This window comes from Mustelus asterias, chromosome 13 (assembly GCF_964213995.1).
Source record: "Mustelus asterias chromosome 13, sMusAst1.hap1.1, whole genome shotgun sequence".
Classification (NCBI taxonomy): Eukaryota; Metazoa; Chordata; class Chondrichthyes; order Carcharhiniformes; family Triakidae; genus Mustelus; species Mustelus asterias.
In genome coordinates, this window is record NC_135813.1 from 79,600,877 (window position 1) to 79,672,965 (window position 72,089).

At 46.7% G+C, this 72,089-nt stretch overlaps 1 protein-coding gene across 1 annotated transcript; it reads left to right on the forward strand.

Moving 5' to 3' along the window:
- Positions 1–29,634: 29,634 nt before the first annotated feature.
- Positions 29,635–30,582, forward strand: LOC144502796 (polyubiquitin-B). The gene has a single exon (XM_078227081.1). The coding sequence runs from the start codon at positions 29,781–29,783 to the stop codon at positions 30,471–30,473; it is 693 nt and encodes a 230-aa protein (XP_078083207.1). The 5' UTR covers positions 29,635–29,780; the 3' UTR covers positions 30,474–30,582.
- The last annotated feature ends 41,507 nt before the right edge of the window (positions 30,583–72,089 follow it).

The window sequence follows — 72,089 nt, forward strand, 5'->3', positions numbered from 1 at the left end:
CTAACTTGAGGAATGAGGAGGAATAATCCCTCTACCTAACCTGAAATTAATTGACAAGGTGTCAAAATAGTGCACAAAATAGTTCCAAAATGCTGGAATCTTTTTATTTAAATGCGAAAGCTTATCTCGAGCAAGCTTGTATTTAAATCATTCTGAAGTAAATGTGAAGGGGTGCTTCCCTAGCTGACCATTCCTGGCAGGTCCATGCCTTTCCATGTGACAGTTAATCCTATTTCTCAAGATTGATTCTACTAATTTGCCCACCACCGGTTTAAGACTAGCTGGTCTATAATTGTTTGACATTTCCTTCAATCCTTCAATTTTAAATAAGGAAACTATGTTTGCATTTTTCCACTCTTCCAGTACCTCCCCTGTATCTAGTGGGAGTTGGAAAATCATTCACACAGCATCTACTATCTTCTCCCTGACCACCTTCACCTATTGCCCCTCCCTCAACTACGTCCCACTACACAAGTGCCAGGCAATGACCATCTCTAACAAACGAGGATCTAACTATCGCTTCTTGATATTAAATGGCATTACCATTACTGAATTCTCTGCTATCAACATCCTGGGATTACTGTTGACCAGAATTTGGATTGGACTAGCTATATAAATACTGTGGCTATCAGAGCAGGTCAAAGGCTAGGAATCCGATGGCTCACTTCCCAAAGCCTTTCCACCATCTACAAGGCACAAGTTAGGAGTGTGATGGAATACTCTCCACTTGCCTGGATGGGTGCAGCTCCAACAACACTCAAGAAGCTCGACACCATCCATTGGATCAAAAGTTGACTTAGTAACAGGAAACAAAGGGATGCCCTCGAGAATGGAAAGTTGTTTCAAGTGGTGTTCCACAGGGTTCTGTGTTGGGACCCTTGCTGTGCGTGTTCTATAAGGGGAGGCGATGAAGGAACGGCGATATATTTCCAAGTCAGGATGGTGAGTGGCTTGGAGGGGAACTTGCAGATGGTGGTGTTCCCATGTGTCTCCTGCCCTTGTCCTTCTAGATGGTAGTGGTTGTGGGTTCGGAAGGTGTTGCCTAAGGAATCTTGGTGAGTTGCTGCAATGCATCTTGTAGATGGTCCACATGGCTGCCACTGTGCGTTGGTGGAGCAGGGAGTGAATATTTGTCGATGTGGCGCTAATCAGGAGGGCTGCTTTGTCCTGGATGGTGTCGAGCTTATTGAGCGTTGTTGGAGCTGCACTCATCCAGGCAATGGGGAGTATTCCATCACATTCCTTACTTGTGTCTTGTACTTGGTGGACAGGCTTTAGGAAGTCAGGAGATGAGTTACTTGCCGCAGTATTCCTAGCCTCTGATCTGCTTTTGTAGCCACAGTATTTATATGGCTAGCCCAGTTCAATTTCTGGTCAATGGTAACCCCCAGGATGTTGGGGGATTCAGTGATGGTAATGCCAAGCGACGATGGTTAGATCCTCTCTTGTTGGAGATGGTCATTGCCTGGCACGTGTGTGGCATGAATTTTACTTGCCACTTGTTGGAGGAATCAAACAAACAGGGTCTTCGAGACTGTATGGAGTTTCAGCGAGAGGTTTATTCAAGCTTGTACTGGATATCAGGAGAGCACCCAGAGATACAATCAGTGCTGTTCTCCTGAGTGACTCTGCTCAGGTGGATTTGAACAGCATCCTTACACGATTTCCTGTTACAATGTGTACATTCAATCTTCTGATTGGGTCTTTATCTGTTAATTCAGCTTTTGTCATTACAGGACTATACCTATGGTTGATGATGATGGGATCTGTGGTCCTGTTTCCTGATATCTCACACAAAGAACAAAGAATGGTACAGCACAGGAACAGGCCCTTCAGCCCTCCAAGCCTGTGCCAATCATGATGCCTGCCTAAACTATCCTTCCATTCCCATCCTGTTCATGTATTTGTCTAGTTGCCCCTTAAATGCCGCTATCGTACCTGCTCCCCCCTCCTCCCCGGGCAGCACGTTCCAGACATTCACCACCCTCCGTGTAAAAAACCTGCCACCCACATCTCCTCTAAACCTTTCCCCACGCACCTTAAACCGATGTTTATTTATTTATTAGTCACAAATAAGGCTTGCATTAACACTGCAATGAAGTTACTGTGAAATTCCCCTAGTCACCACACTCCGGCGCCTGCTTGGGTATGCTGAGAGAGAATTTAGCATGGTCAATTCACCAAATCAGCACATCTTTCAGACTGTGGGAGGAAACCGGAGCACCCGGAGGAAACCCATGCAGACACGGGGAAAACGTGCAAACTCCACACAGACAGTGACCCAAGCCGGGAATTGAGCCAGGGTCCCTGGCATTGTGAGGCAGCAGTGCTAACCACTGTGCCACCGTGCTGCCCACAATGTCCCCTAATACTTGGCTTTTCCTCTACCCGAGGAAAGAGTATCTGACTATCCACTCTGTCCATGCCACTCATAATCTTGTAGTCCTCTATCAGGTCACCCCTCAACTTCCGTCGTTCCAATGAGAACAAACTGAGTTTGTACAACCTCTCCTCAAAGCTAATACCCTCCAGACCAGGCAACATCCTGTACCCTCTTCTGTACCCTCTCCAAAGAATCCACATCCTTCTGGTAGTGTGGCAACCAGAATTGTACAGAATATTCTCAATGTGGCCTAACTAAGGTTCTGTACAGCTGCAGCATGACACGATACTGTTCCAATCATCCCGGTGATGTTATTTCGTGCTGTTTCCTTCTCTATCTCCTGTGTTGTTTCTGCTTCTGTGTAATGTGAAATCATTATCAGCACCTTCTGACAGGAAAATGTATTAATTACTGCAACTATCGCTTTGTTGCCCACTCCCTTACTGCATTCTTCCCAGACATGGTGGAGTCATGATAAATGGTGCCTTGGATCTCCATTGTTGTTACTACCATGTTCCATCCTTGGGTCACTGTCTATGTGGTGTCTGCACGTTTTCCCCGTGTCTATGCAGGCTTCCTCCGGGTGCTCCGGTTCCCTCCCACAGTCTGAAAGACATGCTGGTTAGGTGCATTAGCCATGATAAATTCTCCCTCAGTGTACCCGAACAGGCGCCGGAGTGTGGTGACTAGGGGATTTTCACAGTAACTTCATTGCAGTGTTAATGTAAGCCTACTTGTGACACTAATAAATAAACTTAAACTTATCTCTGGTACCCACCAGCTGGTGTGTAACTGTCTGGTTCTATTGGGGGTGAAGGTGCTTACTCAGTTTGCCTTCCTGTAGTAAGCTTGAATATTTCAGCCTGGCTGCGGCTTTAACCCTTTCTGCTAGTTTTGCTGCAGTCTAGGTTCTCATTAATCTAATCCTTTCACATCACTTGTCAGCCCAGGCTTGAATATTGTCCAGGTCTTGCTGCATTTGAACATGGACTGCTTCAGTATCTGAGGAGTCGCAAATGGTGCTGAACATTGTGCAATCATCGGCGAACATCCCCACTTTTGACCTTATGATGGAGGGAAGGTCATTGATGAAGCAGCTGAAGATTGTTGGGCCTAGGACACTAACACTGAGGAACCCCTGCAGAGATGTCCTGGAGCTGAGATGACTGACCCTCCACAACCACAAACATCTTCCTATGTGCCACGTATGACTCCAACCAGCGGGGAGTTTGCCCCGTGATACCCATTGATTCCAGTTTCACTAGGGCTCCTTGATGCCACACTCGGTCAAATGAGGCCTTGATGTCAAGGGCTGTCACTCTCACCCCACCTCTGGAATTCAGTTCTTTTGTCCATGTTTGAACCAAGGCTGGAATGAAGTCAGGAGCTGAGTGACCCTGGTGGAACTGAAGCTGAGCGCAGTGAGCAAGTTATGGGCGGCACGGTGGCACAGTGGTTAGCACTGCTGTTTCATAGCGCCAGGGACCTTGGTTCAATTCCAGCGTCGGGTGACTGTGTGGAGTTTGCATGTTCTCCTCGTGTCTGCGTGGGTTTCCCCTGGGTGCTCTGGTTTGCTCCCACACTCCAAAGGTATGCAGGTTAGGTGGATTGGCCATGACAACATTGACCCTTAGTGTCAGGGGGGATCAGCAAATAAATGCATGGGGTTACAGGAATTATGGCCTGGGTGGGATTGTTATCAGTGCAGGCTCAATGGGCCGAATGGCCTCCTTCTGCAACATAGGGATTCCATTGCTGAGTAAGTGCTGCTTGATAGCACTGTCGATGACCCCTTCCATCACTTTACTGATGATCGAGAGTAGACTGATTGGGCGGTAATTGGCCGGGTTGGATTTGTCCTACTTTTTGTGTACAGGACATACCTGGACAATTTTCCACATTGTTGGGTAGATGCCAGTACTGGAAGAGCTTGGCTAGGGGAGCGGCAAGTTCTGGAGCACAAGTCTTCAATACTATTGACGGAATGTTATCTGCCTTTGCAGTATCCAGTGCCTTCAGCTGTTCTGAAGATTGCTGCGAACACTTCAGCTTTACCTTTTGCTGATGTGCTGGGCTCCTCCATCATTGAGGACGGGGATATTTGTGGAGCCCCCTCCTCCAGTGAGTTGTTTAATTGTCCACCACCATTCACGACTGGGTGTGACAGCAACTACAGAGCTTAGATCTGATCTGTTGTTTGTGGGATCGTCTAACTCTGTCTGTCACTTGCTGTTATTCTGTTCGGCACGGAAGTCATCCCGAGTTGTGACTTCACCAGGTTTGACACCTAGATCAGTTTGAGATCTATCCCGTTTAGCAGTGCCACACAATACAATTCAGAGTCTCCTCAATGTAAAGATGGGACATCATTTCCACAATGTCTGTGCGCTGGTAATGTGTTAGAATCACAGCAGCTTTGTTAGATTACCATGAGATAAGCAAGTGCATTTGATTCAAACATCCCTTAATATCAAATTGGATTTAATACAAATGTATAGATGCCATGAATATCCACGAGATGGCAGTATTGCACGACCAATAAAATTTACTTACTTTACAATAAAATTTACTTACTTTATTTACTTACTGGACTAAGTGTTGTCAACAATCCTTCCAAAAGGCCAATAACATTTTTAAAAGCAGCTATTTGACTGAGGGGTGCAAATTCTCCTCTAATCGAAGTGAAGGGTTGGCAAGGTCAGCCTGTATTTCTAGAATCTTCTGGATACGACATCGCCCAATAAAAGTTGCAGAATGAGTGGAGTTTAGGAAATCCCATTCTCAGCACAAAATCACAGGTCTGGAGAGAAAAGGGAGACCAATCAGAAAGGTTTCAAACCGGCACTAAACCTCCCTGCTAGCTCACCAGTGGATATTCAGTAACCGCAAGGAACTACAAAAGGTCGTGAATGTAGCCCAATCCATCACACAAACCAGCCTCCCGTCCATTGACTCTGTCTACACCTCCCGCTGCTTCAGCAAAGCAGCCAGCATAATTAAGGATCCCCACGCAGTCCAGACATTCTCTCTTCCACCTTCTTCCGTCGGGAAAAAGATACAAAAGTCTGAGGTCACGTACCGACCGACTCAAGAACAGCTTCTTCCCTGCTGCCGTCAGACTTTTGAATGGACCTACCTTGCATTAAGTTGACCTTTCTCTACACCCTAGCTGTGACTGTGACACTACATTCTGCACTCCTTCCTTTCCTTCTCTATGAACAGTATGCTTTGTCTGCATAGCGCGCAAGAAACAAGACTTTTCACTGTATGTTACTACATGTGACAATAATCAAATCAAATCAAAAAGTAACATTCATCTCACTTTCCAATAACAGGGGAGAATTCTCGCCCAGACACAAAACCTAAGGGGCAGAATTTTGTGTGTCCTTGCTGTGGGTGGGTGAATGTCCATTGTGGAAGCAAGTGAAATAGTGAGCAATAAGGTTGGACGTGCATTTCGACATCATCACGCACACACGTGCAGGTGCAGAACAGCAGTGCACACACGGACAGTTCATGAGTCAATTGAGGGCATTATCTGCCCTATTGCTCAGAATATTACGCCTGTCTGTGATTTCTAGATCATTGCACGGGCTAAACAGACCACAGCTAGAGACTGTGTGCGCTTCTGGTTGCCACACTATAGGAAGAATGTGACTGCACTGGAAAGAGTGCAGAGGAGATTCACCAGGATGTTGCTGGGCTGGAGAGTTTCAGCTATGAACAGAGGCTGGTTAGACTGGGGTTGTTTTCCTTGGAGCAGAGAAGCCTGAGGGGGACCTGATTGAGGTGTACACAATTAGGAGGGATGTAGATAGGGTAGATAGAGAGATCCTTTCCCCTTAGTAGAGGGGTCAATAACCAGGGGGCAGAGAATAAAGGTCAGGGGCAGGAGATTTAGAGAGGATTTGTGGAAAAACATTTCCACCCAGAGGGTGGTGGGAGTCTGGGACTCACTGCCTGAAAGGGTGGTGGAGGCAGGAACCCTCACAACATTTAAGAAGCATTTAGATAAACACTTGAAAGACCCTAGCACCCAAGGCTACGCACGGAATGCTGGAAAATGGGATTAGAATAGATAGGTGTATGATGGCAGGTGTAGACACGATGGGCTGAAGGGCCTCTTTCTGTGCTGTAAAACCCTATGACTCTATGAGACAGGCAATCCATTTTCACACTATTCTCCATTTTGGGTGGGAACTTTAACCTGAAGGCTGCTTCAGATTTGGGGTGCCCACTATAATGCCTTTAACTATGTCGATGAGGTGGACCTGTTAGAGTATGAGCTCCCTGATTGAGGCAGTTATGCTATCCAATCTGGGAGCCCTGCAGAGGTATGGAATGTGGAGTGTCTGGGCTCACTGGCACTCAGGGTGTGTACTCTGTACTGGGAAGTACCTGTCTGAGTATTACTAACTATTGTAAATAAATCTGGATTTGGCGAGGGGAGCCCGGCCTTGTGGGCATTGTTTCACCCTCCCCTCTGGGATCTAGCGTTCCCCCCCACCCCCCGGCCTACCCCCTAACACCATGATCCCCCCTCCCAACCACCCAGAGCATTCCCAACCCTGAGATTCCTGAGACTTAGCTTGGGAACAATCCCACCGGAACTTTAATTCCAGGCAGAGCCCTGCAATACCTCTGCTGCCCACTGTAGTGCTGTGTCTGGAGGGGTTGGAGAGCTCTCTGAGACAGGACTTTCTTCCAAGGGCAGATACAAGTCCCAGCCACTGCCAATCACTGCTCCATTCAGCCTCTGAGAGTTGGTGGGAGCTCATTAAACGCCAACTCATTGGTCTCTTTTTTTAAATCCAATTCAATCCAATCAAGTCCAATTCAGAGTCTCAACAAGTGAGACATTCCCGATCCAAGCTGACAAGACAGGGATGCCATAAATCTAACATGAACACTAACAGCCACTAACAAACCCTTAAAAGCCTAAATGCAAGGGCCCTTGCAGACCATACTAGACTTAAACCTAATAACTCCTAATAAACCTTCATTAGCCTAAACCTAAGAGTCACTAATAAACCTTAACAGTCTAAATCTAATAGCCCTTCACCAGATGAATAAGTTAAAATCCTGATGCTGACCCTCACGCTAATCTTCACCTTAATCTAGATTTAGAAAGATCTTGCCCACCTCGCCCAATGTATCAAACAGCCTCATTAAAGCCCTGTATAATTTATCAAGTCTCCACATTCGGCTCCGAAATCCATTCATAAAACACTCAGTGACCCAAATCTTAGTCTCTGGCTCATCAGAGACCAGACGTACAATTAAAGATACACTTTGGGACCCTGTGGAAGTCCAGATGCATGGACCTGGCTGGGAATTGCCCGAGAAGCTTAAACTTCCAATGGGCAATTCTCTTTCTCTGTAGGGAACCTTCATGGATGTATCTCACTGAGTTCAAGTCAGAGACTGGAGGGATCCGTGGGTACGCATGCAGATAGTTCTGAGGAGATCAAAAGCTGGTCTAACACCTGGATTGCTCATGTTGCAGGCTGTCACAGTGAAGCTCTAGTTGTAAGTAAGAGCAGCTGTTACATTTTCGGGCATTATTCTTAAGTAAACTCAAGAGCCCAGTTTCCACGTGTGTGGGGAGAGGTAAAGGAAGTTGTGCTTGTGTTCTCTGGGTTTTGTGAAAGAATCTGTATGGAGGAAAGACTGGCTGCTGATTCCTGTTTAACTGAGAGTGAGCAGCACAGTGCTTAGCACTGCTGCCTCACAGCGCCACCAGAGACCTGTGTTCGATTCCCAGCTTGGGTGACTGTGTGGAGTCTGCAGGTTCTCCCCGTGTCTGCGTGGGTTTCCTCCGGGTGCTCCGGTTTCCTCCCACAGTCCGAAAGATGTGCTGGTTAAGTGCGTTGACCCGAACATGCGCCGGACTGTGACGACTAGGGGAATTTCACAGTAACTTTGGTGCAGTGTTAATGTAAACCTTATTTGTGACTAATAAATAAATGGGTAACTCCACAACTGACATGACCCTCCCCCCAAGCCAACCAGACAGACCCAACTACCCAAATCATTCCATAGACTCCATAGGATCCCCACTGTGCAGAAGGAGGTCATTTAGTCCATCAAGTTTGCACCGACAATCCACATAACCTGCACACCTTTGGACTAAGGGAGGAAACCGGAGCACCCGGAGAAAACCCACGCAGACACGGGGAGAACCTCCAGATTCCACACAGTCACCCAAGCTGGGAATCGAACCCAGGTCCCTGGCACTGTGAGGCAGCAGTGCTAACTACTGTGCCACCATGCCGCCCACCCATACTCAAAGACTTGACCTCTAAATTTACCAGGCAGAACATGGCAGCTAGTGCCATAAATAGGGGGCATGTCTTCTCTTCCTCTGACCCAACTCTTTTCCAATGGTTCTGTGGTTGTAATGGGGTTCCCCATGGGACACTATGCACTTCTTCGAAAGTTGGGATTGGGGAGGATTGCAGAGCAGCGTCAGGTCAGGAGGATGTGCGTGTGTGCAGCAACAGTGCAGCCGGTATCGCTGTAACTCAGGGAGTTCCACCTAATACTCCTGACCTTTGTCTTTGACACAATTAGCTACATCCTCTTGGAAGTAACTAATATATTCCTTAAAGTTCAATTGTAACTTCAGATGGACAATGGCAAGTAGAATGAGACTGACACCAAAAAAAGGCAAGAGCCAAATGACAGTGGCAGATACTGGTGCAGTGAATCAGAGAAATGAGGAAGTGAGCACCGGGGAACAGATTCCCCCTTGCTGCCCAAAATTCCAATGGCTCATCTCCAACACACTTCCGTTCTGACAAGAGGAGAAGTCACACACTAACGCACCCTAAAACCTGCAGACAAAAAGAATTTTATTTTTGGTCCCAGTATAAGTGCTCCTTGAATCAAAATATGACAAATTGAAAGTAATATCCTTCTCCTATAACATTGGTAGAAATGAGAATGGCAAGAAAATCCATGGTGGGTGTTATAGAAGATTGGGTTACTGTCTGTGCAGAGTCTGCACGTTCTCCCCGTGTCTGCGTGAGTTTCCTCCAGGTGCTCCAGTTGCCTCCCACAGTCCGAAAGACGTGCTGGTTAAGTGCGTTGACCCGAACATGCGCCAGACTGTGGCGACTAGGGGAATTTCACAGTAACTTTGGTGCAGTGTTAATGTAAGCCTTACTTGTGACTAGTAAATAAACTTTAAACTTTAACTTTGTTATAACTCAGGTCAGAAACTCCAAAGTGTTTTATGAAGTCCGTCTGGATCATAAGTTTTGCACTTTGAATTTGGCTAGGATATGTCATTTATATATGTTTAAGGGTGCATACTGCCCCTTTAAGAGAGTGGGTCAGGTCACCTGGAGGGATGAGGTGGGAGTGGGAAAACAAGCTCCACCCACGGAACTTTGGGGAGTCAGTCTCGGACTGACTGTGCAACACATCAATTAAACTATTTCTTGCTTTAGTTACACCGGCCTACCTCAAGATCTTTCTATAATTTATAATTAGACTCTGGTTAGCACCGCTTCCTCAATTCCCAGCGACATGGTGGCACAGTGATTAGCGCTGCTGCTTCACAGTGCCAGAGACCTGGGTTCAATTCCCAGCGGCACGGTGGCAAGCACTGCTGTCTCACAGCATCAGGGACGTGGATTCGATTCCCAGCTTGGGTTACTGTCTGTGCAGAGTCTGCACATTCTCCCCGTGTCTGCGTGGGTTTCCTCCAGGTGCTCTGGTTTCCTCCCACAATCCAAAAGACGTGCTGGTTAAGTGCGTTGACCTGAACATGCGGCGGACTGTGGCGACTAGGGGAGTTTCACAGTAACTTTGGTGCAGTGTTAATGTAAGCCTTACTTGTGACTAATAAATTAACTTTGTTATAACTCAGGTCAGAAACTCCAAAGTGTTTTATGAAGTCCACCTGGATCATAGGTTTTGCACTTTGAATTTGGCTAGGATAAGCATGAGATGTTTCACTTAAGGTATGATTCAACTGACCCATTAGGGAGCTTTTATCAAAGAAGGTTTATTTAAGAATATGGTTAACATGTATAGAAAGTAAATTGGAAAATACCTTTTACCAATTACAAACAAAAAAACCATGATGTTGTGTAACCCTTAATAAATATATATGAAATATTCCAATCAATCAACCTTCTTTAAACAAAACTCTTGCCACAGGTTTAGCACAGAAAATACAAATGCTCATGTGATGCTGCAACTTAGTCCTCTGGTTGGATGCTGCAGCTTTGGGGGAAATATACAATAAATGGCAGAACCCTTAAGAGTATTGATAGGCAAAGGGATCTGGGTGCACAGGTACACAGGTCACTGAAAGTGGCAATGAAGGTGGAGAAGGTAGTCAAGAAGGCATACGGCATGCTTGCCTTCATCGGCCGGGGTATTGAGTTTAAAAAGTGGCAAGTTATGTTGCAGCTTTATAGAACCTTCGTTCGGCTGCACTTGGAAAATAGTGTTCAATTCTGGTCGCCACACTACCAGAAAGATGTGGAGGCTTTGGAGAGGGTACAGAAAAGATTTACCAGGATGTTGGCCTGGTATGGAGGGCATTAGCTATGAGGAGAGGTTGGAGAAACTTGGTTTGTTCTCACTGGAGCGACGGGGATTGAGGGGAGACCTAATAGAAGTCTACAAGATTATGAGAAGCATGGACAGAGTGGATAGTCAGAAGCTTTTTCCCAGGGTGGAAGAGTCAATTACTAGGGGGCACAGGTTTAAGGTGCAAGGGGCAAGGTTTAACAAAGATGTATGAGGCAGATTATTTACACAGAGAGTAGTGGGTGCCTGGAACTCGTTGCCGGAAGAGGTAGTGGAAGCAGATACGATAGTGACTTTCAAGGGGCGTCTTGACAAGTACATGAATAGGATGGGAATAGAGGGATATGGTCCCCGGAAGCGTAGGGGGTTTTAGTTAAGTCGGGCAGCATGGTTGGTGCAGGCTTGGAGAGCCGAAGGGCCTGTTCCTGTGCTGTAATTTTCTTTGTTCTTTGTTCTCTCTTGATGTACACACAGACAAGCTTGGAGTCAGAACAGCTTCTCAAAACACCAGGGAGAGAGAGACAGAGACTCTAGGTACTAACTAGCAAACCCACCAACGGCAGAATTCTCACTCCAGGAAAGCAAGAAGCCTTGCTTCCAGCTAGCCAGCAGAATTTCCAATACCAGGGAGAGAGAGAAACACTGTTTTCAGTCTGATGTCCACCCCCTTCTAAACTAGAGCTGCAGTCAGCAGCCAAACTGAAAATGAAACCTTAAATTCACGATGGAGAAAAACTGTTCAAAGCACATGACCTGCTCACCAGTCTTCCTCCTAACAGTGCAGTCATAAAACAAATCCCAGAAAGTACCTGAGGCTCAGAGCAAAAATAAACAAAACCCCATTTAAACCATTGAAGCAGCAATAAAAGGACATCTAGCAGACAGCCCGGCAACAATGAAACCAAAAAGGGGCAGCTTACAACTGCAGAGATCATGATTTAATAAAAAACATTTCTAAAAGGTACACTAATGTCACAACTCAAACATAATAACTGGCAAGGAGCTGAGACATGATCCACAGACTGCCATTTTTCACGAGAAAGGGGAGAAGGTCAGACATTGCCCGGACTTTGAAAATGGTGCCAATTGAAGTAGTGAGGTAGACTTGTGGGGAACAGGCCTAAACATCGAGGGAAGTGGTCGTGAGGGGACGCGGGCTACACCGACGGTGAGAGAAAAAAAATGGGAGTACTCATCCTGGAGCAGTAAAGTCATCATGGAGAGCAGTGGTGAGGGGGTTCAGGCCACGGTCGACAGAGAAAGTAGTGAGAGGATCACTAGCACAGTCGGTGAGGGAGCGGCCAGTGCGAAGAGCATTAAACAAGGGGTCTCGGTCTGCGAGTGGATACTGAAATGTGAGCAGCAGGAAAAATTCCCACCGGTGGGAAGATAAATGAGTGGGACAATTCAGAGCGGCGTCATGAGGAAACAGGAAGCTGGACTCTGTCCCCCAAACATTTCCATTCATATTTAAAAGCAAATAAAGTGGATGAAGCCCTCGTGGCAGTTTCTCTGACAACATCGGAAGCAGGAGTTTTGCAACCCGAAGGAATCTGGTGCAACCAAAAAAACCCATGGAGGAAATCTTGGAACGGTGAGAAGTTGGGAAATCATTTTGCATCCAAACCACTGATGATGGCAGAACATTTCCATTTTTATAAACGGATGCAACAGGAAGGAGAGTCTATTGCCCAATTTGTGGCTGCTTTAAAGAGGTTAGCAGAACATTGAAAATTCGGAGGGTTCCTCCAGGATGCCTTGAGGGACCGTTTAGTTTGCGGCCTCCAACAAAGAACCATTCAATGGGAGCTACTAACAAAGAGAATGCTGAATTAGCTTTTGAAATTACTATTTCGAGAGAGTTGGCTGCCAGCGAAGCAATGCAGTTGGGCATCGGTGCCCAGGTGCATAAAGTAGCAGCTCAGCAGAATGCGGTACCAGCCACAGAATGCCCCCGATGTGGCAAGTCTGGCCATAAGGAGTCAACGTGTTGGACTCAGGAAAACCAGCACCGCAAATGTAAGCGAGTGGGTCACATTGCCGAAATTGTCAGGTACAACATAAACAAGAGAAGGGGAGCCATAAGAAAACAATCCAGAGGACAAGGCAGAAGGTACATGTCGCCAGCCAGGAAGGAGACAGGGAGAAGAAGCAGAAGACCCAGAATCAGCTGAGCTTCAGTTAAACATCCTGTCGGTACAGGGGGAAAAGGATCCTTACTGGGTCCTTAATAGGTAGTTAATAGGCTGATGTACTCAAACACAAGTCTACAAGATGTCCTGAACAGGTATAAGGATGTGTTCAAAGGGACCTTGGGTGAGATGAAAAGGATCAAAATTAAAATTTGGTTGACTCCAGAGGCTCGTTTGAGGAATCTGAAAGCATGTCCGGACCGTACCCCATCCGGTCTAAAATGGAGGCAGAACTGGAATGGCTGATGAACCTGGGAGTGTTGGAACCAGTAACCACCAGCGAATGGGCCACCCCAATCATCCTAATCTTAAAAGCAGACAGCATGTGGAGGATCTGTGGTGACTTTTAAGGTCACAGTCAGCCAAGCCCCGTGTGCGGATCAATTCCCATTCTCCCTCATTGAGTGGACCAGCAGGGGGAAAGAAATTTTCAAAGATGGACCTGTCACAGGCCTGTTTACAGAAGGGGGTTGCAGAAGAGTTCCAGCCACCACTGACGACAGTGACACACAGGGGAATTTCCCTTTGGTATCACGTCAGCGCTGGCTCCATTCCAGAGGATTATGGATCAAATATGAATTGGGTTGCCAAGGGTCCAATGTTACCTGGACAATACTTTGGTTACTGGCTCCACCAAAGAGGAGCATTTAAGGAACCTAAAAGAGGCCCTCAGGATGCATTGAATACTGGGGCATGTAATCGATGGTGAAGGTCTACACATGGCGCCTAAGAAGATGGAGGCCATCACGAAGGCCCCAAGGCCAGAGAATGTGAATGAAGGAGATAGCCAGGAGCTATTTTTGGTGGCAGAATGTGAACTTCCATATTGAGGAGCAGGCAGGGTCATGCAAATTCTGCACATTAAGAACAAAGAACAGTGCAGCACAGGAACAGGCCCTTCGGCCCACCAAGCCTGCGCCGATCACGTTGTCCTATCTAGACCAACTGCTTATATCCTTCTATTATCTGTTAATATATCTATCCAGATAAATGTTAAATGTCGCTAATATAGCTGCCTCAACCACCTCACTTGGCAGTACATTCCAGACCCCCACCGCTCTCTGTTTAAAAAACTTCCCCCGCACATCTCCACTGAACCTTTCCCTCCTTATCCTGAACTTGTGCCCCCTTGTAATTATCATTTCTGCCCTGGGAAAAATCTTCCAACTGTTCACCCTATCCATACCACTCATAATTTTATAAACTTCTATCAGGTTGCCCCTCAGCCTCCATCTTTCCAGGGAGAACAATCCCAGTTTATTCAATCTCTCCTCATAGCTAATACCCTCCATACAAAGAACAAAGAACAGTACAGCACAGGAAACAGGCCCTTCGGCCCTCCAAGCCTGTGCCGCTCCTTGGTCCAACTAGACCAATCGTTTGTATCCCTCCATTCCCAGGCTGCTCATGTGACTATCCAGGTAAGTCTTAAACGATGTCAGCGTGCCTGCCTCCACCACCCTACTTGGCAGCGCATTCCAGGCCCCCACCACCCTCTGTGTAAAAAACGTCCCTCTGATGTCTGAGTTATACTTCGCCCCTCTCAGCTTGAGCCCGTGACCCCTCGTGATCGTCACCTCTGACCTGGGAAAAAGCTTCCCACTGTTCACCCTATCTATACCCTTCATAATCTTGTATACCTCTATTAGATCTCCCCTCATTCTCCGTCTTTCCAAGGAGAACAACCCCAGTCTACCCAATCTCTCCTCATAGCTAAGACCCTCCATACCAGGCAACATCCTGGTAAACCTTCTCTGCACTCTCTCCAATGCCTCCACGTCCTTCTGGTAGCGCGGCGACCAGAACTGGACGCAGTACTCCAAATGTGGCCTAACCAGCGTTCTATACAGCTGCATCATCAGACTCCAGCTTTTATACTCTATACCCCATCCTATAAAGGCAAGCATACCATATGCCTTCTTCACCACCTTCTCCACCTGTGTTGCCACCTTCAAGGATTTGTGGAATTGCACACCTAGGTCCCTCTGTGTTTCTATACTCCTGATGACTCTGCCATTTATTGTATAACTCCTCCCTACATTATTTCTTCCAAAATGCATCACTTCGCATTTATCCGGATTAAACTCCATCTGCCACCTCTCCGCCCAATTTTCCAGCCTATCTATATCCTGCTGTATTGCCCGACAATGCTCTTCGCTATCCGCAATTCCAGCCATCTTCGTGTCATCCGCAAACTTGCTGATTACACCAGTTACACCTTCTTCCAAATCATTTATATATATCACAAATAGCAGAGGTCCCAGTACAGAGCCCTGCGGAACACCACTGGTCACAGACCTCCAGCCGGAAAAAGACCCTTCGACCACTACCCTCTGTCTCCTATGGCCAAGCCAGTTCTCCACCCATCTAGCCACTTCTCCTTGTATCCCATGAGCCTTAACCTTCTTAACCAACCTGCCATGTGGGACTTTGTCAAATGCCTTACTGAAATCCATATAGACCGACATCCATGGCCCTTCCTTCATCAACCGTTTTTGTCACTTCCTCAAAAAACTCCACCAAATTTGTAAGGCACGACCTCCCTCTTACAAAACCATGCTGTCTGTCACTAATGAGATTGTTTCGTTCTAAATGCACATACATCCTGTCTCTAAGAATCCTCTCCAACAACTTCCCTACCACGGACGTCAAGCTCACCGGCCTATAATTTCCTGGGTTATCCCTGCTACCCTTCTTAAACAACGGGACCACATTCGCTATCCTCCAATCCTCAGGGACCTCACCCGTGTCCAAAGAAGCGACAAAGATTTCCGTCAGAGGCCCAGCAATTTCACCTCTCGTCTCCCTGAGCAGTCGAGGATAGATGCCATCCTTTATCAGTTTTAATGTTCCCTAAAAAACCTAACACTTCCTCTCTTGTAATGGAGATTTTCTCTAACGGGTCAACACCTCCCTCCAAGACACTCCCGGTTAACACGTCCCTCTCCTTCGTGAATACCGATGCAAAGTATTCATTTAGGATCTCCCCTATTCCCTTGGGTTCTAAGCATAATACCAGGCAACATCCTGGTAAACTTTTCTGTACTCCCTCCAAAGCCACGTCCTTCTGGTAATGTGGTGACCAGAATTGGACACGGTATTCCAAATGTGGTCGGACCAACGTTTTATACAACTGTAACATAATTTGCCAACTTTTATACTCGATGCCCCGTCCAATGAACGCAAGCATGTGGGCGGCACGGTAGCGCAGTGGTGAGCACTGCTGCTTCACAGCTCCAGGGTCCCGGGTTCGATTCCCGGCTCGGGTCACTGTCTGTGTGGAGTTTGCACATTCTCCTCGTGTCTGCGTGGGTTTCCTCCAGGTGCTCCGGTTTCCTCCCACAGTCCAAAGATGTGCAGGTTAGGTTGATTGGCCAGGTTAAAAATTGCCCCTTAGAGTCCTGGGATGTGTAGGTTAGAGGGATTAGCGGGTAAATATGTGGGGGTAGGGCCTGGGTGGGACTGTGGTCGGTGCAGACTCGATGGGCCGAATGGCCTCTTTCTGCACTGTAGGGTTTCTATGCCATATGCTTTCTTCACCACCTTTCCCACCTGTGCTACCACTTTTAAGGATCTGTGGACCTGTACTCCCAGACCTCTCTGTGTGTTGATGCTCCTGATGGTTCTGCCATTTATTTTGTGGCTCCCGCCTGAATTGGATCTACCAAAATGCATCACCTCGCAATTGTCCGGATTGAATATCATCTGCCATTTCACTGTCCAATTTTCCAGCCTATCAATATCCTGCTGTATTCTCTGACAATCTTCATCACTATCCGCAACTCCGCCAATCTTAGTATCATCTGCAAACTTGCTAATCAGACCAGCTATGTTTTCTTCCAAGTCATTTATATATATATATATATATGTTATGTTAATAAAGAGTATTAATTGGGAGTGGCCCCAATCTCTGTGGCAGTAGATTTTGCACATCCAGCGGTAGGACAAATGTTACTGGTGGTCGTGGATGAGCCACTCCAAGTAGCCCGAGGTGGTGGTCATGAAGTCAATATAAACGGCAGCGACAATAGTGTGATGATACAGTGCCTTTAAAAAATGTGTTTGTCATCTTCCTTGTGCAGGATCTGGAGAAGTTGTTTTTATTATTGATGCCGTTGTGTCTCTAACTGTATTGTTACTGCAGCAGCATAATTGCTTCTAATTGCTAGAATGTTTGTTTTAATCTGGACTAATGCTGCTCTGTTGTTTTTAGTGGTTTTGTAGAATAAGGCTTCATTAGGATGATTTCAGGGCAGAAATCATGTGACTGGGTGGATCGAGGCTTCCACAGAAACATCGAGTTAGTTGCTGTTTGAATCTGGAATGAACACGTACAGCTTTGCATCTCTCTGAAGTCCAGAGACTGCAATCTGCCAGAGACTACAACTATCTGAGGTCCTTATCTGCTTCAAGAAGACGACCATCCTAGGAAAAGCCAAGCAGCGTGCCTTAATGACTATCGGCCGGTGGCTCTGACATCCATCATTATGAAGTGCTTCGAAAGCTAGTCATGGCATAAATCAATTCCAGCCTCCTGGACTACCTGAATCCACTACAGTTCACCTACTGCCGCAACAGGTCCACAGCAGACGTCATCTCTCTGGCCCTGCATTCAACCCTGGATAACTTAGATAACAAAGGCACCTCTGTCAGACTCCAATTTATTGACTACAGCTCAGCCTTCAATACCATTATTCCCACGAAACCTATCTCCAAACTCCGTGGCTTGGGCCTCGGCACCTTCCTCTGCGACTGGATCCTGAACTTCCTAACTCACATACCACAATCAGTAAGGATAGGCAACAACACCTCCTCCACGATCATCCTCAACACCAGTGCCCCACAAGGCTATGTTCTCAGCCCCCTACTATACTCCTTATACACCTCTGACTGTGTGGCCAAATTCCCCTCCAATTCGATTTTCAAGTTTGCTGACAATACCACCGTAGTGGATCAGATCTCAAACAATGACGAGACAGAGTACAGAAATGAGATAGAGAATCTAATGAACTGGTGCAATGAACAATAATCTCTCCCTCAATGTCAACAAAACGAAGGAGATTGTCATCGACTTCAGGAAGCATAAAGGAGAACATGCCCTTGTCTACATCAATGGGGACGAAGTAGAAAGGGTCAAGAGCTTTGGGTTTTTAGGTGTCCAGATCACCAACAACCTGTCCTGGTTCCCCCATGCCGACACTTTAGTTAAGAAAGCCCACCAACGCCTCTACTTTCTCAGAAGACTAAGGAAATTTGGCATGTCAGCTACAACTCTCACCAACCTTTACAGATGCACCATAGAAAGCATTCTTTCTGGTTGTACCATAGCTTGGTATGGCTCTTGCTCTGCCCAAGACCGCAAGGAACTACAAAAGGTCGTGAATGTAGCCCAATCCATCACACAAACCAGCCTCCCATCCATTGACTCTGTCTACACTTCCCGCTGCCTCGGCAAAGCAGCCAGCATAATTAAGGACCTCATGCACCCCGGACATTCTCTCTTCCACCTTCTTCCGTTGGAAAAAAGATACAAAAGTCTGAGGTCACGTACCAACCAACTCAAGAACAGCTTCCCTGCTGCTGTCAGATATCTGAATGGACTTACCTTGTATTAAATTGATCTTTCTCTACACCCTAGCTATGACTGTAACACTACATTCTGCACTCTCTCATTTTCTTCTGTATGAACGGTATGCTTTGTCTGCATAGCACGCACGAAACAATACTTTTCACTGTATGTTAATATGTGTGACAATAATAGATCAAACCAAACCAAACTAGGTTTATTTTCCTGAAGTCTTGCTGCTTGATGATATATCCTTCTCTGCAAATAGCTATATGGGAGTTAGAAGGCATGCATCTTCCTGTATCTGTCCAGAGGGGTTAAAAGTTTGGAAATCTAGCATCCACATGAGCACACTTGTTTTTATGCTAAATATTCTGAAGAAGGGTGGCACGGTAGCACAGTGGTTAGCACTGCTGCTTCACAGCTCCAGGGACCTGGGTTCGATTCCCGGCTCGGGTCACTGTCTGTGTGGAGTTTGCACATTCTCCTCGTGTCTGCATGGGTTTCCTCCGGGTGCTTTGGATTCCTCCCACAGTCCAAAGATGTGCGGGTTAGGTTGATTGGCCATGCTAAAATTGCCCCTTAGTGTCCTGAGATGTGTAGGTTAGAGGGATTAGCGGGTAAATGTGTAGGGATATGGGGGTAGGGCCTGGGTGGGATTGTGGTCGGTGCAGACTCGATGGGCCGAATGGCCTGTTTCTGCACTGTAGGATTTCTATGAAGGGTATATGTCAATGGGAATATTGCTTTAAATTGGAACAATAGTGATAGCTCGTTGTTAAGGATTATACTGTGCCATGTTTAAATATTTTAATTAGGAAAAGTTATGCTAATTCCTTTTATTATATTCTGGGAGTTTCTGATCTGGTCCCTAGCAATAGACCGACTGGATGAAATATTTTCAAAGTTTGGGAACCCCTAACAAGTCGTGAGTGACAATGGGCCACAATTTGTGGTGAAGAAGTTGAAGGAGCACCTGGAATGCCACGGAGACCAACAGATGAGGTAGGCTCCGTACACCCGGCAACAAATGGCCAGGCACAGTGATTCATCCAAACCATACAGCAGACATTGACAGCCTCACAAGGGGACAGTTTGCTGGGATAACGAATAAACAGATTCCTCAGTATGGATCGTAAAAGACCACATGCAATGAATCACTGTTTGCTGGTGTCTTCATGTTTAATCTTCAGCTGAGGACCAACTTTGACCTCCTGCTGCCAGAAGATCGCAGAGAGAGATGGTGGAGAGAAATCAGGAAGGACAGATGGCCAGAAGGGTGGGAGCTTCCAGTTCGAGAACATTCCAGAGGGGACAGGCCGTCTTGGGCAGGAAAATGGATCCCAGCGATGGTGGTGGCCCAAACGGAACCGTTATCGTAAACGGTACAGCCAGAGAAGAGCTGGTCTGGAGGAGGCACGCGGACCAGCTGGTCACCACACCTCATCAACGGAGAGAGGTCCCCAAGATTCAGAGTCAGTTTGGGTGGAACCAGGGGTGCCTACTGAGCCACGTGTTTCTGAGCCAGGGTTAGTTATACTCTTCAAGGGATTCACTTGATCCCAGCTGCCTATGCATGTCATAGTAGTGGGCAGCACAGTGGTTAGTACCGCTGCTTCACAGCACCGGGGACCTGGGTTCAATTCTGGCCTCAGTTTTCTATCAGTGTGGAGTTCACACATTCTCCCCATGGCTGCGTGGGTTTCCTCCCACAGTCCAAAGGATGTGCGGGTTAGGTTGATTGGCTATGCCATGCCCATACATGGGGCAGCACAGTGGCACAGTGATTAGCACTGCTGCCTCACAGCACTAGGAACCCGGGTTCGATACCCAGTTTAGGTCTCTGTTGGTGTGGAGTCTGCACGTTTTCCCCATGTCTGCATGGGTTTCCTCCAGGTGCTCTGGTTTCCTCCCACAGTCCGAAAGACGTGCTGGTTAGGTGCATTGGCCATGCTAAATTCTTCTTCAGAGTACCTGAACAGGCAGCGGAATGTGGCGACTCTGGCATTTTCACAGTAACTTTATTGCTGTGTTAATGTAAGCTTACTTGTGACACTAATAAATAAACTTTAAATTGCTCTTTAGTGTCAGGGGGACTAGCAGGGTAAATACATAGGTTCACGGGGATAGGGCTTGGGTGGGATTGTTGTCAGTGCAGGCTCGATAGGCTGAATGGCCTCCTTCTGTACTGTCGGGATTCGATGATTCTATGAATACCGAAATATAAAAACCTGCAAAGCAATACAATGTAGGTCTATAAAGTGACATAAAAGCATCATAAGACTTTTAAAAATTAACTGATTGAGAAAATGAAGTGTAGTTTGGCTTGTGTGCACAGATAACTAGAACCAATCACGATGATATTTAAGATGATAAGAATTTATATGATTATAAAGATTCCTGCTTGAAAAGAGGCCATTTAACCTATCCGCTCTGTTAGTTTTTTTTTGGATCAGTCATGCTTTGACTGGATACAGATGTTTCAGGTGGAAAGGAGACGGGGATGTGAAAGGGGTGGGGGAGTCGCACTACTGGTTAAGGAGAATATGATGTGGAGATGCCGGCGTTGGACTGGGGTAAGCACAGTAAGAAGTCTCACAACACCAGGTTAAAGTCCAACAGGTTTATTTGGTAGCAAATACCATAAGCATTCGGAGCGCTGCCCCTTCGTCAGATGGAGTGAAAATCTGTTCTCCAACAGTGCACAGAGACACAGCATCAAGTTACAGAATACTAATTAGAATGCAAATCTCTACAGCCAGCCAGGTCTACCCCCACAGCTTGCCTCCTGATCTTGCAGAATCTTACTAGCTGTTCTGTCTGGAGACAATACACATCTCTTTAACCTGTGTTTAATGTTCCCTCCACCCACATTATCTGTACCTTTAAGACCTGGCTGGCTGTAGAGATTTGCATTCTAATTAGTATTCTGTAACTTGATGTTGTGTCTCTGTGCACTGTTGGAGAACAGATTTTCACTCCATCTGACGAAGGGGCAGCGCTCTGAAAGCTTATGGTATTTGCTACCAAATAAACCTGTTGGACTTTAACCTGGTGTTGTGAGACTTCTTACTAAGGAGAATATCACAGCTGTACTGTGGGAGGACACCTCGGAGGGCTCTTACAGCGAGGCAATATGGGTAGAGCTCAGGAATAGGAAAGGTGTAGTCACAATGTTGGGGGTTTACTATAGGCCACCCAACTGCCAGCGGGAGATAGAGGAACAGATATGTAGGCAGATTTTGGCAAGGTGTAAAAGTAACAGGTTTGTTGTGGTGGGAGATTTTAACTTCCCCTATATTGACTGGGACTCACTTAATGCTAGGAGCATGGATGGGGCAGAGTTTGTAAGGAGCATCCAGGAGGACTTCTTGAAACAGTATGTAGATAGTCTAACCAGGGAAGGGGCCATACTGGACCTGGTATTGGGGAATGAGCCCGGCCAGATGGTTGATGTTTCAGTAGGGGAGCAGTTTGGGAACAGTGACCACAATTCAGTAAGCTTTAATGTACTGATGTATAAAGATAAGTGTCGTCCTCAAGTGAAGGTGCTAAATTGGGGGAAGGCTAATTACAACAATACTGGGCAGGAACTGAAGAATGTAGATTGGGGGCAGGTGTTTGAGGGCAAATCAACATCTAGCACATGGGAGGCTTTCAAGTGTAAGTTGATAGGAATTCAGAACCGGCACATTCCTGTAAGAACGACAGTTCAGTGTGGCAAGTTTCACGAACCTTGGATAACGAGATATTGTGAGCCTAGTCAAAGAGAAAAAGGAAGCATTTATCAAGGCTAGGAGGCTAGGAACACACCGAAGAGTGGAATACAAGGAAAGTAGAAAGAAACTTAAGCACGGAGTAAGGAGAACTAAGAGGTCATGAAAAATCATTGGCCGTGATTAAGGAAAATCCCAAGGCTTTTTATATATAAATGAAGAGCAAGAGGGTAGCCAGGGAGAGGGTTGGCCCACTCAAGCACAGGGGAGGGGATCTATGCGTGGAGCCAGAGCAAATGGGTGAGGTATTAAATGAGTACTTTGCATCATTATACACCAAAAAGACTTGGTGGATGATGAGTCTGGGAAAGGGTGTGTAGATAGTTTGGGTCATGTTGAGATCAAAGAGGAGGTATTGGGGTTCTTGAGAAACATTAAGGTCAACAAGTCCCCAGGGCCTGATGGGATGTACCCCAGAATACTGAGAGAGACAAGGAAGGAAATTGCTGAGGCCTTGAGAGAAATCTTTGTATCCTCACTGGCTACAGGGGATTGGAGAATAGCCAACGTTGTTCCTTTGTTTAAGAAGGATAGCAAGGGTAATCCAGGTAATTACAGGCCAGTAAGCCTCACGTCAGTGGTAGGGAAATTATTGGAGAGGATTCTTCAAGACAGGATTTACTCCCCCTTGGAAATAAATGGACATATTAGCGAGAGGCAACATAGTTTTGTGAAGGGAAGGTTGTGTCTCACTAACTTGATCGAGTTTTTCGAGGAAGTGACGAAGATGATTGATGAGGTTAGAGCAGTGGATATTGTCTACATGGACTTCAGTAAGGCCTTTGACAAGGTTGACAATTGAGTTTAAAAATTGGCAAGTCATGCTGCAGCTTTATAGAACTTGTTAGTTAGGCCGCACTTGGAATATAGTGTTCAATTCTGGTTGCCACACTACAGAAGGATGTGGAGACTTTGGAGAGGACACAGAAAAGATTTACCAGGATGTTGCCTGGTATGGAGGGCCTTAGCTATGAGGAGAGTTTAGAGAAACTTGGTTTGTCCTCACTGAAATGACAGAGGTTGAGGGGCGATCTGATAGAAGTCTACAAGATTATGAGGGGCATGGGCAGAGTGGATAGTCAGAAGCTTTTTCCCACGATGGAAGAGTCAATTATTAGGGGGCATAGGTGTAAGGGGCAAGGTTTAAAGGAGATAAGGCAAGTTTTTACACAAAGGGTGGAGGGTGCCTGGAACACGCTGCCTGGGGAGGTAGTGGAAGTAGATACGATAATGACGTTTAAGGAGCATCTTGATAAATACATGAATAGGTTGGCAATAGAGGGATATGGTCCCAAGAAGCATAGGGGTTTTAGTTCAGTCGGGCAGCATGGTCAGTGCAGGCTTGGAGGGCTGAAAGGCCTGTTCCTGCGCTGTAATTTTCTTTGTTCTAGTTTTATCCCCTGTAAAATCAAGAGTAGACATCGCCTAATTTGACCCTTGTTCTCTCTGAGATAGGGTCTGTGGTGCCTCCACTGGTGAGGATCTCATTTGACATGTTTTGTGGATTAGGCAGAGGATGATGACAAATTTATGACGGCAGCCAACTTCTGAGTTTTGAGATTAACAAAGACTTCTGAGAAGTCAAAGAAGACCATATACACCAGTTGGTGCTGTTCCCTGCATTTTCTTGAATTTGCAGTGAAGCTCATGTCTGGAGATTTTGAGGAGCTGTGATAGCGTACCTGACACTGAGCCAGCTTTGGGTTTACATGGCCACAGAAAGGACATTCATAATGTGGCCAACCACGTTAATTGTCAGCTGCAAATCCTCCCAACAGTAAGAGCTGGAGATACTCTTGCTCAGCCATGCTTGATGCAGAGTAGAGTCATTCAAACCATGGACTCTGGCTTAAAGTGAATAACCTGTTCCGGGAAAAACAAGCTATGGAAAACAGACTTGTGCATGTGCTCAAGTGAATTAAGGAAAATTCTCTGTCTACCACATGCATCTCTAGACATGGGAAATCTAAATCTGAGTAAGTCTAAGAAGTTTGTGAGGTGCGTCTCAAGGGGCAAAAGCCACACTGAAACTTTGGAATGAGCTGTTCAGCCATCGGGGAAGGCAGCTAAACAAGACTCCTCTGTAGCTACCACAATTCCCCCCACTTCCTCCCCCTCTCCCTCATTCCACTTCTGTCCTCTCTCCACTACCTGTCTATCTCCACTTTGTGGTCAGGTGACCCATGACAACCGGGATTGTTACAGAAATATTTTGTTTTTCCAGGAGCATAGATAAAAAAATCAAAATGTGGAAGCAAAGTTTAAACCTCGCCGGGTTCTGCGATTTGCAAACTGCAGAGATGGAACAGACAGGCCTTGGACAATCAACTTCCCATGGAAACGATGCTAACGGCCACATTGTTTCAGAACCAACTATTGTCTACACCTCCAGTAAACCTGCTTTGTTAGAAGAATGCTATGCAGACTTGGTGGCACCCACTCTGTAGGAGACCAGAGACATAGCGTGACAAGGACAGCACTTGACAGTTGAAGGTTCAAATCAATGTTCTGTGACTTCCAAATATGGAAAGTAGTCACTTAGGCAGCACGGTGGCACAGTGGTTAGTACTGCTGCCTCACAGCGGCAGGGACCCGGGTTCGATTCCAAGCTTGGGTCATTGTCTGTGCGGAGTCTGTACATTCTCCCCACGTCTGTGTGGGATTCCTCCGCGTGCTCCGGTTTCCTCCCAGTCTGAAAGACGTGCTGGTTAGGGTGCATTGACCCGAACAAGCGCCGGAGTGTGGCGACTGGGGGAATTTCACAGTAATTTAATTGCAGTGTTAAAATGTAAGTCTTATTTGTGACTAATAAATAAACTTTAGGGCGACACAGTTGCACAGTGGTTAGTATTGCTGCTTCACAGCACCAGGGATCCGGGTTCGATTCCCGGCTTGGGTCACTGTCTGTGCAGAGTTTGCACATTCTCCCTGTGTCTTCATGGGTTTCCTCTGGATGCTCCGGTTTCCTCCCAGTCTGAAAGACATGCTAGTTTGGGTGCATTGGCCATGTTAAATTCTCCCTCAGTGTACCCAACAGGCGCCGGAGTGTGGCGACTAGGGGATTTTCACAGTAACTTCATTGCAGGTGTTAATATAAGCCACCTTGTGACACTAATAAACTTTTAAAACTTTCATGATTTGGAAGCGGGAAGTGAATGTATTATTTCCAAATTTGCAGATAATACAAATCCCCTCCCCTCCCCCCTTCACCCTGCCCCCCTCCCCATCCCCCCATCTCCCCTCCATCCCCTCCCCATCCCTTCCCCTCCATCCGCCCTCCCCATCCCCCTCCTCCCCCCACCCCTCCCCATCCCCCCCACCCCTCCTTCCCCCCTGTACACCCCCCACCCCTAACCCTCTACCCCCCACCCCTCTCCATCCCCCCGCTTCCCCGCATCCCCCCACCCCTCAACGTCCCCTCCTTCCCCTTCCTCCCAACCCTCCCCCTCCTCTCCCCATCCCGCCCCTCCATCCCCCCTTTTACCTTGCCATCCCCCTCCCCACCCCCTCCCTTCCCCCCCATTCCACCTTCCTACTCCCCCTCCCCATTCCCCCCCTCCTCTCCCCATCCCCCCCTCCATGCCCTCCCCATCCCCCCCCTGCTCTCCCCATCGTCCCCTCCCTCCTCCCCTCCTCTCCCCCCAACTCCCCTCCCCCCTCCTCTCCCCATCCCCGCCCCTTTCCCCCTCCCCTCCCCAGCTCCCCACCCCATCCCTCCCTCCTCATCCCCGCCTCCTCCCCCCATCCCATCTTCCGCTCCTCCCTCCCCCCACCCCCCCTCCCCATCCCCACTCTCCCTCCTCCTCTCCCCATCCACCCCACCCCCCTCCTCCTCCCCATCTCTCACCCCTCCCCTCCCCACTACCTCCCCCCTCACTCCCCGTCACCCCCTCCTCCTCCCCATCCCCCCTCCTTCTCCCCATCCCCCCTCCTTCCCCACTCACCTCCCCAGCCACCCCACCACCCCCTCGTTCTCCCCATCCCTCACCCCTCCTGACATCCCCCCTCCCCATCCCTCCCCCCACCCCCTCCTCCATATCCCCATCCCCTCCCCCCACTCCCCTCCCCACCTCTCCCCCATCTATGCCCCAACCCCCTCCATAGCCCCCCATCCTCCCACCCCCCTCCCCAGGTCCCCCTCCCCCCCAATTCCCATATCCCCCCATCCCCCTCCCCCCATAGCCCCCTCCCCCCCTTCCTTCCATCCCCCTCCATATCCCCCGGTCACCCTCCCCCCCCACTCACATCCCCCCTCCTTCCACATCCCCCATCCTCCACCCATCCCTCTCCTCCCCACCCCTCCCCTCCATATCCCCCCACCCCTCCATATCCCCCCACCCCTCCCCACCCACCATCCCCCTCCTCCCCACCCCTCCCCCTCCATATCCCCCCCACCCACCATCCCCCTCCTCCCCACCCACCATCCCCCTCCATATCCCCCGGTGCCCCCCATATCCCACCCATCCCCACCTCCATATCCCCTCATCACCACACCCCCATATCCCCCCTCATCCCCACCCCCCCTCCCCCCATAACTCCCTCCCCTCCCACCATCCCCCCTCCATATCCCCCCTCCATCCCCACATATCCCCCCTCCATCCCCACATATCCCCCCTCATCCACACCCCCATATCCCCCCTCATCCACACCCCCCCTCCCCCCATAACTCCCTCCCCTCCCACCATCCCCCTCCATATCCCCCCTCCATCCCCACATATCCCCCCTCCATCCCCACATATCCCCCCTCCATCCCCACATATCCCCCCTCATCCACACCCCCATATCCCCCCTCATCCACACCCCCCCTCCCCCCATAACTCCCTCCCCTCCCACCATCCCCCTCCATATCCCCCCCTCCATCCCCACATATCCCCCCTCCATCCCCACATATCCCCCCTCATCCACACCCCCATATCCCCCCTCATCCACACCCCCATATCCCCCCTCATCCACACCCCCATATCCCCTCATCCACACCCCCATATCCCCCCATCCACACCCCCATATCCCCTCATTCCCCCCATATCCCACCCCCATATCCCCCCTCATCCACACCCCCATATCCCCCCTCATTCCCCCCATATCCCACCCCACCCCCATATCCCCCCTCATCCACCCCATATCCCACCCCACCCCCATATCCCCCACCCCACCCCCATATCCTCCCCCCATATCCTCCCCCCCAGATCCCCCCATATCCCCCCTCATCCACACCCCCATATCCCCCCTCATCCACACCCCCATATCCCCCCTCATCCACACCCCCATATCCCCCACCCCACCCCCATATCCTCCCCCCCACCCCCATATCCTCCCCCCCAGATCCCCCCATATCCCCCCTCATCCACACCCCCATATCCCCCCTCATCCACACCCCCATATCCCCCCTCATCCACACCCCCATATCCCCCCTCATCCACACCCCCATATCCCCCCATCCACACCCCCATATCCCCTCATTCCCCCCATATCCCACCCCCATATCCCCCCTCATCCACACCCCCATATCCCCCCTCATTCCCCCCATATCCCACCCCACCCCCATATCCCCCCTCATCCACACCCCCATATCCCCCACCCCACCCCCACCCCCATATCCTCCCCCCCAGTCCCCCCATATCCTCCCCCCCAGATCCCCCCATATCCTCCCCCCCAGATCCCCCCATATCCTCCCCCCCCAGATCCCCCCATATCCTCCCCCCCCATATCCCCCCATATCCTCCCCCCCAGATCCCCCCATATCCCCCCATATCCTCCCCCCCAATATCCTCCCCCCCCCCGATCCCCCCATATCCTCCCCCCCCGATCCCCCCATATCCTCCCCCCCCGATCCCCCCATATCCTCCCCCCCCGATCCCCCCATATCCTCCCCCCCATATCCTCCCCCCCCGATCCCCCCATATCCTCCCCGCCAATCCCCCCACAATTCCCGGTTTCTGGAACATTCGACCTCAGCACCGCTGCGCTCCGCGGTGCCTGTGTTGTTGCGCGGGGCAGAGGGGGAGATTGCGGGCGGGTTTGTGGGCAGTGGATGGGAGTGTTTGGTGGGGGAGATGTTTGATGGGGGGTTGTTACTGGGTGGGAGTGGGTTTGGGGGTTTTGTGGGGTTTTATTTGGGGGGTTTGTGGGGATTGGGTGTAGTCCCAGGAAGTAGTTCCGGCTGGCGGTGCGCGGAAGGAGCGGTGCTATAAAAGCGGCGGTGAGGACGCGCCTGGGCATTGCCGGAGAGACAGAGGGAGCGGAAGAGATACACTGAGAGAGGCAGATACTCACAGAGCGGTGAGTGAGGCACCCAGCGCGCCATCCTGCTGCTTTTCTGTCGCTTTGTGGCTGGAGTGGCGGCCGAATCTGCTGAGGGATTTTGCCGAGTGTGAGAGGCTGTAACCGTTGAGGGTGCGGTCGGGGAGCGGGAGCGGTGTTTCCCCGGGGGGAGAGCAGTTGGTTGTGAGCGATATTTACTGCGGTTATTTTTTTTCAGCTGAATGTGAAGCAAATTCTCGCTGACCCGGGGGGCGACTTTATGGCCAAGATGGCGGCGGGTGCTGAGGAGAAGCGGCTTCCCGCCTGGGGGTCCCGGCGGCCTCTGCGCGGGGAGGGGGCGGGCCCTGGGGGCGGGGCGTAGCAGGGCGGGGCTAGCCGCGAGAGGCGGGGCGGGGCTGGGGTGGGGTCAGTTGCGATGGGCGGGGCTGGGGAGGGGTCGGTTGCGATGGGAGGGGCCAGGCCCGACGGCCGTCACAATGGGCGCCGTTTGTCGCTGGCCGGGCCGGTGTTTTCAGACGCCGCGCCGCCAAGGAGACTTGAGCCAGTTTAATTTTGACTTGTACAGTTGGTGAGTCACCATTAAAAGCTGCAGTTTCCCCTTTCTCTATGTAGTCGTATTTGGTTTGGGTAGCCACAAGAACCCTTCAATACAGCCTTGCTGATACTGGGTGTTGACAGGGTAGATGGTGCAAAAGGGTAAAGTGAACCATCCCTTTCATGTGGATAGTTTTCGAATTGAGGATCTGTTGCTACTGTACCAATTCAATAGCTTAACATTTGACTGGATGATCAAAGTGGGTAACTCCTGGTTTGCTTTTTTACAGAACATGCAGATCTTTGTTAAAACCCTGACTGGCAAGACCATAACACTTGAGGTTGAGCCCAGTGACACCATTGAGAATGTCAAGGCCAAAATTCAGGATAAAGAAGGCATCCCACCTGACCAGCAGCGTTTGATCTTTGCCGGTAAGCAACTGGAAGAAGGACGCACCCTATCTGACTACAACATCCAGAAAGAGTCAACTTTGCATTTGGTGCTGCGTCTGAGAGGCGGCATGCAGATCTTTGTGAAAACCCTGACTGGCAAGACCATTACCCTTGAAGTGGAGCCCAGTGACACCATTGAGAATGTCAAGGCCAAAATTCAAGATAAAGAAGGCATCCCACCTGACCAGCAGCGTTTGATCTTTGCAGGCAAGCAACTGGAAGATGGCCGCACCCTATCTGACTACAATATCCAGAAAGAGTCAACTTTGCATTTGGTGCTGCGTCTGAGAGGTGGCATGCAGATCTTTGTGAAAACCCTGACCGGCAAGACAATAACCTTGGAGGTTGAGCCCAGTGACACCATTGAGAATGTCAAGGCCAAAATTCAGGATAAAGAAGGCATCCCACCTGACCAGCAGCGTTTGATCTTTGCCGGTAAGCAACTGGAAGATGGCCGCACCCTATCTGACTACAATATCCAGAAAGAGTCAACTTTGCATTTGGTGCTGCGTTTGAGAGGTGGCATGCAGATCTTTGTGAAAACCCTGACTGGCAAGACCATTACGCTTGAAGTGGAGCCCAGTGACACCATTGAGAATGTCAAGGCCAAAATTCAGGATAAAGAAGGCATCCCACCTGATCAGCAGCGTTTGATCTTTGCAGGCAAGCAACTGGAAGATGGCCGCACCCTATCTGACTACAACATCCAGAAAGAGTCAACTTTGCATTTGGTGCTGCGTCTGAGAGGGGGCACTTGTTAAACTACTGTTGTCCTTAGCTTCATTGTTGTGGGTAGTTGTCTTGCCTCTAGCTTAAAAGTTCATTAAAGTGTGTTCCCACGTCATTCAAAATAAAATTGTTGCAAGCTTACTCTGGTCTCTTGGGTAAATTATTCTAAGATGGAAAGGCACAAATGGAAACATGTAGCTCAACACATTGTCCTGAGATTTTGGGTAGTAATAAGCTAGAAATAGTTGATAAAAACTCAATTGGATGGTTTTATAGATGCAATTGCTGAATGCTCACACGTGTATTAGTGAAGTAACTTAACATATACCTCAGTTGCAAAATAGCTTTCATGGCCATTTGACACTAAATTGCTTTTAGTTTATTGCCTTAGTCCTGACATGTATAATTTTTGACTTTTGCTCCAGGGAACTCTGCTTGGATGTTAAAGAAATTGGAGCCAGTGTAGGTCAAGAGAACATGAATAACAGATTGGGACTTGTTTAATTTTGGCATCACAAACTATGGAGATATGTTGGTCAAATACTTGTAAGAGTTTCAGAAGCAAATAAACTCGAGTTGAAGCAGAGGCAAGTAAAATGTTCTCTTTTGTCACTATTAATGGAGATTAGCTTTATATTTCTGGTTTAATTAAATTTAAATTCCATTAGTGTCAACCTGTGTTCCCCAGGACACTGCCACAGTCTTGTCAGAACTGAGTCAGAGTATCTTTTACAGAAAGGGGAACAGAATTGGTCTGGGGCTCAAGATAAATGCTGTAATAGTAAATATTAACTGGCAGAATTAACCCTGAGGATGAGGCCAATGGCATAATGATTACTAACGGTGCTCTGCAGTTTGATTCAGCAATATAACCAACCATGTTAAATGCTAAAATCAAAGACCAAATGCTTGATACAGTTTCTCTCGTCAGATGTTGCCAGACCTGCTGAATTTATCCAGCATTTTGTTTTTTGCTATGAAGGTTGAGTTGCACCATTGGATAGTTTGATGCAGTGACGGGAGGTAACAAACATCCAAGGATACTGGGGAGCAATGGGAGGCTGGAGATAATCTGCAAGGAGTGAAGTTTGGTTAACACAAGTTTATAGAATTCAATTGATAAATACTATTCTGAACTAAATTAGAATTTTACATCAGAGGGTTGAATAACATGGATGCAAGGACTGCCCATTGCATGCATCTTATAACTTGTCATTCAGATCAATCCTGCCTTTAGGTGGGATGATTGCCATTGGAAGACAGGACTGGGGGGTGGGAGCCACTTGGCCCTTAAAGACTGCTCTGCTGTTCGATAAGGTGGTTGTGGTTTCTACTTGGCTGTTTGTTAATCAATTCTTTCTCTTCCTGCTGCCCCCCCACCCCCATTAATAAAAAACCATCTCAGCTCTGCCTTGAAACTGCCTTAATCTTACTCCAGAATGAAGAAATCCTGCTCGAGGTCATAAGCAAAGTTGATTGGTTCAAGATTCTTGCAGCCTGTAGAAACAAAAATGGACTTGGCTGGTTGAGAGGTGGGGAACCTGTATGTACTTTGGAGTGGGAGAATAAATCTGGGCACAGGCCTACATTTAGCTGTAGTCAGCTGTATGGATTGGAATGTTGAGTTCAAAGGGAAAAAGTGACCACTGCAAAGTGGTAAGTTGGTTGGTGTGCATCTGCTGTTTAGAGTCTGTGCAAGGAGCTAGTTTAATTGAATTCTAGGTTTTAGAATGCAAGCAGAAGGCATAGGGTCTGCCGGACAGTTGGGAGTACCAGGCGGGTTGTGGCACCCCCAGCTTTCTGCTCACTAACTGGTTTTCATTTTGTGTATTGAAAATAATGGTGCTTCTAACAAGAGGCAAGTTGTTAGGTTATGGAGTAATTGATTGAATCTGCAATCCAATCCAGTGGGATCAGATTAAATGGTGAACAAGCTAGAGGGTTTTCCTGTACGTTCACTGGTGAGCAGGAAACAGATTGACCTTTCTGGCCATGAACATGACTGGGGATATGTTGTGGAGCTCTTGTCATTAAGTGTGTTCAAGACATGGCTTGATTACCTGATACTAATCAAAGGGATGTTGGAATAACCTGGGAAAACAGCACAACCACAATCTAATTGAATGGCAGAGCAAGTGAGGGCCTGAATAGCCTACTCTGCATTTTTATTTCTGAACAAATACAATGACTCTACCTCCCCTGTTTTATGGGAAATTCCAGGGATTGCACATAGAGCAGTTTGTTCCAATAGGATCACGTCTCATTTTCCACATTAACTTTGTGTACCTGGACACCCCACCACCAAGATTTGCAATCTAAGTGCAATGTTTTGCTTTGATTTGCCAGTGAACAAGTGTTTGCTCACCTTAACCTAATCCCTGTGCTTTTCTACTGATCTGATCTTGATGTCCTTCGCAAATTGAGCTGTCTATTTGATGCCTTCAAAGTTCTTAGAATCCCTACAATACAGAAGGGGGCCATTCAGCCCATCGACCTGCATCAACCACAATCCTACCCAGGCCCTACTCCCATAACCCCACATTTACCCTGTTAATGCCTTGACACGGGTCAATTTGGCATAGCCAATCAATCTAACCCACACACCTTTTGGATGTGGGAGGAAACACATGCGGACACGGAGAATATGTAAACTCTGCAAAGAGTGACCTGAGGCTGGAATCAAACCTGGGTCCCTGGCACTGAGATAGCAGTGCTAACCCCTGTGCCACCATTGTGCCCCTTTGACAGTTATTGATATAGATTGTAAATAGTTAAGGTCCCAGCACTTCATAGAACTGCATACTGATTACCACTTGCCTCAGCACCAGGGACCTGGGTTCAATTCCAGTCTTGAGTGGCCACATTCTCCGCATGTCAAAGAACAAATAAAATTACAGGCCCTTCGGCCCTCCAAGCCTGCACCAACCATGCTGCCCACCTTAACTAAAACCCCCTACCCTGCCAGGGACCATATCCCTCTATTCCCATCCTATTCATGTACTTGTCAAGACGCCTCTTAAAAGTCACTACCACATCTGCTTCCGCTATCTCCTCTGGCAACAAGTTCCAGGCACCCACTAGTCTGTGTAAATAAAAAATGCCTCTTACATCTCTTTAAACCTATGCCCCCTAGTAACTGGCTCTTCCACCCTGGGAAAAAGCTTCTGACTATCAAGTCTGTCCATGCCTCTCATAATCTTGTAGACTTCTATCCGGTCTCCCCTCAATGTCCGTTACTCCATGAGAACAAACCAAATTTCTCCAACCTCTCAGCTAATGCCCTCCATACCAGACAACATCCTGGTAAATCTGTTCTGTACCCTCTCCAAAGCCTCCACATCCTTCTGGTACTGTGGTGACCAGAATTAAACACTATATTCCAAGTGTGGACTAACTAAGGTTCTATAAAACTGCAACACGACTTGCCAATTTTTAAACTCAATACCCCGGCTGATGAAGGCAAGCGTGCCGTATGCCTTCTTGACTACCTTCTCCATTTGCATTGCCACTTTCAGTGATCTGTATACCTGTACACCCAGATCCCTTTGCCTATCAGTACTCTTTAAGGGTTCTGCCATTTACTGTATATTTCCTATCTGTATTAGACCTTTCAAAATGCATTACCTCACATTTGTCCGGATTAAACTCCCATCTGCCATCTCTCCGCCCAAGTCTCCAACTGATCTATATCCTGCTATATCCTCTGACGGTCTTCATCACTATCCGCAAATCCACTAACCTTTGTCATAGAGTCATAGAGGTTTACAGCATGAAAACAGGCCCTTCGACCCAACTTGTCCATGCCGCCCTTTTTTTAAAAAACCGCTAACCTCATCCCAACTGCCCACATTTGGCCCATATCCCTCTACACCCATCGTACCCATGTAACTATCTAAATGCTTTTTAAAAGACAAAATTGTACCTGCCTCTACTATGGCAGCTTGTTCCAGACACTCGCCACCCTCTGAGAAAAAAATTGCCCCTCTGGACACTTTTGTATCTCTCCTCTCTCACCTTAAACCCATGCCCTCGAGTTTTAGACTCCCCTATCTTTGGGAAAAGATATTGACTTTCTACCTTGTCTATGCCCCTCATTATTTTATAGACCTCTATAAGGTCACCCCTTTGCCTCCTACGCTCCAGAGAAAAAAGTCTGTCTATTCAGCCTCTCCTTATAACTCAATCCATCAAGTCCCGGGAGCATCCGAGTAAATCTTTTCTGCACTCTTTCTAGTTTAATAATATCCTTTCTATAATGGGGGACCAGAATTGCACACAGTATTCCAAGTGTGGCCTTACCAGTGTCTTGTACAACTTTAACAAGACGTCCCAATGTTCTGACTTATGAAACCAAGCATGCCGAATGCCTTCTTCACCACTCTGTCCACCTGTGACTCCACTTTCAAGGAGCTATGAACATGTACCCCTAGATCTCTTTGTTCTGTAACTCTCCCCAATGCCCTACCATGAACTGAGTAAGTCCTGCCCTGGTTCAATCTACCAAAATGCATTACCTCGCATTTGCCTAAATTAAACTCCATCTGCCATTCATCAGCCCACTGGTGTCCGCAAACTTACTAATCAATCCAGTTACATTTTCCTCAATCATTTATATATATATTACAAACAGCAAAGGTCCCAGCACTAATCCCTGAGGAACACCACTTGTCACAGCCCTCCATTCAGAAACGCACCCTTCTATTGCTACACTCTCTTCTTTGACCGAGCCAGTTTTGTATCCACCTTGCCAGCTCATCTCTGATCCCATGCAACTTCACCTTCTGCACCAGTCTGCCATGAGGGACCTTGTCAAAGGCCTTACTGAAGTCCATGTAGACAACATGTCTGTGTGGGTTTCCTCCTGGTGCTCAGGTCTCCTGCCACAGTCCAAAGATACAGCTTAGATGGACTGGCCGTGCTAAATTGCCCCTTCATGTCCCAAAATGTGTAGGTTAGGGGGATTAGTAGGGTAAATGTGGGGTTACTGTGGGGCCTGAATAAAATGTTCTGTCAGTCGGTGCAAACTCAATGGGCTGAACGGCTTCTGTAGGGATTCTATAAAAACATCAAGTTCCCCTTTTTTCAATCCTGCTTGTTACATACTCGTTCAGTTAAACACTACTTCCCTTTCTCAGCCTCTGAATACAAGTTCTTAGTGAAGATATGCAAACCAGTGAAGAACTATAGTCTTTTAATCACTCAAGATTAAGTAACTTAAAAGAAACATTTAATTATAATGGCTACATGCTTAGGAAATTAACGCCATTCCTTTCTATTAATGTCCCTTGTCCTAAAGCACTCCTGTGCAGTTCTGTCAGACCTGAGATATTCCAGCATCTGCAGTAATTTGCTTTTATCCCACAGTTTTAACTGAATTGAAACCAGCAAATAGTTACCACCTGTGAGTTATCTTTGGGTTTGGGAGAGTCCTTCGTCCATTGTAGTTATTCTGAAGTATTCAAAAGCAGTAGCTTTTAAATTGGAGTTTTGTTGGGGTTTTTTGGCAAACGGAAATCTGTGTTTTCCCCCTTTTTCTCTCCTGCTCTGGATATACTGTTTTCCCCCTTGGTGTTATCCTATCTCAGTGAGTGGTTCCAATCTTTATCTGTCATAGCACACCTTTAAACTCCAACTGAGCTGCTTTCAATCAAATCTCGACACCTTATAAAATCACATGCATTTTCCATTAGTTTGAAGTGTTCAGTAGAAGTGATATCACTATTTGAATATGAAATGTTTTTATCCAAATTGTCCACAGTTGAAGTGTTTTCCATTAAAGGTTTCAAGTATTTCATTTTTTAAGCCTGCATTCAAACCATCCCCAACCCCTTTGTACTCCGTCGTCCACCCCAGTTTTACACCTGGCAAGGTTCTATCAAGGTGATAATGGCCATTAGTTAATCTGTCTTGTTTAGGGATAAATGGCACAGTACTGGGGCGGCACGGTAGCACAGTGGTTAGCACTGCTGCTTCACAGCTCCAGGGTCCTGGGTTCGGTTCCCGGCTCGGGTCACTGTCTGTGTGGAGTTTGCACATTCTCCTCATGTCTGCGTGGGTTTCCTCCGGGTGCTCCGGTTTCCTCCCACAGTCCAAAGATGTGCGGGTTAGGTTGATTGGCCAGGTTAAAAATTGCCCCTTAGAGTCCTGAGATGCGTAGGTTAGAGGGATTAGTGGGTAAATATGTGGGGGTAGGGCCTGGGTGGGATTGTGGTCAGTGCAGACTCGATGGGCCGAATGGCCTCCTTCTGCACTGTAGGGTTTCTATGATTTCTATGATACTCAAGGGAGAGCTTTACTGTATTTGTGCTATTGGATCTTTTACATCCATCAGAATGGGTTCAAATTACAGCAAGATGGCACTGTTGGCTGTGCCGGTTCTCAAATCAGACATCGCACAAATAATGGCTGCAGAAGTTTGACATCAAGTACTCTCAGATCATGGAGTAAATAAGTCAGTAGTGCAATTTACACCCAAGTTCTGAAATGCTGTATTGTATTAAATCGTATTCTATCAGAACTTAATCATTCCTAGCTTTGCTTTATCTTCCCAGAATCCTTACAGTGCCGTCCATCGAGCCTGCACTGACAATTCCATCATGGCCCTATCCCTGTAACCTCACGTATTACCCTGCTAATCAATCTCCCTGACTAAGGGGCCATTTAGCATAGCCAATCAACCCATAGCCAATCAACCACCGCCCAACATCTTTGGAGTGTGGGAGGAAACCCACGCAGACACAGTCAGTCAAGCCTGGAATTGAACCCGAATCCCTGGTGCTGTGAGGTAGCAGTGCTACTCACTAGGCCACTCTTATTTTAATCGGAATGCTATTTGGTAAAAGGAATTAAGTTGCCTAACTTGCTTATTGAAGAGTTTGAGCTGCTATCCATGCTTTTTAAATCGATTTGTTTTTCCTCATTTGATAAAACCAGCTGGAATCTAGTTTTCTAACTGATTCCAACTCTGGGATTTCGAGCCCTTCATAGTACCACTGCAAAGGAGGAAAATTGTGCACACAATGTCATCAGTCTAAACGGAGGAACTATTTGAAATATTAACTCAAGCAATCTAAACCCATTGTAATGCCCAAAATATGTTAGGGTTTTAAAGGAAAAAGATATTGTTTGTACATGCACGTGAAGGGTGGCACAGTGTTTAACACTGCTGCCTCACAGCACCAGGGACCCAGGTTCAATTTTGGACTTGGGTCACTATGGAGTTTGCACATTCTCCCCGTGTCTGTGTGGGTTTCCTCCCACAGTCCAAAGATGTGCGGGTTAGGTGGATTGGCCATGCTAAATTGCCCCTTAGTGTCAGGGGGACTAGTTAGGGTAAATGCATAGGGTTACAGGGATAGGGCCTGGGTGGGATTGTGGTTGGTGCAGACTCGATGGGCCGAATGGCCTCCTTCTACACTGTAGCATTCTATGGTCCATGTAGATTCAAAGTAACACACACCAGGATTTATACAGGATGAATGCATAGCTGACAAAATGGTACAAGGGGGAGGGTTTCAGATTCTTGAAGTATTGGGACTGTGCTGCGGGGAGGTGGGACCTGTAGAAAGTGGACGGGTAAGACCTGAGCGGGACCGAGACTGATGCCCTTGGGGTACTTGCTAGAGTGGTTGGGAAGGGTTTAAACTAATATGGCGTAGGCATGGAGAGCAGATGGAATCAAGAACAAGAGGAAAATACAGCAAGGAGAATAAGAAAAGTGATGGGCAGAGAAATCAAGGAACAGAATCAGATAAAGATAGTTTAAAAAAGTAGGAATGGGACAAGGAGTGTTAAAAGGACTAACCTTAAGATATTGTACCTGAGCGCTCAGAGCATTTGAAACAAGATAGAAGAGTTGGGTAGTTAGATGTAAAGGGGTATAATATAGTTGAGATTATGGAGACATGGCTCCAAGATGATGAGAACAACTAAAGAACAAAGAAAATTACAGCACAGGAACAGGCCCTTCGGCCCTCCAAGCCTGCACCGACCATGCTGCCCGACTTAACTAAAACCCCCTACCCTTACCGGACCATATCCCTCTATCCCCATCCTATTCATGTACTTGTCAAGATGCCCCTTAAAAGTCACTATCGTATCCGCTTCCACTACCTCCCCTGGTAATGAGTTCCAGGCACCCACTACTCCCTGTGTAAAAAATCTGCCCCGCACATCTCCTTTAAATCTTGCCCCTCGCACCTTAAACCTATGCCCCCTAGTAATTGAAGGGGTGGAAACTAAGGGTTAGCCAGGACAGACAGAAAGGAAAAGATGATGAAGTTGCATTGGTAATTAAAGAAGATGTTGATACAATATTGAGGAAAGATATTTGCACAGACGATGGGGAATCTATGGGTCGAGTTAAGAAACGCCAAGGGCCAAAAGACGTTCATGGGGGTGGTATGCAGACAACCAAACAGTAATGGTAATGTTGGGAAAAGCATTGGACAGGAAATCAGAGATGCATGTGTAGAAGGAACATATGTGATCATGGGTGCATATTGATTGGGTGTGTCAGATTAGTCACAGTACAATAGAGGAGGAATTTCTGAACTGTATACAGGATGGTTTTCTGGACCAATAAGTTGAGGAACCAACAAGAGAACAGGCCTTCTTGGACTGGGTGTTGTGCAATGAGAAAGGATTAGGTAACATTCTAGTTGTGAGAGAACCCTTGGGGATGAGTGACCATAATATGGTAGAATTCTTTGTCAAGGGGGATAGTTGAGTCTGAGACCAGGTTCCTGAGTCTCAATAAAGACAATTAAGATGGTATGAGGCATGAATTAGCTATGATGGACTGGGAAAACATTACTGAAAGTGGACAGGCATTCCTATTTGTGCAAGAGTGGAAAGGGAACTGTGACCAAACCATGGCTTACAAGGGAAATTAGAGAGTGGTAGATTCAAGGAAGAAGCCTACAAATTGGCAAGAAAAAGCAATAGTCCTGAGGATTGGGAGCAGTTGAAAATTCAGCAAAGACAAACCAAGGGATTGATTAAGAAGGGAAAAATAGAGTATGAAAGTAAGCTAGTGGGGAACATAAAAACTGACTGTAAAATTTTCTACAGGTATGTAAAGAGAAAAGATTGACAAAAACGGATGTCAGAAACGGGAATTCATAGCGGGGAACAAAGAAATGGCTGAGGAATTAAATTTGTACTTTGCTTCAGTCTTCACAAAGGAAGACATGAATAATGTACCAGAAGTTCTAAGAAATACATGTTTTAGTGAAGAGCTGAAGGAAATCAGTGTAAGTAGAGAAATGGTTTTGTGGAAATTAATGGGATTGAAGGAGGATAAATCTCCAAGGCTGATAATCTTTATCCCAGAGGACTTAAACAAGTGGCCTTAGAAATAGTGGATTCATTGGTCATTTTCCAAGAACTCTTTGGACTCTGGAATGGTTCCTACAGATTGGAGGATAGCTAATTAAGCCCACTATTCAAAAAGGGAGGTCGGGAGAAAACAGGGAACTATAGATCAGTGAGCCTAACGTCAGTACTGGGGAAATTGCGAGAGTCTATTATCAAAGATTTCATAGCTCTGCATTTGGAAAGCAGTGGTATAATCAGACAAAGTCAGCATGGATTTACAAAAGGAAAATCATGCTTGAAAAATCATTGAGGGTGTAGGTAGGAGAGTTGACCAGGGAGAACTGGTGAATGTGGTTTATTTAGATTTTCAGAAGGCTTTTGACAAAGTCTCACATGGCAGAGTACTATGTGAAATTAAAGCACATGGGATTGCGGGTAGTGTCTTAAGATGGACAGAAAGCTGGTTAGCAGAAAGGAAGCAAAGAGTTGGAATAAATTGATCTTTTTCCAATTGGCAGTCAGTGACTAATGGGGAACTACAGGGATCTGTGCTAGAACCTCAACTTTTCATATTATATATAATGGTTTGGATGAGGGAACTGAATTTTGCAGATCGTGATGATAAAAAAGTAGGAAGATTGCTATTTGAATGGGTATAAATCGAGAGGTGGATACTCAGCGAGATCTTGTTATCCCCAATTGCTGACAGTAAGTGCGCAGGTACAGCAGGCAGTAAAGAAGGCAAATGGTATGTTGGCCTTCATAGTGAGAGGATTTGAGTAAAGGATAGAGATGTTTTGCTGCAATTGTATAGGGCGTTGGTGAGGCCACACCCGGAGTACTGTGTGCAGCTTTGGTGTCCTTATCTGGGTAAGGATGTCCTTGCTATAAAGGGAGTACAGCGAAGGTTTACCAGGCTGATTCCTGGGATGGCAGGTCTGTCATATGAGGAGAGACTAAATCGGTTAGGATTATATTCACTGGGGTTTTGAAGAGTGAGGCGGGGGGGATCTCATAGAAACTTATAAAATTCTAACAAGATTGGACAGGGTAGGTTAAGAAAGAATGTTCCCGATTGTGGGAGATTCCAGAACTAGGGGTCATAGCTTGAGGATGAGGAGTAAACCTTTTAGAACTGAGGTGAGGAGAAATTTCTTCACCCAGATGTTGGTGAATGTATGGAATTCACTACCACAGAAAGCAGTTGAGACCAAATGTTGTGTGATTTCAAGAAGTAATTAGATATAGCTCTTGGGGTGAAAGGGATCAAGGGATATGGGAGGAAGGTATGATCAGGGTATTGAATTTGATAATCGGCCATGATCATAATGAATGGTGGAGCAGGCTCGAAGGGCCAAATGACCCACTCTGTAAATACTTGCTACGAATGTTTCTATGTTTATTGAAAGAGGTGTTGCCTGTAACAATACAAACTGAAATTAAGACGTGAGCCTGTGATACTCCTCAAATCATGTGACCAACTCTTAAAGCAATCATGCAACTATTTAAGTGAATAACATCCTTCCCCCTTTATGTCTGCTCATGACAAAAAAACTACGATGTTATACATAAGATCAATTATACTCTAGATACAATACTATGCCGCGTTAATAATTGTATACCATTGATCAGAAAGTTGATCAGGAACATGACTATTCCTCTTTGGTTGTATAAGTCATGGAATTTGGCTGTTCTTGACCCAAGAAGTGTGATTTGGAACTTCAGCAGACACTTCTCCGAGAATTAATTCTGCATCATTCTCACAAAGAACAGTACAGCACAGGAATAGGCCCTTCGGCCTTCCAAGCCTACACAGATCACATTGTCCTATCTAGACTAACTGCCTGTATCCCTCTATTTCCCATCTTCATGTGATGATCCAGATATGTAATGTGGTATGGTATAGTAGCATCGGACAACTCAGATTCAACTAAATCATCCGTAGTAGTATTCACAACACTAGGGACTAAAGAAGTCGGTACTTCTCGAGATGATTCGGAGAAATCATTTTGAGATTACAATAATCGGTCAGCATGGTGCCGCCAAACTATTTCACCTTCGGTTTGAACCAAATGACAACCAAATAAATAATGATGAAACCTTCATACACCAAAAATTACACTCAGTGCTTCATTTTCCAGCTGAGCATAGTTAAGTTCCACACCAATCAGAGTACGCAAAGCTAAATTGGTTGTTCTTCTGCAGGCAATAATATTGAAGCTACTGTCCTTACTCAATAAGGTGAACCATTGCAAGCAAGCAGTAATGGTCGCTTCAGATTAAAATGAACCAATACTTTAGACTTCTGCAAACCATCTTTGATATCCTTGTATGTTTTCTCACATTCTGTTGTCCAATCCCAGGACTGTTTCACACATAGTAAATTATCCTTCAATAATGTAGCTAAGTTAGCAACAAATTTGCCATAATTTACTACTCCTAGTAAGGACCTCAATTACATCATACTTGTTGGACATCATGCTTCGAAAATAGCATCCATTTTTTTGGTGCTTTAAGTAGGCCTTTACTATCATTAATGCGACCCAAATACTGGACTGATGTCTGGAAAAAATCATACTTTTCTTTCATGATATGCAGACCATATGCTTGAATACATTCCAATGTTGCTTCTAACTTATTCAAGTGCCCCTGTTCACTGGACTCTAATTAGAATATTATCCAGGTAACATTGTACACCAGAGAGATCACTTAAAATCTGATCTATCGATCTTTGGAATTGGGCTGGTGCAGATGTTTTCCAAAAGGCAATCTTTTATCATGAAAAGACCTTTATGAGTAATGATGGTAAGCAATGGCTGAGACTCAGTGGCTACATTCAGCTGTAAATATGCCTGTGAAAGATCAATCTTGCTGAAATTTTACTGAAGTGATAACCCAGCAAACAAATCTTAAACTAAAGGAAGTGGATATTGATCAGCACACAGCACTGGATTTATGGTTAGTTTAAAGTCACCACAAATACGAACTGAACAATCTGGTTTCATGATAGGTACGATGGGCGTAACCCAGTCACTCATTGTAACTGGCTCTAACACACCAGTGTTAACAGCTTGTACTAATTCTTCTTCGACCTTGGGACAAATTGGATATCGCACTGCTCTTGCTTTGAGACATTTTGGTTGACTATTAAGCTTTATCTTGAGTTTCACTTGAACCCCCTTCACTGGGCCAAGGTCTATGCGAATACACTCGTGTATTTATCCAGAAGCTGCTGTTTTAAAAAAGAACAAAGAAAATTATGGCACACGAACAGGCGTTTCGGCCCTGCCAAGCCTGCACCAACCATACTGCCCAACTGAATTAAAACAACCTACCCTTCCGGAGACCATATCCCTCTATTCCCATCCTATTCGTGCATTTGTCAAGACACCCCTTAAAAGTCATTACCGTCTCTGCTTCCACTACCTCACCCGGCAACGAGTTCCAGGCACCCACCACCCTCTGTGTAAAAATCGTGCCTCATACATCTCCTTTAAACCTTGCCCCTCGCACCTTAAACTTGTGCCCCCTAGTAATTGACTCTTCCACCCTGGGATAAAGTTTCTGACTATCCACTCTGTCCAAGAAGGCATTCAGCATGCTTGGTTTCATTGGTTAGAACATTGAATACGGGAGTTGGGACATCTTGTTGAAGTTGTACAAGACATTGGTAAGGCCACACTTGGAGTACTGTGTACAGTTCTGGTCACCTTATTATAGAAAGGATATTATTAAACTAGAAAGAGTGCAGAAAAGATTTACCAGGGTGCTACCGGGACTTGATGGTTTGAGTTATAAGGAGAGGTTGGAAAGACTGGGACTTTTTCCTCTGGAGCGTAGAAGGCTGAGGGGTGATCTTACAGAGGTCTATAAAATAATGAGGGGCATAGATCAGCTAGATAGTCAATATCTTTTCCCAAAGGTAGCGGAATCTAAAACTAGCGGGCATAGGTTTAAGGTGAGAGATACAAAAGTGTCCAGAGGGGCAAGTTTTTCACACAGAGGGTAGTGAATGTCTGGAACAAGCTGCCAGAGGTAGTAGTAGAGGTAGGTACAATTTTGTCCTTTAAACAGCATTTAGACAGTTACATGGATAAGATGGGTATAGAGGGATATGGGTCAAATGTGGGCAATTGGGATTAGCTTAGGGGTGTAAAAAAAAAGGGCGGCATGGACAAGTTGGGCTGAAAGACCTGTTTCCATGCTGTAAACCTCTATGACTCTATGCCCCTCATAATCTTGTAGACTTCTATCAAATCGCCCCTCAACCCCCGTCGTTCCGGTGAGAACAAGCCAAGTTTCTCCAACCTCACCTCATAGCTAATGCCTTCCATACCAGGCAACATCCTGATAAATATTTTCTGTACCCTCTCCAAAGCCTCCACATCCTTCTGGTAGTGTGGCGACCAGAATTGAACACTATGTTCCAAGTGCGGCCTAACTAAGGTTCTATAAAGCTATAACATGACTTGCCAATTTTTAAAACTCAAGGCCCTGGCCAATGAAGACAAGCTTGCCGTATGTCTTCTTGACTACCTTCTCCACCTGTGTTGCCACTTTCAGTGACCTGTGTACCTGTACACCCAGATCCCTCTGTCTATCAATACTCTTAAGGGTTCTGCCCTTTACTGTATATTTCCCATCTGCATTGGACCTTCCAAAATGCATTACCTTACATTTGTCTTGATTAAACTCCATCTGCCATCTCTCCGCCCAAATCTCCCAACCGATCTCTATCCTGCTGTATCCTCTGACAGTCCTCATCACTTCCTGCAAACCCACCAACCTTTGTGTCATCTGCAAACTTACTAATCAAACCAGTTACATTTTCCTTTAAATCATTTATACATATTACAAACAGTAAAGGTCCCAGCACTGATCCCTGAAGAACGCCACTGGTCACAGCCCTCCATTCAGAAACGCACCCTTCCACTGCTACCCTCTGTCTTCTATGACCGATGATGTGGAGGTGCCGGTGTTGGACTGGGGTAAGCACAGTAAGAAGTCTCACAACATCAGGTTAAAGTCCAACAGGCTTATTTGGTAGCACAAGCCACAAGCTTTCGGAGCACTGCTCCTTCATCAGGTGAGTGGGATTTCAGTTCACAAACAGGGCATATATAGATACAAACTCAATTTACAAAATAATGGTTGGAATGCGAGTCTTTACATGTAATCAAGTCTTAAAGGTACAGACAATGTGAGTGGAGAGAGGGTTAAGCACAGGTTAAAGAGATGTGTATTGTCTCCAGTTAGGACAGATAGTGAGATTTTGCAAGCCCAGGCAAGTTGTGGGGGTTACAGATAGTGTGACATGAACCCAAGATCCCAGTTGAGACCGTCCTCATGTGTGCGGAACTTGGCTATCAGTTTTTGTTTAGCGATTCTGTGTTGTCGTGTGTCGTGAAGGCCGCCTTGGAGAACGCTCACCCGAAGATCAGAGGCTGAATGCCCGTGACTGCTGAAGTGTTCCCCAACAGGAAGAGAACACTCTTGCCTGGTGATTGTTGAGCGGTGTTCATTCATCCGTTGTCGTAGCATGGTCTCCCCAAAGACTATTTCCTCGGGTGGATGGAGCTATTACAAGGGGGCATAACTATAGGGTTCGTGGTGGGAGATACAGGAAGGATATGTAGGTTCTTTACGCAGAGAGTGGTTGGGGTGTGGAATGGACTGCCTGCAGTGATAGTGGAGTCAGACACTTTAGGAACATTTAAGCGGTTATTGGATAGGCACATGGAGCACACCAGGATGATAGGGAGTGGGATGGCTTGATCTTGGTTTCAGATAAAGCTCGGCACAACATCGTGGGCCAAAGGGCCTGTTCTGTGCTGTACTGTTCTATGTTCAATGTATAGTGCCACGGGACATCCTTTCCTGCAGCGTATCAGGTAGACAACGTTGGCCGAGTTGTAAGAGTATGTACCATGTACCTGGTGGATGGTGTTTTCTCGTGAGATGATGGCATCCATGTCGATGATCCGGCACATCTTGCAGAGGTTGCTGTGGCAGGGTTGTGTGGTGTTGTGGTCACTGTTCTCCTGAAGGCTGGGTAGTTTTCTGTGGACAATGGTCTGTTTGAGGTTGTGCAGTTGTTTGAAGGCAAGAAGTGGGGGTGTGGGGATGGCCTTGGCGAGATGTTCATCTTCATCGATGAAATGTTGAAGGCTCCGGAGAAAATGTCATAGCTTCTCCGCTCCAGGGAAGTACTGGATGACGAAGGGTACTCTGTCCACCGTGTCCCGTGTTTGTCTTCTGAGGAGGTCGGGGCGGTTTTTCGCTGTGGCGCGTCGGAACTGTCGATCGATGAGTCAAACGCCATATCCTGTTCTTATGAGGGCATCTTTCAGCATCTGGAGGTGTCTGTTACAATCCTCCTCATCTGAGCAGGTACTGTGTATACGGAGGGCTTGTCCGTAGGCATGGTACATTGGGGAGACCATGTAGACGCTACGACAATGGATGAATGAACACCGCTCAACAACCACCAGGCAAGACTGTACTCTTCCTGTTGGGGAACACTTCAGCAGTCACGGGCATTCAGCCTCTGATCTTCGTGTAAGCGTTCTCCAAGGCGGCCTTCACGACACACGGCAACGCAGAATTGTTAAGCAAAAACTGATAGCCAAGTTCTGCACACATGAGGACGGTCTCAACCGGGATCTTGGGTTCATGTCACACTATCTGTATCCCCCACAACTTGCCTGGGGTTGCAAAATCTCACTAACTGTCCTGGCTGGAGACAATACACATCTCTTTAACCTGTGCTTAACCCTCTCTCCACTCACATTGTCTGTACCTTTAAGACTTGATTACCTGTAAAGACTCGCATTCCAAACATTATCTTGTAAATTGAGTTTGTAACTACTTATGCCCTGTTTGTGAACAGAACTCCCACTTACCTGATGAAAGGGCCGCGCTCCGAAAGCTAGTGGATTTTGCTACCAAATAAACCTGTTGGACTTTAACCTGGTGTTGTGAGACTTCTTACAGTTCTATGATCGAGCCAGTTCTGTATCCATCTTGCCAGCTCACCTCTGATCCCATGTGACTTCACCTCTGGGACCTCCTTCTGCGACTAAAGAGGGCAACACGGTGGCACAGTGGTTAACACTACTGACTCACAGTGCCAGGTGTAAGAGGAATTTTCTCAGGTATCCCCTGGGGTGCTCTGTACTTGTTGAACCTCACTCAACCAATACTTAGACTGCAAAAGACAGTATATAGTTAAAGAACGAAAAGGAATTTATTTGCTAATGCATGCATCAGGAGAGACACAGTCGATGAGGGCTGACTGTCCTCTCTGACCTAATATTGCCCGGTAAAATTATTATATTATTCTGAACATTTCAATATCCCGCCTAGTCTCGTCAATCAGACTGGTGGGCCCAATCACAATATTCAACATTATTACCTTAGCCAATAACGTTCCACCTGTCAGCACGAATAGGAGATTATTAGTTTATTGCCCATGTAGGTTCCTCCCCCTTTACCGAAGAAACCTAACCTACATCATTACCAGTAACCACGGCCATTATAAGCATCTGTGATTTTTAATTGGTGAAAGAAGTCACTCTTTCGCTGGAAGCTGGGACTCCTTTATCAGCTTGAGAGACTGCTCCAGCCTCACTACCCATGAACGAATTTACTCCCTTAAATACCAGGCCTATGATTAAACTTGCCTTTTGTACATCCAAAAACAGATAACAGAAGCTGCCTTTCTGTGCTCCATTGTATTAAAAGAATTTGGTCTGTCTACCACGGTGTTTCCCATCATGCTGCATTCAGAATGAAGTTGGCCAAGGTGCACAATACATATACATTGAAAATACAATTTAAGCTTATAATACTTGATTAATTTGTGGTTGTACAGTTTATAATACCTTTGTATATATTGTTCCAGACACATTGTGAATTCTCACTATATATATATATATATAAGGCACTTTATAATTACCTTAACCTAGTTTACTTATTATGGTAAAACTGAAATGAAGGGCCTGATACTAGAATTCTATACTACCCCCCATCACAGGGAATCGGGTTTAATTCCCGGCTTGGAGTCTGCGCGTAGTCAGCATATTCTCCCCGTGTCTGCATGGGTTTCCTCCAGGCGCTCCAGTTTCCTCCCACAGTCTGAAAGACGTGCTGGTTAGGTACATTGGCCATGCTAAATTCTCCCTCAGTGTACCCAAACAGGCGCCGGAGTGTGGCGACTAGGGGATTTTCACAGTAACTTTATTGCACTGTTAATGTAAACCTACTTGTGTCATGATTAAATAAACGTAAACTTACAAAGAAGTCATACAAGGCCCCAGCAATTTCCCCCCTCGTCTTCCTCAGTATTCTGGGGTAGATCCCATCAGGTCTTGGGTACTTCACTACCTTAATGCTTTGCAAACCATCCAACACCTCTTCCATTTTTACACCAACATGCTCTAGAATATCAACATATCCTCTCTAGACTCACCATCCACCATGTCCTTCTCCTTTGTGAATAGCGATGCAAAGTATTCATTTAAAACCTCACTGACTTCCTCCGGCTCCATGCTTATATTCCCTCCTTTGTCATAGAGTCATAGAGGTTTACAGCATGGAAACAGACCCTTCGGCCCAACTTGTCCATGCCATCCAGTTTTTACCATTAAGCTAGTCCCATTTGTCCACATTTGGCCCATTTCCCGCTATACCCATCTTACCCATGTAACTGTCGAAATGCTTTTTAAAAGACAAAATTGTACCCGCCTCTACTACTGCCTCTGGCAGCTTGTTCCAGACACTCGCCACCCTCTGTGTGAAACAATTGCCCCTCTGGACCCTTTTGTATCTCTCCCCTCTCATGTTAAACCTATGCCCTCTAGTTTTTGATTCCCCTACCTTTGGGAAAAGATGTTGACTAGCTACCTTATCTATGCCACTCATTATTTTATAGACCTCTATAAGAGGGATGGCATGGTGGCACAGTGGTTAGCACTGCTGCCTCACAGCGCCAGAGACCCAGGTTCAATTCTGGCCTCAGATGACTGTGTGGAGTTTTCACATTCTCCCCATGTCTACATGGATTTCCTCCAGGTGTTCAGTTTCCACCCACAGTCCACAGGGTTAGGTTGATTGCTCATGCTAAATTGCCCCTTAGTATCCCAAGATGTGTAGGCCAGGGGGATTAGCAGGGTAAATATATGGGCTTACGGAGACAGGGGCTAGGTGGAATTGTTGTTTGTGCAGGCTGAATGGGCTGAATGGCTTCCTTCTTTCTTCTATGATTCTAAGAACATAGAACATAGAACAGTACAGCACAGAACAGGCCCTTCGACCCACAATGTTGTGCCGAGCTTTATCTGAAACCAAGATCAAGCTATCCCACTCCCTATCATCCTGGTGTGCTCCATGTGCCTATCCAATAACCGCTTAAATGTTCCTAAAGTGTCTGACTCCACTATCACCGCAGGCAGTCCATTCCACACCCCAACCACTCTCTGCGTAAAGAACCTACCTCTGATGTCCTTCCTATATCTCCCACCATGAACCCTATAGTTATGCCCCCTTGTAATAGCTCCATCCACCCAAGGAAATAGTCTTTGAACGTTCACTCTATCTATCCCCTTCATCATTTTATAAACCTCTATTAAGTCTCCCCTCAACCTCCTCTGCTCCAGAGAGAACAGCCCTAGCTCCCTCAACCTTTCCTCATAAGACCTACCCTCCAAACCAGGCAGCATTCTGGTAAATCTCCTCTGCACTCTTTCCAGCGCTTCCACATCCTTCTTATAGTGAGGTGACCAGAACTGCACACAATATTCCAAATGTGGTCTCACCAAGGTCCTGTACAGTTGCAACATAACCCCATGGCTCTTAAACTCCAACCCCCTGTTAATAAAAGCTAACACACTATAGGCCTCCTTCACAGCTCTATCCACTTGAGTGGCAACCTTTAGAGATCTGTGGATATGGACCCCAAGATCTCTCTGTTCCTCCACAGTCTTCAGGACCCTACCTTTGACCCTGTAATCCACATTTAAATTAGTCCGACCAAAATGAATCACCTCACATTTATCAGGGTTAAACTCCATTTGCCATTTTTCAGCCCAGCTTTGCATCCTATCTATGTCTCTTTGCAGCCTACAACAGCCCTCCACCTCATCCACTACTCCACCAATCTTGGTGTCATCAGCAAATTTACTGATCCACCCTTCAGCCCCCTCCTCTAAGTCATTAATAAAAATCACAAAGAGCAGAGGACCAAGCACTGATCCCTGTGGCACTCCGCTAGCAACCTGCCTCCAGTCAGAACATTTTCCATCCACCACCACCCTCTGTCTTCGATCGGATAGCCAATTACCTAACCAATCTGCCAACTTTCCCTCCATCCCACACCTCCTTACTTTCATCATAAGCCGACCATGGGGGACCTTATCAAACGCCTTACTAAAATCCATGTATATGACATCAACTGCCCTACCTTCATCAACACACTTAGTTACTTCCTCAAAAAATTCAATCAAATTTGTGAGGCACGACTTGCCCTTCACGAATCCGTGCTGACTATCCCGGATTAATCCGCATCTTTCTAAATGGTCGTAAATCCCATCCCTAAGGACCTTTTTCATCAATTTACCAACCACTGAAGTAAGACTAACCGGTCTATAATTACCAGGGTCATTTCTATTCCCTTTCTTAAACAGAGGAACAACATTCGCCACTCTCCAGTCCTCTGGCACCATCCCCGTGGACAGCGAGGACCCAAAGATCACCCCTAATCCTCCTATGTTCCAGGGAAAAAAGTCCCAGTCAATCCAGCCTCTCCTTATAACTCAAACCATCAAGTCCTGGTAGCCTCCTCGTAAATCTTTTCTTTACTCTTTCTAGTTTAATAATATCCTTTCTATAATGGGGTGAACAGAACTGTACACAGTATTCAAAGTGTGGCCTTACCAATGTCTTGTACAACTTCAACAAGATGCCCCAACTCCTGTATTCAATGTTCTGACCAATGAAACCAAGCATGCTGAATGCCTTCTTCACCACTCTGTCCGCTTCTGACTCCACTTTCAAGGAGCTATGAACTTGTACCTCTAGATCTCGTTGCTCTATAACTCTCCCCAATGCCCTACCATTAACTGAGTAAGTCCTGCCCTGGTTCGATCTACCAAAATGCATCACCTCGCATTTATCTAAATTAAACTCCATCTGCCATTCGTCAGCTCACTGGCCCAATTGATCAAGATCCTATTGCAATCCTAGATAACCTTCTTCACTGTCCACTATGCCACCAATCTTGGTATCATCTGCAAACTTACTAACCATGCCTCCTAAATTCTCATCCAAATCATTAATATAAATGATAAATAACAGTGGACCCAGCACCGATCCCTGAGGCACACCGCTGGTCACAGGCCTCCAGCTTGAAAAACAACCTTCTACAACCATCCTCTGTCTTCTGTCATCAAGCCAATTTTGTATCCATTTCGCAACCTCACCCTGGACCTGTGAGATTTTACCTACTATGCGGTATCTTGTCAAAGGCCTTGCTAAAGTCCATGTAGACACATCAACTGCACTGCCCTCATCTACCTTCTTGGTTACCCCTTCAAAAAACTCAATCAAATTTGTGAGACATGATTTTCCACTCACACAGTCATGCTGACTGTCCCTAATCAGTCCTTGCGTCTCTAAATGCATGTCGATCCTGTCCCTCAGAATATCTTCCAACAATTTACCCACTACAGACTAACCGGTCTGCAGTTCCCAGGCTTTTCCCTGCAGCCCTTCTTAAACAAAGACACAACATTTGCCACCCTCCAATCTTCAGGCACCTCACCAGTAGCTGATGATGATTCAAATATCTCTGCTAGGGGAGCCACAATTTCCTCCCTCGTCTCCCACAACTTCCTGGGATACACTTCATCAGAACATGGGGATTTATCTACCTTGATGTGCTTTAAGACTTCCAGCACCTCCTTCTCTGTAATATGTACACTCTTCAAGACATCACTATTTATTTCCACAAGTTCCCTAACATCCATGCCTTTCTCAATGGTAAATACTGATGAGAAATATTCAATTAGGATCTCACCCATCTCTTGTGGATCCACACATAGATGACCTTGTTGATCCTTAAGAGGTCCTACTCTCTCCCTAGTTACTCTTTTGCCCTTTATGTATTTGTAGAAGCTCTTTGGATTCTCCTTTGCCTTATCTGCCAAAACAATTTCGTGTCCCATTTTTGCCCTTCTGATTTCTCTCTTAACTCTACTCCTACACCCCCTATACTCTTCAAGGGATTCACTTGATTCCAGTTACCTATGCATGTCATGTGTCTCCTTCCTCTCCTTAACCAGGGCCTCAACATCCCGAGTCATCCAGAGTTACCTACTTCTACCCGCCTTGCTCTTCACCCTAAAAGGAATGTGCTTACTCTGAACCCTGGTTCACACACTTTTGAAAGCTTCTCACGTATCAGACATCCCTTTGCCTACCAACAGACTCCCTCAATCCACTTTTGAAAGTTCCTGCCTGATACCATCAAAATTGGCCTTGCCCCAATTTAGAATTTTAACTTTTGGGCCAGACTTATCATCCTCCATAGCTATCTTAAAACTAATGGAATTATGGATACTGGTCCCAAAGTGATCCCTCACTACTACTTCTGTCACCTGCCCTTCCTTATTTCCCAAAAGGAGGTCAAGTTTTTCCCCCTCTTTAGTCGGGCCATCCACACACTGAATGAGAAATTCCTCCTGAATACACTCAACAAATTTCTCTCCATCTAATCTCCCAATACTATGGCTGTCCCAGTCTATAGAACCATAGAAAATTACAGCTCAGAAACAGGCCTTTTGGCCCTTCTTGTCTGTGTCAAACCATTTTTTGCCTAGTCCCACTGACCTGCACTTGGACCATATCCCTCCACACCCCTCTCATCCATGAACCCGTCCAAGTTTTTCTTAAAAGTTAAAAATTTACCACTTTATCCGGCAGCTCATTCCACACTCCCACCACTCTCTGCGTGAAGAAGCACCCCTAATATTCCCTTTAAACTTTTCTCCTTTCACCCTTAACCCATGCCGTCTGTTTTTTTTTCTCCCCTAGCCTCAGTGGAAAAAGCCTGCTTGCATTCGCTCTATCTATACCCATCAAAATCTTATACACCTCTATCAAATCTCCCCTCATTCTTCTACGTTCCAGGGAATAAAGTCCCAACCTATTCAATCTCTCTCTGTAACTCAGCTTCTCAAGTCCCGGCAACATCCTTGTGAACCTTCTCTGCACTCTTTCAACCTTATTTACATCCTTCCTGTAACTAGGTGACCAAAACTGTACACAATACTCTAAATTCAGCCTCACCAATGCCTTATATAACCTTACCATAACACTCCAACTTTTATACTTGATACTCCGATTTATAAAGGCCAATGTACAAAGGCACTCTTTACGACCCTATCCACCTGTGACGTTACTTTTAGGGAATTCTGTACCTGTATTCCCAGATCCCTCTGTTCAACTGCACTATTCAAAGTCCTACCATTTACCCTGTACGTTCTACTTTGGTTTGTCCTTCCAATGTGCAATATCTCACACTTGTCTGCGTTAAATTCCATTTGCCATTTTTCAGCCCATTTTTCTAGTTGGTTCAAATCCCTCTGCAAGCTTTGAAAACCTTCCTCACTGTCCACTACACCTCCAATCTTTGTATCATCAGCAAATTTGCTGATCCAATTTGCCACATTATCATCCAGATCATTGATATAGATGACAAACAACAATGGACCCAACACCGATCCCTGCGGCACACCAGTAGTCACAGGCCTCTACTCAGAGAAGCAATCCTCCACAACCACTCTCTGGCTTCTTCCATTGAGAAGTTTAAAAACACCAGGTTAAAGTCCAACAGGTTTATTTGGTAGCAAAAGCCACCAGTTCTTCCATTGAGCCAGTGTCTAATCCAATTTACTACCTCCCCATGTATACCCAGCGACTGAACCTTCCTAACTAACCTCCCATGAGGGACCTTGTCAAAGGCCTTGCTGAAATCCAGGTAGACAACATCCACCGCCTTCCCTTCATCCACTTTCCTGGTAACCTCCTCGAAAAACTCTAATAGATTGGTCAAACATGACCTACCACGCACAAAGCCATGTTGACTCTCCCTAATAAGTCCCTATGTATCCAAATATTTGTAGATCCTATCCCTTATCACACCTTCCAATAACTTGCCCACCACCGACGTCAAACTTACTGGCCTATAATTTCCCGGATTTCTTTTGGAACCTTTTTTAAACAACGGAACAACATGAGCCACCCTCCAATCATCCGGCACCTCCCCCGTGAATACTGACATTTTAAATACGTCTGCCAGGGCCCCTGCAAGTTCAACACTAGCTTCCCTCAAGGTCCGTGGGAATACCCTGTCCGACCCTGGGGATTTATCCACTCTGATTTGCCCCTTTAATCTGTAAAGGTTCCATGACCTCCCTACCTGTTTGCCCTATTTCTGTAGACTCCAATGTTGAGAAAGTTAAAGTCCCCTACTATTACTAACCCATTTTTCTTAGAGCTATCTGTAATCTCGTTACATATTTGCTTCTCAATTTCCCGCTGACTATTTGGGGGCTATAGTACAATCCTACCAAAGTGATCTCTCCCTTCTACCCATATAGGCTCAGTGGGCGAACTCTCAGAAATGTTGCCTCTCAGTACTGCCGTGATGTTCTCCCTAATCAAAAACACAACTCCCTCTCCTCTCTTACCTCCTGTTCTATCTTTCCTATAGCATCTGTACCCTGAAACATTGAGCTGCCAGTCCTGTCCCTCCCTTAGCCATGTTTCGGTAATTGCTATAATATCCCAGTCGCATGCGCCCATCCATGTCCTTGAGTGGACCCGAGCTACGCTCTTTCTTTTTATATATGTATAAAATGCCTAGGGATTTTCCTTAATCCTGTTTGCCAAGGACATTTCATTGCCCCTTTTAGCCCTCCTAACTCCTTGTTTAAGTTCTTTACTGTTATCTTTATATTCTTCGAGGGCTCTGTCTGTCTTCAGTTTCCTAAACCCTAAGTCTATCTTTTTTTGCTTTTTGACTCAGCTTACAATTTTTCTTGTCATCCAAGATTCCTGAATTTTGCCATCCTTATCCTTAATTTTCACAGGAACATGCTGGTCCTGAACCCTAATCAACTGGTCTTTAAAGTATTCCCACATGACAGATGTGGATTTACCCTCAAACAGCCACCCCCAATCTATATTCCCCAGTTCCTGTCTAATATTATTGCAGTTAGCCTTCTTCCCATTTAGTACTGTCATAGAAAATAGGCATGATGTGGAGATGCCGGCGTTGGACTGGGGTAAGCACAGTAAGAAGTCTCACAACACCAGGTTAAAGTCCAACAGGTTTATTTGGTAGCAAATACCATAAGCTTTCGGAGCGCTGCCCCTTCGTCAGAATCTTTCCTGGTGTTGTGAGACTTCTTACATAGAAAATAGGTGCAGGAGTAGGCCATTCACTCGAGGACTTATCATAGCCACAAGTAGGTTAAAAATTTCGGAATTATGGTCACCGTTCCCAAATTCTCCTCCCGAAACTTCGATCACCTGGCTGGGCTCATTCCCCAATATCAGGTCTAGTACAGCCACTTCCCTTGTTGTACTATTTGCATATTGCGTCAAGAAGCCCTCCTGGATGCCCCGAACAAATACCAACCCCGCCACATCCCTGGCACTAAGGGAGTCCCAGTCAATATAGGGGAAGTTAAATTCACCCACCACAGCAACCTTGTTGTTTTTACATTTTTCCATAATCTGCACACATATCTGTTCCTCTGTCATCTGATGAAAGGTCATCTAGACTCGAAACATTGACTCTATTCTCTCCCCACAGATGTTGTCAGACCTGCTGAGATTTTCCAGCTTTTTCTGTTTTGTTTCTGTTCCTCTATCTCCCGCTGGGTTGTTGGAGGCCCAAAGTACAACCCCATCCTATCCTAATACCCTTCCTATTCCTGAGCTCTACCCATGTGGCCTCGCTGGATGAACCCTTCAAGGTCTCCTCCCTCAGTAAAGCTGTGATATTCATAGAATCATACAGCGCAGAAGAGGCCCTTTTGCCCATCGAGTCTGCACCGACACATTAGAAACACCTGAACTCCCACCTAATCCCATCTGCCAGCACTTGGCCCATAGCCCTGAATGTTATGATCACCTTTCAACCAACACGTTCCAGATCACCACAACTCACTGCATAATAAGAGGTCCCCACCTCAGCCCTGGTTCCTTTGCCAATTAACTTCAATTGTTTTCCCTGTTGTTACTGACCCTCCTGCTCCTCGTGTTCTATCCACTCTGTAAGACCCCTCATGTCGTTTCATTCACAAAATACATAAGGGGATACATTTTAGTTAATTCATAGTTTGGCATACTAATGGCAGTGAATGTCTTGTTGTCAACTCAGAAGTGGTGGGAGAGAGTACACATTGTAATAGTTATTTTGAACATATTGCAAAACCACTGTGTAAAATGCTGCAATTTAACATTCCAAATGACGCACTTGGATAGTGACATGACCCTTTATCAAATAAATATCAAATAATGGATTATTAATTCTGTAAATGAAATACTTTAGATTCTTCACTGCCTTTTCTAATTGTCCATGTCTGACATTAGATCTGCATTCCAGTCCAAAGCTAATTTGAAAATGTAAGAACAGATGTCTATTAATTTTAATTGATAACAACATTCAGAATGGTATAAAGGTTCACAGATAACTTTAACAGGCATGCGAATGATGGTGAGCTCTGTCCTTTTATCTATTGGTCTTGTGCTTGAATCCAGCTCATTCCAATAGCATTAAACAGATACAACAATGTACGGAATTGTGCAACCGCTCTTTGTCGGTTGTTTGGGGGAGAATCAGACACTGAGCAACAACTGGGAGAAAGGTTTTACTTGGTGAGCAAAGGCCTGGGTGAAAATGTTGGTTTGGAGGGGCAAGTTGCTCATAACTGGTGGATGTAGCCAGAGCAGTCAGTGCAACTTCAATGATCCAATGCATAGTGGCACAAGAAATGTAATGATTTTACCAGTCAGGCAAACTGAGGAGTCAATTAAACCTTCCTGCAGTGACTGAAGCTCTCATAGTGTCAAAAGGCAATTTCCCCTTTACATTCTTGTTAAAGCCAGTAAGACTAGCTCAAGATGGTGCCCTCAGCATTTTCTCTCAGCCAGTATAGAGAGGAACTGCTGTTGTCACTGAGGTGACACAGAGAGAAAGAGAAATGGAAACTAAAGGGCAGAACGCTAATACAAAGGCAAAATTCAGAATGCTGGAATCCAAATAAAAACCGAAAATCTGGAACCATTTAAGAGTTCGGGCAGCATCTGTGCAGAGAGAAGCAGACTTAATGGGCTGATTCTTCCGTGGAGTGGTGAACACATCCGTTAGCCACTCAGCTCCGTATTTACTCACCCTAGATTGCAGCTGCGTACTTCTCATCTTGAGAACGTGCGGCAGAGCAGCTCCTGGATCATTTTCTCTCTGTTGTAAGATCGGATCATTGGCGGATTGAAGCCATGCTCCCTTTTTACAGCATCAGCTGCTGTAAACTGGATAAGTTTAAAACTTCTGTCTACACTTCCCGCTGCCTCGGAGAAGCAGCCAGCGTAATCAAGGACCCCACGCACCCCGGACATTCTCTCTTCCATCTTCTCCCTTCGGGAAAAATATACGTACCAACCGAATCAAGAACAGCTTCTTCCCTGCTGCTGTCAGACCTTTGAATGGACCTACCTCGCATTAATTTGATCTTTCTCTACACCCTAGCTGTGACTGTAACACTACATTCTGCACTCTCTCCTTTCCTTCTCTATGAACGGTATGCTTTGTCTGGATAGCATGCAAGAAACAATACTTTTCACTGTATGTTAATACATGTGACAATAATAAATCAAACCAAATTTTAAAAATTCAATATTCAACAAAATGATTGTTTTAACACTCCTGTTATGTCCAGAGTATAGCCCCGAACCTAAGTGAGACTCCAAAAGCGTATCTTACACCTGATTCCTTACAATAAGGTAGAGAAAAACTATTATCATGCGCTGATGGTATAAGGATGGAGGGATGCATATTTAAGGTTTTGAGCAAGAGATGGGAGTGGGGGTTGGGAATGGGAAGCAATTTTTGTTTTAGTTCAGTTAGGGCATCACGATCGACATGGGCTTGGAGGGCTGAATGGCCTGTTTCTGTGCTGTACTGTTCTTTGTTCTTTGAAATAATTTTACACAGCAAGTAGTAATGTCTTGGAACTTGAGGATGGTGGAAGTTGGGGCAATCAATTATCTCAAAAGGAAATTGGATAAGATCCTGACTGAAATACATTTGGAGGGCGAGAAGGATAGAGCAGGGGGATTGGAATAACTGGATTGTTCTGCCAACATCTAGTCTCAACTTGATGGGCTGAATGGTTTCCTGTAATGATGACAATGATTTGGTAACAGGGCAAATGTAAGCCGGGAAGAAAGGGAAATGTGAGAAAGAGAGCGAAAACTTGGTCAAAAGATGGAGGTGCAGGTAAGGGGGTATATAAGGATTGGAAATCAAAGGGAAGGGACCAGCAATTTCACAAAATCACAGAATCACACAGTACAGAAGAGGCCCTTCGGCCCATCGGGTCTGCACCAACTCGGGAGAAACACCTGACCTGCCACCTAATCCCGTTTGCCAGCACTTGGCCCACATCCTTAAATGTTATAAAATAACAAAGAACAAAGAACAGTACAGCACTGAAACAGGCCCTGCAGCCCACCAAGCCTATGCCGATCATGATGCCTTAACTAAACTAAAAAAAACCTTCTGCCCTTACTCGGTCCATATCCCTGTATTCCCTCTCTATCCTTGTACCCATCCAGATGCCTCTTAAATGTTGCTAATGTGCCTGCTTCCACCACCTCCTCTGGCAGTGCGTTCCAAGCACCCACCACTCTCTGCGTGAAAAACCTCCCCCACACATCTCCCTTAAATTTTCCCCCTCTCACCTTGAACCTGTGCCCCCTTGTAATTAACACTCCCACCCTGGGAAAAACCCTCTGACTATCCACCACCCTGTCTATGCCTCTCATAATTTTGTAGACCTCTATCAGGTCTCCCCTCAGCCTCCGTCTTTCCAGTGAAAACAATTAGAGTTTATTCAACCTCTCCTCACAGCCAATGACCTCGAGACCAGGTAACATCCTGGTGAACCTTCTTTGTACTCTCTCCAAAGCTTCCACATCCTTCTGGTAATGTGGTGACTAGAACTGCACGCAATATTCCAAATGCGGCCTAACCAAGGTTTTATATAGCTGCAACATGATTTCCCAACACCTGTTCTCAGTGCCCCAGCTGATGAAGGCAAGCATGCCATGTGCCTTCTTAATCACCTTGGCCAAGTGTGTTGCCACTTTTAGGGAACTGTGGACCTGCACGCCCAGATCCCTCTGTATGTTAATGTTCCTAAGGGTTCTGCCATTTACAGTACAATTCACACCTAAATTTGATCCTCCAAAATGCATCACCTCGCATTTGTCCAGATTAAACTCCATCTGCCATTTCTGTGCCCAAGTCTCCAATCTATCTATATCCTGTTGTATCCTCTGTCAATCCCCAGCACTATCAGCAACCCCACCAATCTTCATGTCATCTGCAAACGTACTAATCAGACCACCCACATTTTCCTCCAGATCATTTATATATACTACAAACAACAGAAGTCTCAGCACTGATCTCTGCGGAACTCGACTAGCTACAGATCTCCATTCTGAAAAACACCCTTCCACTGCTACTCTCTGTCTTCTATATCCAATCCAGTTCTGTATCCATCTAGCCAGCCCACCCTGAATCCCATGTGATTTTAGTTTTTGTACCAGTCTGCCATGTGGGACCTTGTCAAATGCCTTACTAGAGTCCATATAAACTACAGCCCTTTCCACATTAATTATCCACTACTCCACCAAGATTGGTGGAGTAGTGGATGAGGTGGAGGGCTGTTGTAGACTGCAAAGAGACATAGATAGGATGCAAAGCTGGGCTGAAAAATGGCAGATGGAGTTTAACCCTGATAAATGTGAGGTGATTAATTTGGTAGGACAAATTTAAATGTGGATTACAGGGTCAAAGGTAGGGTTCTGAAGACTGTGGAGGAACAGAGAGATCTTGGGGTCCGTATCCACAGATCTCTGAAGGTTGCCACTCAAGTGGATAGAGCTGTGAAGGAGGCCTATAGTGTGTTAGCTTTTATTAACAGGGGGTTGGAGTTTAAGAACCGTGGGGTTATGCTGCAACTGTACAGGACCTTGGTGAGACCACATGTGGAATATTGTGTGCAGTTCTGGTCATCACACTATAAGAAGGATGTGGAAGCACTGGAAAGAGTGCAAAGGAGATTTACCAGGATGCTGCCTGGTTTGGAGGATAGGTCTTATGAGGAAAGGTTGAGGGAACTAGGGCTGTTCTCTCTGGAGCGGAGGAGGTTGAGGGGAGACTTAATAGAGGTTTATAAAATGATGAAGGGGATAGATAGAGTGAATGTTCAAAGACTATTTCCTCGGGTGGATGGAGCTATTACAAGGGGGCATAACTATGGGGTTCATGGTGGGAGATATAGGAAGGATATCAGAGGTAGGTTCTTTACTCAGAGAGTGGTTGGGGTGTGGAAAGGACTGCCTGCAGTGATAGTGGAGTCAGACACTTTAGGAACATTTAAGCGGTTATTGGATAGGCACATGGAGCACACCAGGATGATAGGGAGTGGGATAGCTTGATCTTGGTTTCAGATAAAGCTTGGCACAACATCTTCAAAAAACTCAATCAAGTTGGTGAAACGTAACCTTCCCCATACAAAACCATGCTGCCCGTCACTAACTAGTCAATTTTCCTCCAAATGTGCATATATCCTGTCCCTCAGTATCTTCTCCAAAAGCTTCCCCACCACTGACGTCAGGCTCACTGGCCTATAATTTTCTGGATTATCCCTGCTTCCTTTCTTAAACTAGGGAACAACATTGGGTATTCTCCAGTTCTCTGGAACCTCGCTATGATCAAGAAGGATGTGAAGATATCTGTTAAGGCCCCAGCTATTTCTTCCCTTGCCTCCCACAGTACAAAGAACAAAGAACAGTACAGCATAGGAACAGGCCCTTCAGCCCACCAAGTATGTGCCGACAAAGATGCCTCTCTAATCTAAAATTTTCTTGCCTCTATGTGGTCCATATTCCTCTACTCCCTGCCTATTCATGTATCTATCCAGATGCCTCCTGAACGCTGTTATAGAATCTGCCTCCACCACCTCCTCCAGCATGTTCCAGGCAACTTGCCCCTTACATCTCTTTTAAACTTTCCCCCTCACACTTTCAACCTATGACCCCGAGTAATTGACCCTTCGACCCTGGGAAAAAGACTCTGACTATCCACTCTATCCAAGCCTGTCATAATCTTATAAACCCCTATCAGGTCCCCCCTCATCCTCTGACACTCGAATGAAAACAATCCAAGTTTGTTCAACCTTTCGTCATAGTCCATACCCTCCAAACCAGGCAACATCCTGGTAAATCTCTTCTGCATCCTTTCCAATGCATCAACATCCTTCCGGTAGTGAGCCGATCAGAATTGTACACAATACTCCAAAAGCGGCCTAACCAAAGTCTTATACAGCTGCAACATGATTTTCCAATTCCTATACTCAACACTCCGACCGATGAGGGCCAGCCTGCCATATGCCTTCTTGACCACCTTGTCCACCTGAGTTGCCACCTTCAGGGAACTGTGGATCTGCACACCTAGGGCCCTCTCTATGCTAATATTTCTAAGGGTTCTACCATTTAATGTATACTTTCCTTCTGCAGTAAACGTGCTTCTCGGCCTTTTGGCTAGGATCGGGTGTAGTATGGTCGGCAGCCCATGGTCGGCCGCACTTGGTTGAGGTCATTGGGTTGCACTGAAGCTTCATATGTTTCATATGAAGCAATTTTTTAAAGCGGCATCTCGGCCTTTTGGCTAAGATGCAAATGAGCTCAAGTCTTGGAGGAGGAACCTCCCCCTTCTCCAATCAGCTTGGCTCATGTAGATCAGGCCCAGGACAGGGTGGTTTGGTCGCTCACCCTGTCTTGTCGGCCTGGATCTGAAATGTCTCAACATGTTGAGACTCTGAATTGGATTTGATTTGATTGAATTGGAAAAGTATAAAAGAAAAACCTTCCAAATCGCATCACCTCACATTTGTCCGGGTTAAATTCCATCTGCCATCTTTCGGCCCAGGTCTCCAGCTGATTTATATCCTGTTGTATCCTCTGACAATCTTCACTATCCACTACTCCTCAATTTTTGTATCATCTGCAAATTTACTGATCAGACCACCTACATTTTCCTCCAAATCATTTATGCATATTACAAACAGAGGCCCCAGTGCTGATCCTTGTGGAACACCGCTTGTCACAGACCTCCAGTTAGAAAAGTACCCGTCCACTGCTACTCTCTGCTTTCTATGCCCAAGCCAGTTTTGTATCCATCTTACCAGCTCACCTCAGATCCCATATGACTTCACCTTCTGTATCAGCCTGCCATGAAGAACCTTATCAAAGGCTTTACTAAAGTCCACGTATACAACATCCACTGCCCTGCCCTGGTCAATTTTTCTTGTCACTTCCTCAAAGAACTCAATGAGGTTTGTGAGACACGACCTCCCCTTCACAAAACCATGCTGCCTATCACTAATAAGCCTATTCTCTTCCAGATGTGAGTACATCCTGTCCCTAAGAATCTTCTCCAATAATTTGCCCACCACTGATGTAAGGCTCACAGGCCTGTAATTTCCCGGATTGTCTCTTCTGCCCTTCTTAAACAGAGGAACAATGTTAGCTACTCTCCAATCCTCATGTTGCAGCTTAGTTAGGCCGCACTTGGAATATAGTGTTCAATTCTGGTCGCCACACTACCAGAAGGATGTGGAGGCTTTGGAGAGGGTGCAGAAAAGACTTACCAGGATGTTGCCTGGTATGGAGGGCATTAGCTATGAGGAGAGGTTGGAGAAACTTGGTTTGTTCTCACTGGAACGACGGAGGTTGACGGGTGACCTGGTAGAAGTCTAAAAGATTATGAGAGGCATGGACAGAGTGGATAGTCAGAAGCTTTTTCCTGGGGTGGAAGATTTAATTACTAGGGGGCACAGGTTTGAGGTTCGAGGGGCAAGGTTTAAAGGAGATGTACGAGGCAGATTTTTCACACAGAGGGTGGTGGGTGCCTGGAACTCGTTGCCGGAGGAGGTAGTGGATACGGTAGTGACTTTTAAGGGGCGTCTGGACAAATACATGAATAGGATGGGAATAGAGGGATATAGTCCCTGGAAGGGTAGGGGGTTTTAGTTAAGTCAGGCAGCATGGTCGGTGCAGGCTTGGAGGGCCGAAGGGCCTGTTCCTGTGCTGTAATTTTCTTCGTTCTTTGTTCTCTGGTACCTTGCCCATGACTAAAGACGATACAAAGATTTTGGCCAAGGCGTCAGCAATTTCTTCCTTCGCCTCTCTCAGTATTGTGGGATAGACCCCATCTGGCCCTGGGGACTTGTCCACCTCAATGTTTTTCAAAACCTCCAATATCTCATCCCTTTTTATCTCATCATGTCCTAAAATGTCAGCATCCTCCTTTCTACACTCACCATCTTCCACATCCTTCTCCTTTGTGAATATTGATGCAAAGTACTTGTTAAGGACCTCACCCACCTCATCTGGCTCCACACACAAATTCCCTCCACTGTCTTTGAGTGGACCTACCCTTTCCTTAGATACGCATAACAAGCCTTGGGACTCTCCTTAATCTTGCCTGCCAAGGACATTTCATGGCCCCTTTTTGCCCTCCTAAGTCCCTTTTCTGCTTTCTTTGTAAACACTACTTCACTGTTTCCCTCCCTACCTCCTCCTTGAACCAAAAAAAAAGTCACGGTGAGAGCCACAGGCAAGGGAAAGTTGCCAGGGATCAGTCGGAGGGCGGAGCAACAGCAGCACTGAGAGCATAAATCTAACTGACCTCCGGGATCAGCAGCCTAGCCTCCTGGGAGCAGGCAGAGGGCGGAACAGGCAGAGAACATTGTGCGTATAAATCTAACTGAGCTCAGGGACTGACGGCCTCGCCTCCTGGGAGCAGGCGGAGCAGCACTGTGAGTGTAAATCTAACTGAGCTCAGGGATCGGTGGCCAGCCTCCCGGGAGCAGGCAGAGGGTGGAGCAGGCGGAGTCACCACATTGTGAGCCGCTGTCACCACATCTGCAGCAAGCATTGGTTGCTCAAAGAACTTTGGCTCAGAATTGATGAGCTGGAGTCTGAGCTCCAGACACTGCGTCACATCCGGGAGGGGGGAGAGTTACCTGGACACTTTGTCTCAGGTGGCGGCCATACCCGGTAGATTCTAATTCAGTCGGTGGACAGGGACAGCTGGGTGTGACTGCAAGTGACGCATGTAGAGGGATCCGGAATTCAGGAACGGAAGAGCCTCAGCTCTTGACCTTGTCCAACAGGTACGAGGTACTTGCTCCCTGCGTGGATGAGGAAAAGGGCTGTAGGGAGGATGAGCTAGTGTTCATTCATCCGTTGTCGCAGCGTCTGACACCGCTCGACAATCACCAGGCAAGACTGTTCTCTTCCTGTTGGGGAGCACTTCAGCGGTCACAGGCATTCGGCCTCTGATATTCGGGTAAGCGTTCTCCAAGGCGGCCTTCGCGACACACGACGGCGCAGAGTCGCTGAGCAGAAACTGATAGCCAAGTTCCACACACACGAGGACGGCCTCAACCGGGATATTGGGTTCATGGCACACTATTTGTAACCCCCACAGAGTTTCACTGGCTGTCTTGTCTGGAGACAATACACATCTTTTTAGCCTGTCTTGATGCTCTCTCCACTCACATTGTTTTGTTTCTTAAAGACTTGATTAATTGTAAGTATTCGCATTCCAACCATTATTCATGTAAATTGAGTTTGTGTCTTTATATGCTCTGTTTGTGAACAGAATTCCCACTCACCTGAAGAAGGGGCTTGCAGCTCCGAAAGCTTGTGTGGCTTTTGCTACCAAATAAACCTGTTGGACTTTAACCTGGTGTTGTTAAACTTCTTACTGTGTTCCTCTATCCATGCCAGGATCTTACCCTGAACACCATGGACACTTAATTTATTGAACAGTCTCCTATGCGGCACCTTGTCAAAGGCCTTCTGGAAATCTAAATAAATCACGTCCACTGGTTCTTCTTTATCGAAGGTCCTTGTTACCTCCTCAAAGAACTCTAACAGATTTTTCAGACATGACCTCCCCTTGACAAAGCCGTGCTGACTCATCTTTATCATGCACTTCCAAGTACTCTGCGATCTCGTCTTTAATAATGGACTCTAAAATCTTGCCAATGACCGAAGTCAGGCTAACCGGCCTATAATTTCCCGTCTGCTGCCTCCCTCCCTTCTTAAACAGCGGAGGTGTTAGAATTAATGGAGGTGCTGGAATTCAAAAAGAAGGTATAAAAAATAGCATGAGGACACTTTATCTGAATGCTTGTAGCATTCAAAACAAGGTAAATGAGTTGACGGCACAAATCATTGCGAACGAGTATGATTTGGTGGTCATTACAGAGACATGGTTGCAGGATGGTCACGACTGGGAGTTAAATATCCACGGGTATCAAACTGTTCGGAAGGACAGACAGGAAGGTAAGGGAGGTGGTGTAGCTCTGATATTTAAGGATGATATCAGGGCGGTAGTGAGAGATGATATAGGTTCGATGGAAAAAAAGGTTGAATCCATTTGGGTGGAAATTAGAAATAGGAGAAAAAGTCACTGATGGGCGTAGTCTATAGGCCACCAAATAATGACATCATGGTGGGGCGAGAAATAAACAAAGAAATAACTGATGCATGTAAAAATGGTACAGCAATTATCATGGGGGATTTTAATCTACATATCAATTGGTCAAACCAAGTCGGTCAAGGCAGCCTTGAGGAGGAGTTCATAGAATATATCCGCGATAGCTTCCTTGAACAGTATGTAACGGAACCTATGAGGGAGCAAGCTATCCTAGATCTGGTCCTGTGTAATGAGACGGGAATAATTAATGATCCTACAGTTAGAGATCCTCTCGGAAGAAACGATCATACTATGGTTGAATTTAAAATACAGATAGAGCATGAGAAGGTAAAATCCAATACCAGTGTCTTGTGCTTAAACAAAGGAGACTATAAAGGGATGAGGGAGGAGTTGGCTAAGGTAGACTGGGAGCAAACACATTATGGTGGGACAATTGAGGAACAGTGGAGGACTTTCAAAGCGATTTTTCACAGTCCTCAGCAAAAATATATACCAGTGATAAGGAAGGACTGTAGAAAAAGAGATAATCAGCCATGGACATCTAAGGAAATAAAGGAGGGTGTCAAATTGAAGAAAATTGAAAGAAAATGCATACAAAGTGGCAAAAATAAGTGGGAAACTAGAGGGTTGGGAAATCTTTAAAGGTCAACGGAAAGCCACGAATAAAGCTATAAAGAAAAGAAAGATGGATTATGAGAGTAAACTAGCTCAGAATATAAAAGCAGATTGCAAAAGTTTCTACAAATATATAAAACAAAAAAGAGTGGCTAAAGTAAACATTGGTCCTTTAGAGGATGAGAAGGGGGATGTAATAACTGGAAATAAGAAAATGGCTGAAGCATTGAACAGGTATTTTGTGTTGGTCTTCACAGTGGAAGACACAAATAACATGCCAAAAACTGATGACAATAAGGTTATGGCAGGTGAGGACCTAGAAACTATCATTATCACGGAAGAGGTAGTGTTGGGCAAGCTAATAGGGCTAAAGGTAGACAAGTCTCCTGGTCCTGATGGAATGCATCCCAGGGTACTAAAAGAGATGGCGGGGGAAATAGCAAATGCACGAGTGATAATTTACCAAAATTTGCTGGACTCTGGGGTGGTTCCCGCAGATTGGAAAACAGCAAATGTGACGCCACTGTTTAAAAAAGGATGTAGACATAAGGCGGGTAACTGTAGGCCGGTTAGCTTAACTTCTGTAGGAGGGAAAATGCTTGAATTTATCATCATCAAGGAAGAAATAGTGAGACATCTGGATATAAATTGTCCCATTGGTAAGACGCAGCATGGGTTCATGAAGGGCAGGTCATGTTTGACTAATTTGGTGAAATTCTTTGAGAACATTACATGCGCAGTGGACAATGGGGAACCTGTGGATGTGGTGTACCTGGATTTTCAGAAGGCATTTGACAAGGTGCCACACCAAAAGCTGCTGCATAAGATAGAGGTGCAGAGTGTTACGGGTAAAGTGTTAGCATGGATAGAGGATTGGATAACTAACAGAAAGCAAAGAGTGGGGCTAAATGGGTGTTTTTCTGGTTGGCGATCAGTGACTAGTGGTGTGCCTCAGGGATCAGTATTGGGACCGCAATTGTTTACGATTTACGTAGATGATTTGGAGTTGGGGACCAAGTGTAGTGTGTCAAAATTCGCAGATGACACTAAGATGGGTGGCAGAGCAAAGTGTGCAGAGGACGCTGAAAGTCTGCAAAGGGGTATAGATAGTCTAAGTGAGTGGGCAAGGGTTTGGCAGATGGAGTAAAATGTTGGTAAATGTGAGGTCATCCATTTTGGTAGGAATAACAGCAAAATGGACTATTATTTAAATGGTAAAAAATTGTAGCATGCTGCTGTGCAGAGGGACCTGGGTGTCCTTGTGCGAGAATCACAAAAAGTTGGTTTGCAGGTTGATGCGCTTCTCAAACACGAGGCCAGATGCTCGGGAAATAAAAGGCTTTTATTTACTGTAATGAAGCAGCCAGTAATTATATACACTATCCCAGACTGAAGGGGTCCCAGCCAGTGCAGGGACTTTTATACCTCTCCCAGGAGGCGGAGCCCGACTGGGATGTACCACAACACTACAGTACAAAGGTGTAACAACCCCACCCTAACCCCAACAACAACAAGTAGCACAACCCAACAGTAACATATGTACATCCTTGTAGTACTGGCCAGACCCTGGCTCAGTACTATCCAGTGGGAACCAACGATGGTTCACCACATTCACCCCTCCTTTGAGAACAAAGGCCGGCGGGGTACAAAACAGAATAAAGTGTCATCAGTCGATAAGTTCAGACAGGGGGACCACACCGTCGTTGTGACCTCCTCAATACCGGCGGTGACACCGGAGTAGACACTTGCGGTGGCGTTCTCCCCAAGGCGGCGTCCAGCTGTTCTTCCACGGACTCACAGGCCGGTTGACCCTGAGGTGACGGTAGTCCATGGGGTCCTGACACGCTCTGCAGTGGCGACCATCTTCTGGGCTCAGGCAAGCTGTACACGGGAGTAAAAGGGTTAAGCAATGGTCCCGATGCTGCCCGCGCCGTGTCCGGGGGAGAAACAAGAGTTAAGGGGTTTGTAACAGGGGGTATGGGAGCGACAGGGAATATCTACGTCCCCTGCTGGCGCCAGGTCTCGGATCGAGACCGTGTCCTCTCGCCTGTCAGGGTATGCCACATAGGCATACTGAGGGTTGGCGTGGAGGAGATAGACCTGTTTGACCAACGGGTCGGACTTGCGGGCCCTTACATGTCGCCGCAGGAGGACGGGTCCTGAGTACGTCAACCAAGATGGTAATGAGGTCCCCGAGGAAGACTTCCGAGGGAATGAGAACATCCTCTCGTGGGGAGTAGCATTGGTTGCCGTACACAGGAGGGAGCGAATAGAATGGAGCGCATCAGGGAGCACCTCTTGCCAACGGGAGACTGGAAGACTTTTTGACTTCAATGCCAGTAAGACAGCCTTCCAGACTGTAGCATTCTCACGTTCCACCTGTCCGTTACCCCTAGGGTTGTAGCTCGTGGTCCTACTAGAGGCAATCCCGTATGAGAGCAGGAATTGCCTCAAGTCATCGCTCATGTACGACGAGCCCCTGTCGCTATGGATGTAGCCGGGGTACCCGAACAGGGTAAAGAGATCACGGAATGCCTTGATAACCGTGGCAGCGGATGTATCAGAGCAGGGAACAACAAAAGGGAACCGAGAGTACTCGTCAATGATATTGAGGAAGTACACATTCCGATCTGTTGAGGGAAGGGGGCCCTTAAAATCGACACTCAGTCTCTCGAAGGGACGAGTGGCCTTGACTAAATGTGCCCGGTCAGGTCGGTAAAAGTGCAGTTTGCATTCCGCGCAAACCCGACAGCTTCTCGTTACTGACCTGACGTCCTCCACCGAGTAGGGCAGGTTGCGGGCTTTTATAAAGTGGTAGAGCCGAGTGACCCCAGGATGGCATAGGTCATTATGGAGAGCCTGCAAACGGTCCTCCTGTATACTGGCGCATGTTCCACGCGAGAGGGCATCCGAGGGCTCATTGAGTTTCCCTGGACGGTACATGATGTCGTAGTTATAGGTGGAGAGTTCAATTCTCCACCGCAAGATCTTGTCATTCTTGATCTTGCCCCTCTGCGTGTTGTTAAACATGAACGCCACGGACCGCTGGTCCGTGATCAGGGCGAACCGTTTTCCCGCCAAGTAATGGCGCCAGTGCCTGACGGCCTCCACAATGGCCTGGGCCTCCTTTTCCACCGCTGAATGCCGAATTTCAGGACCTTGGAGGGTGCGGGAAAAAAAGGCGACGGGCCTGCCCGCCTGGTTAAGTGTGGCGGCCAGGGCGAAATCAGATGCATCGCTCTCCACCTGAAAGGGGATGGACTCGTCAACAGCGTGCATCGTAGCTTTCGCGATGTCGGCTTTCAATTTATCGAAGGCCAATCGGGCCTCTGGCGTTAGAGGAAAAGTCGTGGACTTAATGAGCGGACGGGCTTTGTCCGCGTAATTGGGAACCCACTGCGCATAATAAGAGAAGAAGCCTAAGCATCTTCTCAGTGCTTTTGCACTAGCGGGCAAGGGAAGTTCAGAAAGGGGGCGCATACGGTCTGGATCAGGGCCAATGACCCCGTTTTCCACCACGTATCCTAGGATGGCTAAACGGCGCGTACGAAACACACACTTCTCCCTGTTGTAGGTCAAGTTCAGGCGAGATGCAGTGCGTAGGAAGTTCAGGAGATTCGTGTCGTGGTCCTGCTGGTCATGGCCACAGATGGTGACATTATCCAGGTACGGGAAGGTAGCCCGCAGCCCGTTCTGGTCCACCATTCGGTCCATGGCACGCTGGAAGACCGAGACCCCATTGGTGACACCAAAGGGAACCCTGAGAAAGTGATACAAGCGACCATCCACCTCAAAAGCCGTGTATTGTTGGTCCTCTGGGCGAATGGGGAGTTGGTGGTAGGCAGACTTGAGGTCTATGGTGGAGAACACCCGGTACTGCGCAATCTGATTGACCATATCAGATATGCGCGGGAGGGGATACGCATCCAGCTGCATGTATCGATTAATGGTCTGACTGTAGTCAATGACCATCCGGGGTTTGTTCCCGCTCTTGACCACCACGACCTGCGCTCTCCACGGACTAGCGCTGGGTTGTATGATCCTTTCTTTGAGGAGCCGCTGAACCTCAGATCTAATGAAGATCCGATCCTCAGCGCTGTAACGCCTACTTTTAGTCGCGATGGGCTTGCAGCCTGGCACGAGATTCTGGAACAAGGAGGGTGTGGTGATCTTCAGCGTCGAGAGGCTACAGGCGTTGGGCAATTTGGAGGCTGCTGCTGTTTTCCCACTGCCAGTGAAGGGAGTGGCCCACCGTACTGTAGGGTTACACTCCTCAAGTGGACCATGAAGTTTAGTCCGAGAAGTATTGGCGCGCAAAGATACGGCAACACGAGGAGCTTGAAACACTCGTAAACTGTGCCTTGCACCTTCAAAGTTACCACGCAACTCCCTAGCACGGTGACAGACCGGGACCTCGAAGACATAGAGATTGTCTGTTTGGCAGGTTGAATCTGGAGTCCACACTGCTTCACAGTGTCTGGGTGGATAAAGCTCTCAGTGCTCCCGCTGTCAAACAGACAATAAATCACGTGGTCATTTACCTGGATATTCATCATAGATTTGTCAAGTCTATGAGGCTTGGCCTGGTCCAGGATGATCGACGCCACCGTTGGTTCATGAGCGCCACTGCAGGCAGCTGAAATCGATGAGGAGGACCCCTGCTGGTCGTTCGCGGTCAGTGCCGACCAACATGGCCGCTCCCATGAGTCGCACGTGGGTGATGGCGCCAAACTCAGCGACCCCTGGTGGTCACACACCTCCAACTCCGTCGACCGTAATGGCGTCGTCCTGGCCTCGCACGTGGACGAACCCCTCGATGACTTCGACGACGAAGACCCGAGCTCTGAAGAATCGCAGGCCGCACTGCCGTTCCTAGGTTTAGATCGGCACACTTTCGAATAGTGCCCTTTCTTACCGCATGCGGTGCAGAACACAGCCTTAGCGGGACACCGTTGCCGAGCATGCTTCGCTCCCCCACAGAAGTAGCACTGCGGGCCGCCCGGAGCTGCTGCCGTCATCTGGCCCGAGTGTGAGCACGCCATTAGGCAGCATTTCGAACCCGAGGGACGAGGAGGGATTGGCGACTGCTCCTGCCATGTTGTCTCCACATGGTCCTCCGGATATAATACTAAGCTTTTGGAGGCCGTCTCGAGCATCTCCGCTAGCTCGATTGCCTGGGTAAGGTTAAGTTCTCCAATAGTTTAAGTCGAATGTATGACGATCCGACTCCCGCCACAAACGCATCTCGGACGAGGTCGTTCATGCTCTGCTCAGCCGACACAGCTTTGCAGTTACAGCCCCTGGCTAGCTGTAGGAGCTCGTTCGCATATTCCTCCATCGTTTCGCCAGACTGCCGTCGTTGAGTGGCTAGGAGGTAACGAGCATGTATTTCATTGGGTGGTTTGATATAACGCTTCTTCAGAAGCTCGAGGGCCTTAGTATAATCGGTGGCCGCACGGATCGCGAGGTAGACAGTGTCGCTTACCCTCGCATGGAGGACCCGGAGTCTGTCATCATCTGTGGTGACCGCTGCAGAGGCTGCCAGGTAGTCTTCGAAGCACTTCAGCCAGTGGTCGAAGGTGTTAGAAGCATCCACCGCACGTGGATCTAGTGTAAGGCGTTCCGGCTTCAGGATCTGCTCCATACTCTCTTTTTTTTTCCTCTTCGACGAGAGTTTAACAACAGTAAATAAAATTGATGCGCTTCTCAAACACGAGGCCAGATGCTCGGGAAATAAAAGGCTTTTATTTACTGTAATGAAGCAGCCAATAATTATATACACTATCCCAGACTGAAGGGGTCCCAGCCAGAGCAGGGACTTTTATACCTCTCCCAGGAGGCGGAGCCC

Coding starts and splice junctions, on each gene's coding strand:
- LOC144502796 (XM_078227081.1), top strand. CDS start 29,781: ATGCAGATCTTTGTGAAAACCCTGACTGGCAAGACCATTACCCTTGAA.